This window comes from Micropterus salmoides, unplaced genomic scaffold (genome assembly GCF_014851395.1).
Source record: "Micropterus salmoides isolate LMB-PRFRI ecotype aquatic unplaced genomic scaffold, ASM1485139v1 Ms_hic_scaffold_20, whole genome shotgun sequence".
NCBI lineage: Eukaryota > Metazoa > Chordata > Actinopteri > Centrarchiformes > Centrarchidae > Micropterus > Micropterus salmoides.
Window position 1 is genome coordinate 1,286,233 of NW_024041151.1, and position 72,089 is coordinate 1,358,321.

The 72,089-nt window shown below is 41.2% G+C and overlaps 2 protein-coding genes and 1 pseudogene across 2 annotated transcripts; 1 reads left to right on the top strand and 2 right to left on the bottom strand.

Moving 5' to 3' along the window:
- Positions 1 to 14,967: 14,967 nt before the first annotated feature.
- Positions 14,968 to 20,953, bottom strand: LOC119914940 (annotated as a pseudogene).
- A 9,173-nt stretch (positions 20,954 to 30,126) lies between these two features.
- LOC119914856 lies at positions 30,127 to 45,862 on the top strand. The gene is made up of 2 exons (XM_038734399.1): positions 30,127 to 30,189; positions 43,074 to 45,862. Exons 1-2 carry the CDS (start codon positions 30,179 to 30,181, stop codon positions 44,677 to 44,679), a joined length of 1,617 nt encoding a protein of 538 aa, XP_038590327.1. The 5' UTR covers positions 30,127 to 30,178; the 3' UTR covers positions 44,680 to 45,862.
- Positions 45,863 to 66,011: 20,149 nt separating this feature from the next.
- On the bottom strand, positions 66,012 to 68,104 carry LOC119914941. Its single transcript, XM_038734488.1, has 4 exons — positions 67,634 to 68,104; positions 66,934 to 67,057; positions 66,690 to 66,860; positions 66,012 to 66,439 (listed from the first exon to the last, which is right to left on the bottom strand). Exons 2-4 carry the CDS (start codon positions 67,049 to 67,051, stop codon positions 66,012 to 66,014), a joined length of 717 nt encoding a protein of 238 aa, XP_038590416.1. The 5' UTR covers positions 67,052 to 67,057; positions 67,634 to 68,104.
- Positions 68,105 to 72,089: the final 3,985 nt, after the last annotated feature.

Consider the following 72,089-nt stretch of genomic DNA (forward strand, 5'->3'; position numbering starts at 1 on the left):
AAAGTTAATGGAGTATTTTTGACAAAGTTTAAAAAGCCGGTGAAAGTGGGGACTGGTCGCACATCTGACCCAACAAACTTCAAGACTTGATCCATTGTTGTAAAATCTTTGTCTTAAAGGTAACTAAAGCTGTCATAGTATTATTTTTCCTTCTGCCATGTAGCAGAGTGGAAGTACAAGCTGCATCAAATGGAAATACTAATAAGTATAAATCCCATAAAACTATATTTACATACGTACTTTAATTGGTTGATGTTCTTGTTACATCAACATTTTTGCATGATGTTTAATAAAATGCAAAAAACATTGCTGTTGTAAGGAATTTCTATTGAAATGTCAACACTTTGTTTTAAAACGCACAGAAGTTCATGCTCATTTGCAGAGACCACACCACCACTGTTTCTAATTTATAGTAATATAAATATTAATGTTTCATGGAAAAAATGCTTTGTCTTTCAATAGCTTCCGTGTCATGTGATTCAGGGACTCCAGACTAATGTCAAACTGTATAATAATAATAATAATAATAATAATCTTTATTTGTAGAGCACTTTTCAAAAACAAGTTACAAAGTGCTTTAACAAGTGTAAAGAATAATACAAAAAAAAAGATAAGAGCATGAAAATTTAATATAAAATTAGTAAAATAGAATAAAATAAAAGGTATAAAATAAAGTCAAATAAGATCGGGAAAAGCTCTCCTATAAAAGTATGTTTTAAGAAGGGACTAAAAGAGTTCACTGACTCAGCCGACCTGATTTCCTCGGGCAGGCTGTTCCAGAGCCTCGGGGCCCTGACAGCAAACGCTCTGTCCCCTTTAGTTTTCAGTCGAGACTCTGGAACAGACAACAGACCTCTGCCCGAGGATCTCAAGGTACGTGCTGGTGCGTACGGGACTAAAAGGTCAGAAATATAACAAGGCGAGAGGCCATGAAGAGCTTTAAAAGTAATCAATAGAATTTTAAAGTCAATTCTGTCAAAACTGTAGTACTACAATAGGGAAATGAGACGGAGACAGGCTCTTTATACACAGGGTGAGACCGTGTTTGATGGCCACACCACTCGTGGGGGGTGTGAACAATAAACGTATGGCGAAGCCTATACGGATAATGCGTCCATTTAATAGCAGTGAAAGTAACTCAAAAGTAATACAAAAGTAGTGTAAAGCATTACAACTCAGAGACAGCAATATTATAATATAACTAATTACTGCTCCAAAATTTGAACCCATCAAGTAAAGTTGTAGAACAAAGTTGGATGTTTCTGTAGTTACATAACTTAGCCAAACAACAAGACTTCAACAACCTGTTGAACAGGACCATGAAAGACCATGACAGACATCTTATTGTTGGTTAGTTATTTTTACCTGACAGATGTTTTCACACTGAGGTGGGGCAGTAAGTCACAGAGAAACACTGCTTCAATCTGTCAATGTTGCATTCCCATCTTTGATACATTAACTCACTCCATGTTTTTTAATTTTACTTAGCCTAGGAATCAAATTTTATATCAACTGCTAGTTAACATATCCTTCCTGAAATTAGTGTTACAACCACCAAGTGGCAAAACTCTACAACTGCTAACAAGTCAACGCATTCTCACTCCCAACATCCAGGTTAAAACCTGGATGAGCTGTAATTTTCTAATATTAAACTCAGATAAAACTGAAGTTATTGCTCTGGGGCCTAAGCACCTCTGTGACGCATTATCTAAAGATATAGTTTCCCTTGATGGCATCGCCCTGGCCTCCAGCACCACTGTGAGGAATCTTGGAGTTATCTTTGATCAGGACATGTCGTTTAAGTCTCACATTAAGCAAATTTCAAGGACCACCTTTTTTCACCTACGTAATATTGCGAAAATCAGGAACATCCTGTCTAAAAATGATGCAGAAAAACTAGTCCATGCATTTGTTACTTCTAGGCTGGATTACTGCAATTCCCGATCATAGTACCTTACTACCCCACCAGAGCACTGCGCTCCCAGAATGCAGGGTTACTTGTGGTTCCTAGAGTCTCCAAAAGTAGACTAGGAGCCAGAGTGTTCAGCTATCAAGCTCCTCTCCTGTGGAACCAGGTTCCAGTTTGGGTTCAGGAGGCAGACACCATCTCCACATTTAAGAGTAGGCTTATCTCCTCCAGGTTGGACTACTGTAATGCCCTCCTCGTCGGGATCCCTGGCAGGAGACTGCAAAAGCTCCAGCATATTCAGAACTGCGCTGCCCAGGTCAAACGAGGAGGCGCAAATATGACCATATCACTCCAGTCCTGAAATCCCTCCACTGGCTGCCCATTCAATACAGAATTCAATATAAAATCTGTCTCCTTACCCACCAGTGCATACATGGAACTGCCCCTGCCTACCTCAGTGAACTCCACTTCACCCCACTCACCACCTTAAGAAACCTCCGCTCCTCCACCTCTACCCACTGCCTGCACCAACCAAGGACTAAACTCTCCACCATGGGAGACAGGGCCTTCCAGGCAGTCGCCCCACGGCTCTGGAATGCCCTCCCAGAGCCCCTAAGGGCCCCACAAACTCTGGAGGTTTTTAAGAAGGGCCTAAAGACTTTTTTATTTCAAAAGGCCTTTTAACAGTCATGGTTTTAAATTTTTTGTTACGGTGTTTTATTGCGATTGTTATTTTCTGGAACTGTTTTTAACCCCTTGTTGTTGTAGCACTTTGAGATTTCCCTGAAATGTAAAGTGCATTATAAATAAAATTATATTATTATTATTATTAAGACTTTCCTCTTTGATAAAGCTTATAGTTAGGGCTGGCTCAGGTGAGTCCTGAACCATCCCTTAGTTATGCTGCTATAGGCCTAGACTGCCGGGGGATTTCCCATGATGCACTGAGCTCCTCTCTCCTCTACTTTCTCTCCCTCTGTATGCAACCTCATCCCATTATTGCATGTTACTAACACAACTTCTCCCCTTTCTGGTAGTCTTGTGCTTTCTCGTCCCTCTCCTCTCTCCTCCTATCACTTCCTGCAGGTGTTTCTGGCTCTGGAGCTGTGGAGTCTGGATCTGTGGTTGCGGGTCACCTGCTGCCCCCGTGTTCCTGCTCGACACCCTCTGCTGCAACGACTATTGTTACTGGTCCTATTTTTTATTATATTGTTATTATTCAGTCTACCATTACTGTCTGTATTTTTTGTGTATATTGTGCTGGCTGCTCCCCTGAAACAACCATGAAAGACCATGACAGACATCTTATTGTTGGTTAGTTATTTTACCTGACCTTTTTTTTTTTTACCTGTAAAATTGAACCTACTGAGTGACTAAAATTAAGTAACCAAGTCTCCAAAATGGAACCCATCAAGTAAAGTTGTAGAACAAAGTTGGATGTTTCTGTAGTTACATAACTTAGACAAACAACAAGACTTCAACAACCTGTTGAACAGGACCATGAAAGACCATGACAGACATCTTATTGTTGGTTAGTTATTTTTACCTGACCTTTTTTTTTTTTACCTGTAAAATTGAACCTACTGAGTGACTAAAATTAAGTAACCAAGTCTCCAAAATGGAACCCATCAAGTAAAGTTGTAGAACAAAGTTGGATGTTTCTGTAGTTACATAACTTAGACAAACAACAAGACTTCAACAACCTGTTGAACAGGACCATGAAAGACCATGACAGACATCTTATTGTTGGTTAGTTATTTTTACCTGACAGATGTTTTCACACTGAGGTGGGGCAGTAAGTCACAGAGAAACACTGCTTCAATCTGTCAATGTTGCATTCCCATCTTTGATACATTAACTCACCATGTTTTTTAATCTTACTTAGCCTAGGAATCAAATTTTATATCAACTGCTAGTTAACATATCCTTCCTGAAATTAGTGTTACAACCACCAAGTGGCAAAACTCTACAACTGCTAACCAGAGATGCTGTCGTGGTTATAATGAATGTTGCATCACCTGCTGCCTTCAGTCCAGGTTGCTTATAAAACTGCAGAGCTATAAGGAAAGTCTGTAAGTCAACACACTCACCAGACTCTTAAACCCAGTGTAACGTTAACTAAACTGTGACATTGCATAATCAACAATAAAGCTGTAACCTGTTTTAACTTAAAGAGCACAACCATGCAGCTTAATGTACAATGTGTCTACAATTAATGACAGCTTATTAAATACTGTAAGTCAACAAACCCTGTTGACTCTCAAACCCAGTGTAAAGTTAACTAAATAAAACTGTAAGGTTACCTGATCAACAATAAACCTGTAACCTCTTTCTAGCCAACGGTAATAAATAATGTGACGGCAGCCAGTGAGACGTAAATAATTATTATACATTGCTGCTCCAGTGATTAGAGTTTATTTCTGTAACCATTTTTCACAATTGAATCTTTATTAATGTTTACTGTATGTTATGTAGCAGAAGGGAGTTACAAAACTCATTTTCACTCTACAAATCAGAGGTGTAGTCTACGTGATACGCAGGTATACGCCGTATACCTACTAAGAACGGTCAAAGATTTCCGTATACCCACTTAAAATAGCGAGATGATACGTAACAACATCTTTTGTGACAGAACCTTCACACGTTCATTCATAAATTCACCCCGTCTGTGTTGCTAATCTCTGAACTGACTGGGGCTTCAGTGGCCTCTGACCGGGATCAGACGTCACCTACCAAACAACAACACAGCTGCCTGACTGTCACTTGGCGCACGTTTGAAATTAACTAATGTGAATAACAAAAGGAGATGTGAAACGCGAGCAAACTCAAACTACACTCTTTGTTTTTTCATAAGCCTGCAGCTGATGTTTTTTGTAAGATAAGTGAGCTTGAGAGGATGTGGACCTCTTTTGGTGTCTTCAGTGCTAATATTGAATGAATGGGTTTTGGTGATAGAACTGCACATTGGCCTATGTTCATTGTTATTACTGCTACTGAAAAGCCTCAGCTTTCCATTATTGTTAATAGTTGCAACTTGCACTCTGAAATGTGCATTGAAAATTGACAGCTGATAAAACCTGTGCTCAGGGACCAGATTCATAAAACATCTAAGGCTAAATGTAGCTCTTAACTGGCTGAGTTAGATGGTGATTAACAGTTTTGATTAAAACATTAGACATTTCCACCAAGTTGGTGCAGAAAATGTCTCCAGAATGCAGGAAATTAAATGTTTAATGCTAAAAATCTTCTGTGAGAGGACCCCCAGACCCTCCAATTGGGAATTCATCAATAAATATTTCTTTAAATACAATTAAAATATCTTCTAGTTTTGATCTCGTGAGCCCAATATTTTGGATTGTCATGTCTGATATGCTGTCACAACTCTAATCTGAGCCCTAAAATGTCCCCACCACTTTTCAACACAAAGTGACGCCCTTTCCCACCTGTAACTGTCATTGGCTGTTGGCAGTCTCTGCAGTGTTGATAACACACAGCCTAAGCAGTCCTTCAGAATGCTCTCTATTACATGTACATGCATACTGTATGTATTAGTCGCGATCTTGTGAGGGGTAAGTCACAAGATCACTGACGTAATTGCTGATGTAATCTGCACTTTGGTGTCTGTAGCCACCTGTCAGAAGCTCCGTCTTAAACCGGACTCTTATCCAGTTTTAATCCACACTTTTTCGTTACATTTTTTACATTATTTTTATTTAACTTAAGTTTTTAACTTAAGTTTTACGTGGGTTAAGGATTTTAGTCATCCGACATGGATTTTAAGATAGATGACCGTAAAAACGGCATCAACACTACTGATCGCAACAAAGCTCCGGTGACTATGCTAGCCGAGATAACTCTGCCCCATGAGGACTGCTCACTCCTTAAGAAAGCGAACAAGAAGATTGCTGACCTTATGGAAGACATCCGACGACTTTCAGAGGAACTCAAAGAGAAAGATTCCCTGCTGACTGGCTTTATGGATGTGGCTTCAGTACAAGCCAAACAGATTGTTTCTCTTAGCACAACCGCTAACATCCAGGACACCGTGTTTTGGGACCCCTCTGGCCTTCCGAGGCTTTCCTCCTGCTCGACTCCGAAGCATCAGTCAACCTGGGCTGAAGTGGTGGTCCGTGGCTGCAAGAGAGGCTCGGATGGGGCTGCCTCTCCTCCGCACATCCGCCTCTCCAACCGCTATGCAGCCCTGTCTGACGACACTCCGGTCCATCCAGCGGATGCACCTGCGGCTTCGAGTCTCCCTGATACGAATCCCTTTCGGCGCACAGTGCCTACCAACATTGTTGCATCTCCTCAACCCGCTACATCTCCTGCACTGGGCCATCGGTCTGCCGCTGGGCCTGATCGGCGGCCGTCATCCCGGTCAAAAACCTCCGCTTCCTGACATAGGATCCTGAAGGAGGCTGTGCTCAGACGCTCCGGAGGCCGTCTCTACCCTGCACCATCGGGTGCAACCTATCATATTTGTTATAATTTATCGCCCCCCAAAACCGCCTGGAGGATTTTTATCAGAACTTCCTGAATTTTTATCTACTCTGGTTTTAAATTTTGACAGAATTGTTCTTTGTGGCGATTTTAATATTCATGTTGATGACCCCAACAATGTTAATGCAACTAACTTTTTAAATATGGCCACTTCTTTTAACTTCAACAACATGTCAAAGGGCAAACCCATAACCGTGGTCATACACTGGACTTGGTTTTTACCCTGGGTGTCAGCATTTCCTCTGTGGAATTAATGGACATGACCATATCTGACCACAGATGTATTGTTTTTAGCTGCGATTCGCCTGTTACTCATGCCGCCTCACCAAGCTCCGTGTGTTCTCGCATCTTTAATGAACAAAGTGTTTCAAAGTTTTGCGCATTCTTTCAGAGCCAAAGCCAACACCTGTCTGATTCCAACACCAACAATCTGGTCGATCACTTCAATCATATCTGCTTGTCGTCACTAAATATTACTGCTCCTCTAAAGGTTAGGCCTACGTCTAAAGCTAGTAAGCAACCCTGGATAAATGACAGCATTCGCAGCCTAAAAAGGGAATGCAGGAAAGCAGAGCGCAGATGGAAAAAATCCAGTCTCCAAGTCCATTACCTCAGTCTGAAGGATTTATTAATTAACTACAATAACATGGTTAAGGATGCGAGAACACACTATTTTTCTGAACTCATTACTACACATAAACACAATCCCAGGTTTCTGTTTAAGACTGTGGATCAGCTGGTAAACCCAACCCCTCCTTGTGCCTCAGCTGGAAGTAATGATGACTGTGAATTGTTTTTATCTTATTTTACCAATAAGGTGGTGTCAATCAGAGCCTGTATTACCCCCGTGGCCTCTTACTCAGAGGTTCCTCACCAGCAACAAGAGAGTTTTAACCAGTTTTATCCCATCGACTTGTCTGAGCTTTAAAAACAGTATCACTGATCAATGAGTGTCCTCCAGCCCACTTGATGTAATACCTACAAAATTTTTACTGAAAGTAATAGATTCTGTTGGGCCCCATTTGATCTCTGTTTTCAACAGCTCCCTATCTACTGGTTGTGTCCCTGATTATTTTAAAACGGCTTGCATGAACCCACTTTTAAAGAAACCTGGTTTAGATCCCTCCCTCCCACAAAATTTTAGACCAATTTCAAAACTGCCTTTTATTGCAAAGATTCTAGAAAGAATTGTGTCCAAACAGCTGCTCACTGTACTGCTCACTGGAATGCTGAGTTCACTTAACAACTGCCTTTGTGAAGTTAAAAAATGGATGTCAAATAATTTCCTCCAGCTGAACTCAGACAAAACAGAAATCCTGGTCATCGGGTCCCAGCAGATGGCAAATCAAATACTGCCATCTGCTGGTTCCCTAGTAAATCACATTAAGCCTGTTAAGAACCTTGGTGTTTGGTTTGATAGTAATTTAAATTTCAAGCAGCACACCACAAAGCTTGTTCAATCATGTTTTTATCAACTTAGAAATATAGCAAAAATCCGATCTATGTTAACTTTTAAGGACACCGAGACCATTTTACACGCCATCATCTCATCACATCTGGATTATTGCAACAGCCTTTTCACCTGTTTAACCCAAAAATCTATTGATCGACTCCAGACTGTCCAGAACTCAGCTGCCAGGCTTTTAACCAGAACAAAGAAATATGACCACATTACTCCTATTTTAGCTTCATTACACTGGCTCCCAGTAGTTTTAGAATTGACCTTAAAATTCTATTGATCACTTTTAAAGCTCTTCATGGCCTCTCGCCTTGTTATATTTCTGACCTTTTAGTCCCATACGCACCAGCACGTATCTTGAGATCCTCGGGCAGAGGTCTGTTGTCTGTTCCAGAGTCTCGACTGAAAACTAAAGGGGACAGAGCGTTTGCTGTCAGGGCCCCGAGGCTCTGGAACAGCCTGCCAGAGGAAATCAGGTCGGCTGAGTCAGTGAACTCTTTTAAGTCCCTTCTTAAAACATACTTTTATAGGAGAGCTTTTCCCGATCTTATTTGACTTTATTTTATCCCTTTTATTTTATTCTATTTTCCTTTTTTTATATTTATCTTAAACGTGTATTTTAGTCTTTTCAATGTTTTCTTGCTTTTATCTTGTATTGTTTTGTATTATTGTCTTTACACTTGTTAAAGCACTTTGTAACTTGTTTTTGAAAAGTGCTCTACAAATAAAGATTATTATCATTATTATTATTATAAAGTTCTTCCACCACAGATTAGCTTACTGATAAATCAGTATAGGTTCAGTATAGTTATCATTCCAGTTGGTTGTTCCTGTTGAATACATGAGGTCAATCATAATCTCTCATACTCTGATAATTTGAATAGGTAAATGGGCTGCTAAAGTATGATGGCATTTATTTTAAAATCAAGCCTGCCTCCGCACAAACCTGGAGTAGACAGTGAACTCCAACATTTAATGAATAATAATAATGCCAATAGAACCCCTTTTCTTAAAAATCACAGATCTATAAATTCATTGCGTTTGTTCATTAATCATTACGGTAATAAATACTGGGTCTTTACCTTTCTTAGGAGCCAAAGTTATCAGTGCTGCCTGACAGTTGGTGGAAATGTGCCCTTCCTCAATACCTCTTTACTTACATCTAAAAGAAGTGAAGCCTGTTCCACTGCTGTGAAGCCAAGGGCCCTGGGGCCTTCCTTGCAGGCAGAGCCCCCAGTAACTCTTTAATCTTCCATCAATGTGGGAGACCCTAGCAGCTCTATAAAAGTATGAATTCCCTCATCAGTAGAGAAAGATATTGACCTATAAAGATCAGTATAGACTCTCTCTGTGTTACAGTGGGTACGGAAAGTATTCAGACCCCTTTAAATTTTTCACTCTTTGTTTCATTGCAGCCATTTTCCAAAAATCAAAAAAGTTCATTTTATTTCTCAGTAATGTACACTCAGCACCCCATCTTGACAGAAAAAAACAGAAATGTAGAAATTTTTGCAAATTTATTAAAAAAGAAAAACTGAAATATCACATGGTCATAAGTATTCAGACCCTTTGCTCAGTATTTAGTAGAAGCACCCTTTTGATCTAATACAGCCATGAGTCGTTTTGGGAAAGATGCAACAAGTTTTTCACATCTGGATTTGGGTATCCTCTGCCATTCCTCCTTGCAGATCCTCTCCAGTTCTGTCAGGTTGGATGGTAAACGTTGGTGGACAGCCATTTTCAGGTCTCTCCAGAGATGCTCAATTGGGTTTAAGTCAGGGCTCTGGCTGGGCCATTCAAGAACAGCCACGGAGTTGTTGTGAAGCCACTCCTTCGTTATTTTAGCGTGTGCTTAGGGTCATTGTCTTGTTGGAAGGTAAACCTTCGGCCCAGTCTGAGGTCCAGAGCACTCTGGAAAAGGTTTTCGTCCAGGATATCCCTGTACTTGGCCGCATTCATCTTTCCCTCGATTGCAACCGGTCGTCCTGTCCCTGCAGCTGAAAAACACCCCCACAGCATGATGCTGCCACCACCATGCTTCACTGTTGAGACTGTATTGGACAGGTGATGAGCAGTGCCTGGTTTTCTCCACACATACCGCTTAGAATTAAGGCCAAAAAGTTCTATCTTGGTCTCATCAGACCAGAGGATCTTATTTATCACCATCTTGGAGTCCTTCAGGTGTTTTTTAGCAAACTCCATGCGGGCTTTCATGTGTCTTGCACTGAGGAGAGGCTTCCGTCGGGCCACTCTGCCATAAAGCCCCGACTGGTGGATTGCTGCAGTGATGGTTGACTTACTACAACTTTCTCCCATCTCCCGACTGCATCTCTGGAGCTCAGCCACAGTGACCTTTGGGTTCTTCTTTACCTCTCTCACCAAGGCTCTTCTCCCCCGATAGCTCAGTTTGGCCGGACGGCCAGCTCTAGGAAGGGTTCTGGTCGTCCCAAACGTCTTCCATTTGAGGATTATGGAGGCCACTGTGCTCTTAGGAACCTTAAGTGCAGCAGAAATTTTTTTGTAACCTTGGCCAGATCTGTGCCTTGCCACAATTCTGTCTCTGAGCTCTTCAGGCAGTTCCTTTGACCTCATGATTCTCATTTGCTCTGACATGCACTGTGAGCTGTAAGGTCTTATATAGACAGGTGTGTGGCTTTCCTAATCAAGTCCAATCAGTATAATCAAACACAGCTGGACTCAAATGAAGGTGTAGAACCATCTCAAGGATGATCAGAAGAAATAGACAGCACCTGAGTTAAATATGAGTGTCACGGCAAAGGGTCTGAATACTTATGACCATGTGATATTTCAGTTTTTCTTTTTTAATAAATTTGCAAAAATTTCTACATTTCTGTTTTTTTCTGTCAAGATGGGGTGCTGAGTGTACATTACTGAGAAATAAAATGAACTTTTTTGATTTTTGGAAAATGGCTGCAATGAAACAAAGAGTGAAAAATTTAAAGGGGTCTGAATACTTTCCGTACCCACTGTATGTATTTAGTAATTTTCTTGCTTTGTCTCCTGATTCAAAGTGTTTGTCTTTCCCCGAAAAAATTCCTTTCAACCTTCTGAATTGTAGTGGTATTTTAATTGAATCAGTTCTCTCAGGCCATCCTGTGACATTCTTAGTGTAATCTCAAGGTTCAGTTCTTGGTCCACTATTGTTCATCATCTACATAGCATCAAGCATTGGATGTCCCGTAACTTCCTCAAATTAAATGACAATAAAACTGAGATATTAGTGATCGGCTCTGCTGCCTCAGTCAAAAGGATGGACCAGTCCTTCCATAATGATGGTTTCCATATTAAGCCTTCATCACTGACTTGTAACCTCTGTGTTTTATTCGACTCAACTCTATCTTTTGGCTCTCATATTTCTTCTCTTTTTAAAAACTCTCTTTCATCTTCAGAATATTGCTCGTCTAAGATCTTCTCTCACTTTAGATGACGCTGAAATCTTAATCTGTGCATTAATCACATCACGTCTGGATTATTGCAATGCTTTATTTCTTGGTCTTCCCAAAAAAGGATATTATTGCAAGATTACAGTACGTTCAAAACTCAGCAGCAAGAGTTCTCACCTCCACCAGGCGTTCTGCTCACATTACTCCGGTGCTTCATGACCTTCACTGGCTACCCGTGGCATTACGTATCCACTTTAAGGTATTGCTTCTAACATTTGAACATTGATCTCTCAGATCAACTGAACTTGGTTTATTGTCCATCCCTCGTTTCCGGTTGTCTACAGTAGGTGGAAGGTCATTTAGTGTTAATGCTCCAAAATTATGGAATTCACTGCCCCTTTCACTTCGAAATATTTCATCTGTGGCTACATTCAAGACACAGTTAAAAACATATCTATTTAACATGTATTTCGTTTAAATGTGACTATATGTATCCTATGTGATTGTAAGTTGTGTGTTAGTGTGTAAATGTACCATGTAAAGCGACCTTGAGCTCTGGAAAGGCGCTATATAAAAAAACTTCTTCTTCTTCTTCTCTGTTTCAGCATATTTGATTTTAATTCCTAATTCTTCCCAGTTACCTGTAAGTCTGAGTAACGTCATGGTTACTTCTCTTGTTTCATTTGTAAAACTGCAGTGTGAACATGAACTGGACCAGAACTAAAATGCAACGGTGTCATTTTTTCCCCCACTTCGTCTGGACCAAATAAACCAAACTACAGATGTGAAAGCACCCTGAATCTCTGTCAGACCTGCTGCTCGTCACAAACTCCCAAAGAGAAACAGAAGAAAGTTCAGCAGAAGCTTCAGCAGAGTCCAAAAGCTGCTGCTGATCCAGTGAAGACACTCTGAGCAAACTGATTTCATGAAGCTCACAGGAAGCTGCAGCACTCAGGATGCTTTCATGTAACTAAAGCTCAACATAAAGGATCAACAGCTGTGTACTCAGCAGTTGTTTCCTCACTTCTTTAAACCAGAACTGTTAACAGTGTCCAGGTCCACTCTACAGATTAACACAGTGGGCCCTATTTTAACTATCTAAGTGCATAGGTGGAGTGCATGGCGCTGTTGCATTTGAGGTGTGTCAAACTCCAATTTTGCTAGTTTAACAATGGCAAGAATGGTCAGTACGCCAGGAGCATGGCTCAAATGGTTGTACTTCTGTCTGTGAATTCATGGGTGTGTTTTGGGAGTTCCATGCAATAATAAAACTATTTCCCAATTCCTTTAAAAGCCAGGTGTGCTTGTTCTTTGGCACATTGCTATTATAATGGTGGATAAATGGCGCATTATCAAAACTACAAGTTGACTGATTGAAATGCAGACTCACAGAAGTATGGACGTGAAATAATAACTTTGATCATGAAACCCAATGTTCTCCTGCAGCTCTTTGGTTTACTGCAGGCTGGAGTCTGTTAACAGACAAAAGCAAAAGCAGCACAACAAAAAAGCTGTAGTTATAAACTTGACTTGGCAGGACAGAGGAAACTATCCAGCGGAACACTTTTAGCTTCTGATTTAACTTAGACGCTCTATTGTCTTGTTTTTCTGGCTGACCCTGCTCTTAACTTTCAAGGCCAGTTTTAGGTATTTATTATTTCGTAGCCAATTCCAATTGACTCACACACATTTCATATGAGAAATTACATCTGTCTGCTCAGTGAGTCTTCTAAATTAAAGAATTCAATCCAGACGTCTTTTAAGGGTTTTATTCTTTGCAAGGGTCAGACAAACATACAGAGTTCAACCAGTCTACAGAGTGGAAGACAAAGAGCCAGTGAAGAAACAGGTTACTTTATACTCATAGGGTCAGATTTACTGAAGGTTTGTTTGAGTAATAATGTGTGCAAACGTGATATCACCAGCAAGTTAACACGTAAGCTGATCTACGCAGAATGACGTCTTTTAAAAGTGCAAGATAGCACCTGTTCATTTACTACTTTGCCTTAACTTTTGCCCTCAAAGCACTACATTTATATGATGCTAGAGATCAAACATCCATGTCACCAAATGTAGTACCCTGGGTGCAGGCTTTAACGTATTCTTATTTTGATTAATGAATAGTTAGAGGTGTTGTAAACATCATGATCTTCTTTGTATGATAATGCAATGTGTTTTAGCAACTACACAGATACATAAGTTTATAAGATGACCTTAGCAATGTATTCAGCAATTTTACTTAAAGATATATATTCTTATAAGATAATTCCTTAAAAGGTAAAAATAAAGAAACATTTCAACTGTCAACTATGAAAATATGTTTCACATTTTATCAACGAATGAAAACAAAATGACACATGACTGAAAGAAGCACAAATTGCTGATTAACCTTTCAAAGTTCGCAATCAAATGATCCTTCTAGATCGTGAAAGGAATTTTTTCTTGATCTCAGTGGTGTTTCCTGTCTGCCATCTTTACCTGGAGTAAAACCAACTTTTATATCCAGTGTTTCTACAGTCACAGAGAGAGAGAGCGTCATCAACAGGCATTTTACCTTCCACTTTAACAACCGATTGAAACACCTCGACTGCAAATCTGTAGGAGACCGAGATCATTGATCTTGTTGAGGTTGTGAACACAATGCATTGAAACTGCAACAAAAACAATTGGCCGGAAATTTGTCCTTGGTCAACCCACTCTCCAGAGAAAGCATTTGTTTTGCAGGCACTGGGTGTTAAGAAACCTTAATTCCTACATTCTTGAGTATGTTATGCAAGTACAGTACAAAATGCAAAGTAGTGGAAAGAATGAAACATTTCTTTTGTTGTGAAAACTCACGTGTGTTCTAATAATACAAGGTGCAATTTGAACAAATGGACTTGGTGTTTAAGTTGCACTGTATTTCTTCTGTCCCAATCAGTTGGGACACATAAAACAGAGGGGTGGATCAGAAGAAACACAACGCTATACATTTAAAGGATACAATATAATATGTAATATCAATTTACCCTTCGCTAAGCCACACCACATATACATAGCTGACCAATCACAGTGCAGTATAGATGGCACTCTAACTGAGGTCTGACACTTTCGTGGCTGCGCTCCATTGAATCTAATGCAAAAGGAGTTCTTTTCTAGCTTTTTTTTTTGCTGCATTTTTCCAAGATATGGTCAAACACTGTTCTGGGGCACTTGTAATAATTACAGTCGCTACCCAGAGAGGCTGAAAGGAGAAGTACGATTTATTCCCCTTCCAAAACCTAAAACAAATCCCCAGAAATGTAGGCTGTGAATTGTTCCTAATGTAATGTGAGTTAGCTAATGCTAGCTAACTTTCTACCCAGCTGTACGGGAACAGTGTTAATCCTTAATATGGTCCTCTTTCTCAATATTCAATAATAATTTGGTGGTTCCCTTTTACTCTGTGATCGGCAGGGTTGGAAGCATTACTTTCAAAATGTAATCCGGTACAATTACTAATTACTTGTTAAAAAATGTAATCAGTAATGTAATCCACGTACCACAAAATAAAAGTAATGTAACCTAATTACTTTTAGTTACTTTTGAATTACTTCAATACCAAATACGCAAATGAAGACGAGAGCATCAAAGATGCTCCGCTCAGTGTATTTTTAGAGAAACAATTATAAAATATCCCATTCCCATGAAATAAAATGTAAATGTTTTTAAATGTGATGCCTTGCACTGGGCCTATATGTCACATGGCAGAATCTGGCCCATCAATGACAGAAAATGTTGTTAAGTAGGTATTCTTAATTACAATTTAATGTGTGTCATTTCCTGGAAAACAATTTTAAAATGTTGATGAATCATCCTGCTCTGGGGGGCCTGGATTAATTTAGTGTCCAATCAAAAGCTTTCTTAATTTTCATGACACTGCTGAGAAATAGTGTTTCTGGGACGGGCACCGCTGATTACTGTACAAAAGCACAACTTTATTCACTGATTTTACTGAAACTGGATCATATTTAATGGAAGATATTTTCTGGTTTTCTCTCTGATGTTTCCTGGCCGCTCTGCCTCAACTCTGGGATTTCCCTGATGGACACACAGCTTTACTTGTTGCTGTAGCAAGTCAGCTAACTGCTGCTAACTAGCTGCCATTATCTAATTAGCTCAGTTAGCCTGCAGCTCCTGTTCAAATTGGCTTACTCTGCCCGTACTGGGAACTCAGAACACAGGAGTGTATGTTCAGGTTACTAAACATTTATTTACTGGTACTCAAGGTACTGGAGGTTTTCAGGCCGGGGGTGGGGAATGATTGCGGAGAGCAGCACCAGGAGAGTGAGCAACGAAACAGCGATCAGCAGCCTCCAAGTGAACACGGTGTGAACAGGACCGAACACAGCCTCGTTAGTTGACAAGAAACAAACCGGCAAGAAAAACACCATCGTACTGCATTCCCAGTGGTCAGACTGGCCTCTGTCGGTCTCGGAGGCTGTGCTCGGTCCCGGGTCCGGCTGCCTTTTTCACTCACTGGGAGCTGGAATCAGTCTGCACAGAGTCTGCATGATGGGGTGGGGTGGTAACCACATTCAACTACTGGCTACACGCCAATCAGTATTTGCAACAAATCCCTCCCTAGCTTTTAGAAACATACACAGCAAATAGCACTTCGTTTTCTGTTACATGAGAACTTTCTGCTTAAAGTAATCTCTGTGAGTAATTCCCGTTTTTACAAAATTTAACAAAAGGAGACTTGTTGCTGCCACTTTCATGCTGGACTATTATGTTATATACATGCGTGCATCCATTCAAAGCCTGTGCTTGGAATCAGCCGCAAACTGTCCTGAATCTTCAGGAGCCGGTTTCACTGGTTGCTTTCAAAGTACTTTTAAATGACATGGAGGCTGGCAATTCTGGCTGTAGATGTTATGACTGATTACTCTGATGATCCTTGTTGTTTATTACTTGTGGTAAATATTTATGAAAGTTTGATATTTTATGACCTTGTAACTTATTACTTATTCCCATTGTAAATTGTTGTATGTTTTACGTTATGTTACATGTTTTAATGTCTGCAACCCTGTTCATTGTGCTGCTGCCTGTCTTGGCCAGGACACTCTTGGAAAAGAGATTTTTAATCTCATTGAGTTTCTTTCTGGTTAAAGGTAAAATAAAATTAAAAAGATTTATAGAGAAAGCCGACAACCTGGTTACTGACGTGCAGATGTGCACCTGTCAGTCATCACATACCCGAGAGGACGTTGCTTCCCACAACCACACGAGACATTTAGAAGGTGTTCAAATGTCTGTTTTCTAATAATGTTATTAGATAAACTGTATATTTAATAGTATAATTATGATGTAAAGTAACTTAGATGTTCAAAGAATCAGACGGGTGTTTACGTACTTCTTTTTTTCTTTAGCTGCTTCTTTAGCTGCTGTTAGTCTGTACCACAGTCCTGCTCTGGTTCCTTCATCCTCTCGACTCTTCATCTCCTCCAGTTTCTGGACCTTCTCTGCGTCTCCTTTCTCCTTCATCTTCTCAATCAGGAAGTCCAAGTGGACATGAGTGGACAGTGAATCAACATTCAGGGCGATCTGATCCAGTCTGACAACATGTTTGAAGGACTTTTCCAACATCTGATCTTTTTCTGTCTGAAGTTTTTCCATTTGCTTTTCTAAAGTTTCCAAAAGGCTTGTTGTCTCCTCACATCCTGCTTTACCTCTTTCATACTTCTCTTTCACATCTTGCAGGGTCTTCTGAACTTTCCTTGTCTTGGTCACATAGATCCACTTTTCTTTCACATGATCTGATACAGGACACTTCCTGGTACATGAAGTGCAGCGGCCATCTTTCATGACCTCACAGAGTCCTGGACTCCGGGCCATTGGGCACGGATAGTGACAGTTCTCCTCACAGACTGTACAGCAGACAGCTCCTTTAAAGAACATCCATCTCCCACCTTTGATACTTTCTTTAACTTTGTAGATCTCATCAACTTCTACAGTGAACTCTTCATTTCTCTTCATCTCTTCTTCATGTTTCTTCAGAGCTTCCTGAATCTGTTGGTTTTCTCTCTGTTTTTGTTCAGTGAACTCAACTCTCTCTTTCAGGTTTTGGATGCAGGCTGTCAGTCTGATTCGTGAATTCAACACTTCAACAGTTGTCTTTAGCTCCTGAGGTGCAGATCTTTCCATAAAGGGTGGAAATTCCTTCATTCCTCTCATTGATGTTTCCCATGCAGTCTCTAAAACTGACTTGTTTTCCGTTGTTCTCTCTGTGTCCTGGCGGTTATTAAACATAAAGTAAACAGGCTGATTCTTTTTATTTCTGGCACATTTAATTCTTGCCTCTTCTAAAGCTTTCAGAGCATTTTCAGGTATCAGACCATCTGAGTGTGTGATGAGAGCAACAATGTTCTTCTCCATGTCTTTTCCAAACAGAGACACCACTGAATCAAAGATGTACCTCAGTCGCTCATCCAGTCGATTCACACTCGCTTTCACCACCAGACCCACTGCATTCATCTCATGAACTCCGTCCTCTGAGCGGAACCAGTCTAATAATCTTTGACTGATGATGTCATCCTGTTTGATTCCTCTGGTGTCTCCGTATCCAGGAGTATCGATGATGGTCAGAGAGTAGGGCAGAGTTTCACCTTCAAAACCAAAGATCTGGTACACCATCACATCTAATGTCTGACTTTCACCCTGATGTCTCTCCTCGTCCTCTACGATCTGAAACCAGACATCATCCTCCCACTTCACTCCCATGGCGTAGTTGACCAGAGCGTTGACCAGAGTAGATTTTCCTGTTCCTGTTTCACCCACAAGCAAGATGGTTTTGTTATCTTGTTCACATTTCTTTCACCGAGAGTCATTCTTCTTAGAGATCCAATGTTCTCTATCTTTGGTCTCAGCTGGTAGACAGCAGGAGGTCCTGATCGGACCAGAACACTTTTGGAAATGATGTTTTCATATTTGGATGACGTGTTCCTGTAGAAAAAGTAGATAATTTACCATTTAATCTGATGAATAGATTTTACTCTTCCCTCCTTGTACATCTCAAAGATGTTTTCAGTTTATTACAAAAAACAAAATATACTAAAACTTAAAAATGTGTTTCTAACAGAGAGGAAATATGGGGATGAGGGTGGGTACATGACTTTGGTGGTGGAGACTCGGGTTCAATTCCCCACTTTGACCAATTCACCAATGTGTCCCTAAGCAAGACACTTAACCCCTAGTTGCTCCAAAGGTGTGCAACCTCTGACACATATAGAAATTGTAAGTCATTTTGGCTAAAAATGTCAGATAAATGTAAACGCTTAATAAAAACAAACTATTTGAAAATTATTTCAAAAGGCAGAACATATTCAACACTATATAAACATTTTATAAATGGTTTATAATGATTGTAGTGGTGTTGTACAGAACTACATCATATTGAGATAATAATCAGTCTGAACTTCACTTTTGTGTTTATTCTTATGCACAGACATGAAACAGCTTGTCAATAATGTGGTGGTCAATGACTAAAATCATTTTCACTTGTGTGCGCTGTCACTAATAGGATCATGTTTTCATAATTGTGAAAGTGCGCTGTCACTTCTTATGGTTTTTCGTGTATGAAGGTGCGCTATTACCAGTTAGTCTATGCTTTTTCAGTGCAGTTCATGGCTGCTACTGGTTGTTTTAAAAGTGCATGTTTACGCTTCTGTATGATGATGTTAGTCTGATTGTCGACAGAAGGCCTGATTTGACCGTCTTGCATTGAGGCAGTATTGCGAATGTAATGCATGAAACTGAAATGTTCGTAATTAAAGTAGATATGTGCTGTGGAGACAGTAATGTCTATCTTCAATTTCAATTTGTGCATGTGTGTGCGTGAATGGATGCTACTTCATGCTACCCCTGCACAAGTCAGTGCCCCACCTGTGTCCACCTTAGTTAAAAATGTCTGGAAACACCACTATTCACCTCTAATTCCTCCTCAGCCAGGCGACTCTCTAAGACTATTTTGCTCCTCTGCTCTTTTCAAATCAGACACTGAGCTTTTTATGTGTTCCTGGATTAGTGATGTTGCTTTATCAGCAACATGTCAATCCAAAATAGAGACCAGGAGGCAGAGTCGCAGTCTTATGGTCTTTTCAGACAGGAAGTGATTTACACGCCTAGAAATTCATTTTCAATGAGGGTTGCGAGCAATCTGACAAGAGAGCAAGGGTTTAACCGGAGCCCTTTTGAAAGTGATCTGGAATGTTCCCAAAGCCAGAGAAGTATTTATCACATGAGTGGTGCCAGGACCACGGTAGGCGATATGGCTTGGAGGAGATTCATGGGAATCGGGTCCAGTGGGAATGTAGTATACGGCTACGGGTCAGGAGTTCTGATACTTTACTCTCTGTGAAAGGAGTAAAGAATGAGAGAGTGAAATGCCATTGACCTGGGAGGACAGAGGAACAGATGTAATAGGACTGCTTCATGTTAGACTTGGTGTTGAACCTTTTGCGCCATTTCCCGAGGGAGACCTGTATAAGGACTGCTAAACGGTAGGTTTTCTTGTGCCGTGATTTTGAGTGATTTAGAGAATTGGCTAGTCATAGCCGCCACTTTGCCTGTGAAGAAAGCAGTAAGGATATCAGCAGACAAGTTTGCGGTGTGAGACAAACGGTGCTGGAACAATGGGCCGTTCCTGTAGGAATACTGTGAACTGGATGAAATAATGGTCAGACGTGTAGAAGTGTAACTGTAAGGCATTTGGTGGCACTGTTTGGGACAAGAACGAGGTCAAGCACCTTGCCAGCTGTGTGGGTCGGGGGATGAGAACCCGTGTTAGACAAAGGAAGTCTGCTGAGTTTGATTTGTCTAAGTGAATTTTCATGTCAACAAGGACAAATAATGGACAGTCATGATCTGGGATTGAAGACAGCAGTGTGTCTAGTCTAGTCTACAAAGTTACCCACTTGTCCCGGTGGACGGTAGATGACAATCACAGAGACTTTTACCGCGCACACCAAGACAGCATGATGTTCGTAGGAGGCATATTGATTCGGGGAGAACAGTGAGAATTTCCATTTGTTGGAAATGAATATCCCAGTCACACCACCCCACTCCCAGATGGGTGGGTGAAAGAGTAATTGCTGGACAACGCAGCAGGGGTAGCAGAGTTTTCTGGTTTGATTCAGGTCTCAGTGAGCGCCAACAGCCAAAGAGATGATGTTTTAGCATAAGCAGTGATAGAGTCAGCTGTGGTGACTGCATGGTAGCATATGGCCTCTGTACTGTAGTTGTAGCCGGCAGCTTTAAGGGAGTAGGTGTGCTTAGGAAAAGCTACTCTTGTAGGTGGCCTTGCTCGATGGACTTGCACAGGTAGACTCGCTGGTCTTTACCCAAGTAGGTCTTCACACAAGGAGCCGACAACTACGCTGACGCTTCAGTTATAGGTGTAATTTAAGTAGGAGTCTAATTGTACACAGGTGTTGTGCATTCAGACTGATTACACCCAACTGAGATCACCCTCCAGATTACCAAGACAAAAGGTTGATTTCAGCGCGTGGGACACACCAAGTTGTTTGAGCTCGCTCAGCCGGCCATCAGATTCTAGTAGAATGCGTAGTAAAGTGCAAAGTGATAGCATATCAAGAGTAAGAAAATAGTTAAGTATTACCTCACTACAGCAAACTCTTGCTCCGGTCTTGAAGCTACCTCCATTATCAAGGATACCACCCACCCCCAACATGAACTGTTCACACTTCTACCCTCGGGACAAAAGTATAGAAGTGTGAAAGACTGAAGAACTCTCTTCCCCACTGCCATCAGACTCCTAAAAACAGTTAATAGGCGTGTGGACTCCATGATCATGCCCATCTTTACACTGTACCATGACATGTTAATTGTACTATTACTGCACATCTGCACATCGCTCCATGCACATGTATATAATCAATCAGTTGCAAAACTGTTTAATTTGTTTGCTTGCACAACGACAAAGTGTGTGTATATATTTTCTAACTTTTCTGATGTTTACATCTTATCTTATTTTAAAACCTATTTATCATATTTTATTGTATTTTTATTATACATATTTCATTTTTTGTAGGCATTTGATGTGGACAGCAAAGTAAGAATTTCAGTGTACAGGGAACTTCTGACAATAAAAACACTTTGAATCTTGAATCTTTGAATGTACCCACAAGGACCTTCGCTGCTTTTGCTTGCAATTTAAAAATAATCTAATGACTTGATAGCTGGAGCACCACTCTTCAACGCAGTCCCATAGCTAAATAAAACTAACAGGAAAAGCCTGTTCCTCAGCCGTGACTGTCTATGGGGAGTCAGTGGCAACTGTTCACACGTCTCCCACGCTACACTGTATGAGCCAATTGTGGTGAAAACAGCACATGCTCTCTGCCTCTCTCCCACGCCCTTTTCCCTGGTGCGGTAGGGTGGCACGGCAATGAGGAAAATTGGGGCTTACTCCCATTACTTCCTGGTCAGGCGCCCATTATGGGGCTGCTCTAGCGGTCTGTCGGCCATGTTGGGAATCATGTCAGCCACTCACATGCTGGGCTCCAGGGCTGCCTACGTAAATCGCCAGGGTGGCGTGGCCCAGCCCAGCTGCAGGGTACATTCCTGCCGTGCTGAAGAGAGGGGCGGACATCATGTCGAGAAGGGGCCTTCACGAAGACGAGTGGAGCCTCCACCCTGGACTGATCGCTCAGATCTGGAGCAGGTTCGGCTAGGCAGAGGCGGCTCTGTTCGCCTTAAGAGAGAACGCTCAGTAGTTCATTCACCCACTGCTGAAGCCTGATGCCTCTCAGTGGGACTTGGTGCTGGTTTTACACGCACTGTCCAAGGCTGCTTCAAACCTCTGGAAACGGCAATGATTTTAACCTTTCTTGGATAACTATGACCTGGAAGAACCTTGACAGACAAAGGATCTGTCCACATGTAGCGAAATAAAAGTAATGCTTTTTCTCTTATGATCTACTCAAGTAACAATGTCTGATGCATTAAAACTACTCTGACAAGTACGATTTACTCAAAGTTACTTGTGTACATAACGAAGTACATTTAACTCATTACTACCCGACCTCTGTGGAAACATCATGAGGAAAGGAACCCTCAGAAGAATTTTGATAAGGGTATTTAACATGGCCCTCAAAGTTTAATGCAAGAGCCAGAGGTGCTGCAATTGTAATTCACAGTAACATTTCATTCGAACCAGAAAATATTTTAACTGATTCCACTGGTTGGTTTGTTATCGTAGGAGAAAATGCAAAATGCAATATGTTTTGGCAAGCATTTTAGCACCTAACTGGGATGTTGAGCAATTTATTTCCAGGCTTTTTACCTCTATTCCCAAGATTATACCCAGCACATAATTTTAGGGGGAATTTTTATTTTGTAGAAGACATTATACTTAAACTGATCCTCTACCAAACCACACTTCCTTACCAAATCTGCTAAGCTACTTCATTCCACTGTGGGAGCATTCGGCCTGTCTGATTCCCAAAGCCTTTACTTAGTCACCTTAGTAAATTAACTAAGTCCAGACATTTAGTAATATATAGTAATATGAAATGATAATGAATATAGTAACATTATATACTAAATATATATACTATCAATGTTATGTTTAATGTTATAATATTATACTAACACACTCACTGATACTAGTTCATTCTCTAAGTTGTGGATAGGGCATCTGCAGAGAAGAGATGTAGATTTAGCCAGAGCCAGGATTCAATGGAACGTAATGATTATGTAAACTTTTTCCTACATCACCGCCCTGTGTGCTGTGTGTTCTGTTAAACACCTATGACATCAAAAAATCTCTGTATATAAGGAAGGCTCCAGTGAGACTTCCGCCACATACCCTACGCTCTAACGTGCATTGATTGTACATCATTTGCCTGTGGTAGCTAGAAAATACACATTGCCTGGGAAATGTAAATTTAATAATGCTGGTGAGGATTCCAGCTGCAATCAGTGCATCTCTCTTCTCTGTTACCAAGCAAACGTCTATGACAGACGCTCTATCCAGGAATGAAGTAGCCTACTAATTGCGGCGATACTATGGGAGCTAAAGGTGGCTAATTTACATTATTCTTACAAATAATCAATCTTTTTTATTTTGTTTGGTCATGACAATGTGGTTTAAAGTCAGGGAAATGTCATGGAAGTTCATCAGTCACAATGTGTATGAACCCTGTTCTCTGTAGTCCTTGTTTCTGTCACGGTAAGTGGTGTGGTGAAGCAGGTTGGAGGACCCAAACGCAGGACACAGAGCGGAGCAGGTATAGTTCAATGGTTTTAATAAACAAACAAAAGGTGAGCACACTTACAAACTGAGTGGCTGAAAGTCCAAAACAAAGGTTGTCCAACAGAAAACCAAAATCCAAAACGAGCAGGGAAACACAGAGACACGACGAGTGAAGCTGACGACACAAGAAACACACACACTGCAACTCAGGGTGACATCATACAATGATCCGACAAGGACAAGACAGAAACAGCAGGTATATATACAGACAGGGACTAACGAGCAGGGCGGGAGCAACACAGGTGACAGACATGAGGCTAACGAGACAGAGAGAGAGAGAGAGCAGGGGAAAACAGAGACAGACATGCAGAGGGATCACTGGGGTAACAGACATGACAAGGGTTACCGAACACTAGACGACAGACAAGACAGAGACGGACAACAGTGAACCCCAAAACACAACAGACTATATAACTGATACTGGACACAGGACAGAACCCAAAACATTAAGACATGAACCGAGACACAGAACGAGGAGCTACGACACAGAATACAGAGCAGACTAAACTAAAATAATGCAGACGAAGAACAAGAAGTAAATACTAAAACATAACCGAGGCACAGGACTGGGAACAAAGACAAAGAACTGAAACACAGGACCAAGAGCCAAGAGAAAAGACGAGACATAAACTACTAAGGACAAGGAACGAGAGAAACAGGCAAACAGACATATGAAACAAATGGCAAAAACTCAAACCCACAGGGAAAAAACTACAACTCAGTTTTATTATCAGTGTTTCAGTTTCAGCAGAAAAAGAACTGCATTTAACCTTTTACATTGCAGTCGTGGTGTTTTTCTATTTCAGTATGTAAAAACTGTATAAAACAGTGAAACAATAAAACAGAATCATTATGTGTGAAAGCATTTTAGGCTGAAAACCTCCCTCAACATGTGCTACAGTTAAACTGATGATCACACACGTATGTATATATACATGTACTGCTGCATTTAGTTTTAAACCAATTGTTACTCACTCTGTTGTCATGGTGATGCCTGGTACGGAGGGCTCCACACAGTGAGGCTGAAACATTTGTTGGTGTCTGGATGAAAAAACAAAACCATAACTTTAACATAAATTTATCAGGAGCAGCCCTAAGTGTGTTATAGTTGGTCGGTTAGAAGTTAGATTCTTGTCTGGTATTTTGTAACATGTGTTGTGTCTGTTCCCCTAGTGATCTGCCTGCCTCTCTGTTCTCCCCTGCTGTCTCTCTGTCTCATTAGCCCAGTGTTTTTGGTTCATTTTGGTTTACATTGGACTCAGCCAATCTACGTGTAAGTGTGCTCGCTTTTAGTTTACCTTAATAAATCCTTGAACTGAACCGGTCAGCCTTGTGTCCTGCATTTGGGTCCTCCAACCTGCTCAACCCTACAAACCTGCGACAGTGACGGACTTCTCAATTGACTGTAGGTTGTAGTGTGGGTGATTTTTTAAGCTTGGAATGAAAAATGTCTACATATTTACATTTTTTGTGATAAGCCAAGCCCACTTTAAACAATCATTACCAAATTTTATTTGTCAGCTGAGTAGTGACCCTACTTGGTATAAACTTGTTGCATGTATGGCGCCCCCTAGAGAAACAATCTCCCAGAACTGCTCACTGAAACTCAGACTGAACTTCCGAACACGCGTTCCAAGGCAATTTTGATTTACAAACATTTGTAAAAAATTGTACCTAAAAAGACACAAAAGTAAAAATGTATTTTAAAAAGGATTGACGTATCAAAATTCTTTTGATTACTTTAGAGCGTTTTTTTTGAAGTTTCAGGTTGATTGGCAAAGTGGTGTTTGACAAGTTTGCAAAAAAAGGTTTTTAAGTGACAAAAAATCACATTATTTGACATTTTTAGAGCAGAAGAAAACGTAGCTGTTTTTGAAATTATTGCAAAAACTTAAACTTGTTTGCTGCTTGGGTCCCTAATAATGCACTCCCTGAGACATCTTCACTTACTTATGTGGCCACACACTGCTGAATAGTGGGGTTGAGTTGTTGTGAGTCCATCTAAAGATGACTGAATAAGCCTACAGGAAAAACAAATGTTTGCTTCAAGTTGTTTAATTCAACAGAACTGCAACCACAGGCCTGTAACTCTCACATACTATGCTGTCACACACTGATACATGCCCCACCCATTTCTATTTTTTCCTGTATGTTTTTAAACTCCTACTAGGCAGTGAGATCGATTTGCATGAAACATTTTACAAAGGCCCCTAATGAGCAAAAGCTAAAAAAAAGAATTCTGATAATCCAAAAATTATGTAAGTTATAAGGAAACCTTTTTCTGTAGGTTAAAAACAGGACGTTTCTTCACATAGGTCAGGCTAATTAAACTGTCATTTAATTTCTGCATTATTGTAGAAAATAGAACTTACACAGATAAATGAAGACTTCTGTAAGTATCAGTTTTATCAATGAATCTTTGTGGCATTTTAAGCTTTGTTAGAGTCTAAAAAAGCTTAAAATGACATTAGAACGTATTTCATCATTCCTCTTCCTAAGTGTTCTTACCTGTGTTGTTGTGGCTTCAAGAAGCTCTTTGATGCGGAGGATGCAAGAAATGGTTTTATCCTCTATCAGCAGAAGGGAGGGACGCTCTGTGTTCACATGATTTCACAGAAACTTTCTAAGTGGATTAGATGGAGGAGAGTTTTCATTGAGCGTCCCTCCCTTCTGCTGTTGGAGAATAAAAACACCTCCTGGCTCCTCAACCTCACAGATCTTCCTGAAGCTAACAACACAGGTAAGACCACTTAGAAAAAGAAATGATGAAATACTTTCTAATGCCAACATCAGCGTTTTAGACTCTATCAAAGTATAAATGGGACAAAGATGATCTTCATTTACCCGTATGTTAAGCTGTCTTTGTTTTATTATCCTGAAAGGAAATGATGAAAGCTGTCGTGCTTGACAAAGGCAAATATTTTTTTTGGCAAAGCTTTATGTTTGGGAGGAAACTGTATTTGTGGGGTAGTTGACACTAATAATGAGTTTCCCATTGAACAGTACCATCTGTCACTCCGGTTTTGTTCACTTATCCAATTCCAGTCATAGTGGCAACAGGTTAAGTCGCTTAGATGCACCTCTCACCGTCCAGATCCTGCAGCTTCTTCCTAGGGGATCCAAAAGTGTCACGTCCTACTGTATTTTACAGTATGTATAAATATATCTTTCTGAAATGAAATGTAACTGACTTTACTGTGAGTGTCCTCTCAAGGACCCCTTAAGGCAACATATTCTAGTGGTACGGTAGTGCTCCCACAGGATAAAAGCTGCTTGTGCAGAGACATGGACAGCTCACTGGGATGCCACTCTGACGTCTGTGTATCCCACTGAGTTCCTTCTGCAGAAGATCTGGATAAATTTACTGAAAAAAAAGTGCTTGCCTCAGGTGTTTAATGGAAAAAAAGAATTGCAATCACAGCCTCTCCAAAGATACAACCTGTTCAGATACCTGAACCACCTCAATGCGATCCCTTCAACATCTCTGAGCCTCACCCTGTCTGTAAGACTGTATTCACACCAAATCAAATGTTGGGTGGAATTATTGAATGTGTGGCGGTGGAGTGTGTATTGAAGTAGAAATCCGAACTTAAAAAGCAATGCAACGCTAAGTGATATCTTTGTACCCCCTAATGGCAACTCTAGAAAAGTCAGAACAGCAACCATTCGTCTATTTTCCATCTTCACAGTTACTGTTAACAGCAGATTCTACAATGCGACAGGTTAAGGAGCCCCTCGAAAACAAAATGGTTTTTCCTACTTAATAAACCTGTTTCATCAAACAAAGTTCTTCTCGTGGACATCTTCCAGCATGCGATGACTGGCCACCACATCCTGATGTCAGTTGCATATCTCCAAAGTTGATTCTCTTAACTTTTTGCCGCAGGGCTGCTGTCTTTATTTTTGGCATCCTCTGCAGCCTAAATGTACTACCAACATCCAAACGAATGGGAGGAATGTTTTTGTCTCTGCAACACCTGATTTGAAGTCAATACAGTCTGAGGCTGGGCCCAGACACCCTGCCAAGGGACCTTATTTCATCTGCTAGTATGCACAGTCTCATTCTTTCAATACCTATTCAAAGCTCCTGGCCACAGCTGAGGGCTGAAATGTTGATTGACCGGTAAATCAGGAGCTGCACCTTAAGGCTCAGCCCCCTCTGAACCACAACCCACATTACAAAACGCATACAACACATTACAGCTGGCATTGCACCAATCAATCTGTTGATCTTAAATCTTTAGAGCCCCAAATACTTTACTGTCTTATCTTGGGGCAGCAACTAATTAAACTTGTTTTCCAGCAGAGTACCATCAACTCAGACTTAAATATCAGTCCACTTAAAGCAGAAGTCTTCTATTTAAATTTTCAATTACTTTATAACCACAAAATAATACCTGTTTCGCACGTTTGAAGTAGTAAAAATACTAAAGAAATCAATTCAGTTTTACTTCTCTTCTCTCTCTTTTCTATTAATTTCTACTTACCTTCAAAGCCTTAAGTGACTGAGCACCATTGTACCTCAAGGAACTCCTGATACCTTACTGCCCCAGTAGAGCACTGCGCTCTCACAATGCAGGGCTGCTTGTGGCGCCTAATGTCACTAAGGTTAGAGTGGGACAAAGAGCATTTAGTTATCAAGCGCCTCCATAATGGAACCAGGTCCACATTTTGGTTTGGGAGTTGGACAACATCTCCACTTTTAAAGCTAGACTTGATAAGGCTTCTAGTTAGGGCAGGATTGTGCAGACTTCAAATTATTAAATTGTTTTTATCATTTTATTTTGTCGATTTTATTGTTGATTGTATTTTATCCTGTGTTTTATTACATGCATTCTGTATTTTATGGTTTATTTTATTTAATTTCAATGCATTTTGTGTGTTGGGACCATGTCTTTTGGTGATTTTGCACTTTAAATAAAACTTGATTGATTGGTTGAACAGAACCCTATTTATTAAACAAAGGAACAGTTATTAAACAGTAGCCCTTTTAATAATAATTCAATTTACTTAATTATGTTTGTATGTATGTGTGTGTGTGTGTATGTGTGTATGTGTGTGTCAGCGGTGACCGAAATTTTCAGATCCCCTAATTTAATAAAAGTACTAATATCACACTATAAAAATACTCTGTTACTGTTACAAGTAAAAGCACTGCATTGAAAATGTTACTAAACTAAAAGTATTTTATACATAATCAGGAAAATGTCTTTCAAATATTACTAGTAAAATTACTAATTGCTGAAACAAAAATGTCCAGTTACTGTTAAACTTTAATATTTTAGATTATTAATTATCTTTATCCAGCTAATGATCATTTTCATTCTGGATTAATCTCCGGATTATTTTCTACATTAATTTTAAAATTTATTTCAAATGTTTTTACATGAACATGTCAGCGTTAATAATGTAATAAAATAATAAAATAAAATAAAATAAAATTGTTGGGTAGGCTTAGTTTAATTTATAACAAACATATTTTATTAGGTCTACATATGTTTTGTGTGTGAAAATCTAAATTTTGAAAATTAACTAGTGTCTGTCAGATAAAAAGTACAATATCTCTCTCTGAGAAGTGGTTGAGTAGAAATAGAGTGGCAAAAAAAGAAAATGGAAAGCTGGTGAGTAAGGCCAGCTCTGAATGGAACTGGACAGTGTTCAGGAAGTTACAGAGTGGAGGATGAGAGGGAAGCTGAAAACCATCATGGCCAATCCCACTCAAACTTTCTATTTTGAACTGAGGCAGCTCAGGAGCTCCTTCAGCCACAGAGCCTCAAAGGGCTTTAGAGGCTCATCTGTGCCATCAGCCATTAGGCTCCACAACACCATGATTGTGTGTATATATACAGTATATATATGTATGTGTATATATATAATATAATATAACAAAATACCTCAAATGTGGACTTACTTAATGTGGACAGTACTTGAGTAAGTCTACTTAATTACTTTCCACCACTGCATGTTGGTGATTAACGTAGGTGCAGGTTTGGTTATTAGCTAAATATTAAAAGATATTTTAGAAATATTAAAGTTGCTAATGTTATAAAAATATTGAAATTATTGACACATCCACATAAAAAATATCTTATTTCTTAAGTTACTCGCAATTTAAGTAATTATACTTGCTACTTGCTCAAGTACTTATTTTGATGACCACTTTTACAGTACAGTATTTGGGTTTTAGTCCAATAAGGATTAGATTTACCTCTCTCCAGTCTATCATAATGCACATTGATGGAGTTGAAGGTCGAAGAGATCTGTTCTTTTAGTACACTGGGTTCAACCAAAGAGACAATGAGACATCACATTCATTACTGTTCCTGCAGAAACAGTCAGAGTTCAGTTGCGGAAGCAGCAGCTTCACCAACACTATGAAACACTGTTAGCTTCACATGTGAACTGTGATCTTTAGTAACTGATGGAAGTTTTCCTTTAACATCTGAGCTCCTGTTAGCAGTCTGATGGAGACGGAGAATCATTTCATTGTGTAAATTTTCTTCATTGCAGATGAATGAAAACATAGTTACAGTTATCTTTTTGTTTTTTCATCCAGACACCAACACCTGTTTCAGCCTCACTGTCTGCAGCCCTCTCTACCAGCCGTCACCATGGCAACGGAGTGAGTAACACTGACACTAAATTAATCTCTTGGAAACTACCTGCTATTTGCCCCTATTATCAGGAAAAACGCCTAAAATAACATACCCAAAATGATTAGGCCTAGATACATAATTCGGCCTTTGATAGGCCAGAAAGTAATTAGTATATGAGATTATGAAAGTGTTTACTGAGGTAATAAATCAGCTGAGAAATAGGGTCATTTTACCATTATTTCTAATGGAGCCGGACTTTTTTTGCAACCAGAGGAGTCGCCCCCTGCTGGCTGTTCAACAGAATGCAGGTTTAAGGGACTTACACGTTCGATACTCAGACTGGAAGCTTCACGGTTGTAGTAGCTTCTATCAGTCAGCCACCAGATGGCGATAAAGCAGAGGCGGAGCAAGATGTTGTAAATATTCGGGGCTTAGCCCAAACCTAGGGGGATCCGGGGCCACACAACCCCGGGGCGATTTTTTCCCATTAAGCCGGCTTTTTTTTATGCTGTTTGAGATGATAGACTGCCTAAAAATCTACACACTATCTGGAAAAAAGATGAATGTTTCTTTGGAAAATAATCCTCCTGTAGCGCCTCCAGTCTCTTTTTTATTTAATAGTTCTCCAGCTGTAGTTAATCCAAAACACAACAAATGTTGAAGATCACTTATTTTCACTCCTGGCAACTAAAAAGAGACAAACTGTTTCTCTGTGCATTTGTTTGTTTCCGGTTTATACAGCAAACGCCGAACTTCCTGTAAATGGTCTGAAAGTCCGAACCATCCAAAAAAATGCTTTCACACCAGAAATGAACCGAACCGTGGTTCAGTTTGATCCGGACCATGGTCCGGGGGAGGTTTCACACCTGTATTTTTGGTTCAGACCAAACTGAAAAGTCCGAAAGTCCGGACCAAACAAGGTAGGTGTGAAAGCCCCCTTAATTTCTTCTGGAGTCCCTCGATCACCAATGTGCAGTTAATCCACCTGCTGTGACGCCTGTCCTTCCTCTTCCCCAGCTGACTCACCTGTTTCGCACGTTTGAAGTAGTATGCTGAAGCATTATGAAGCTTTGGGGCTTTAAGCTAAGCAAACACAGTTGCATCTGATGGCCTGTTTAACTTATAGCAGCACTTTTAGACTGAAGCCCAAACGCCACCATAACTTGCTGACACTAATAATTTTAGTCTCATGTGTGCAAGAAAAGTCAAAACAGGGTTAGCCCTAACCTGACGGTTGATATTTATGAGATTCAGACATGTGATGTGATTGGACAGTGATATTCATTAAACTAGCCTATTATTACTTTTGTTACATTAGTAAAGTTAATTTTGAGCACCAGAACAGACTGAGAGATTAAAGACTTAAAAAGCTTTTGAGTTAATTAGCTGATCAGAGCTCTTCTCAGGTCGACATTTCTGTATAATAAATAATTTATTCTGAAATTCTAATAAATTTTGGGATTCTAGAGTTTTGATTCTATGAGCTGTAAACCCTAAACATCAAGATTAAAATGAAAAAAGGCTTGAAATATTTACAATATGATATTTTTTAATTAAATTATGGAAGAAAATTAACTTTTCCATGATATTAAATTATTTTACAGTAGATGCCCTACCTAGTAGCCTATACCTATAGGCTACTTAGTATATTTGTTATCAGGAGGGAATGTCCTCATACACTCTCATGTCTTTCTAATCTTTATCTCCATATTTCTCAATCATTCTCTCTTCTTCTCCCACTAATGTTCCGAGATCAGCTGTAAAACGCCCCGAGATGATCATTTGATACAAGCTCAGGCACAATGTATTGAAACTGTGCGCTTCACAGGAGGGAAACGAGCCTCAGAATCAGCCGAGCATCTCTGATAGTGAGATAATATCTCCTAATAACATCTAACTAGCCAGAAATACAGTCACTTAACTCAAGTGATACAGCTGCGGACTCACAAACCTGAAGCACTTTAGGTCCGCGGTTCACTGTCTGACGCTGCTTCTCTCTGTGTGGCCGGTCAGGTTTACCTCTCCGCGTAAAACTTTGTCCATAACATCAGCTCGCTCGCTTGCTCACTGAGGGGGCACCAGTGAAACAACACAGACAAATGCCCACTATCACGACAACAGAGAAGAAGAGCTATATTTTTCTTCTTCTTTAGTGTTTATTAGCGGTTAGCAAACCCTCTCAAAGATGCATTACAGCCGCCACGGTAACAGAGCCTTTGCTCCACTGTTTTGCCGCTCCAGGCGGAAAGACAGAGAGGAAATGAAACTAAGTTGAACTTATTTTAAAAACCTAAAAGATCCGGGGCTTTTGACAAAACATTCATTTACATTACATTTACTCATTTGGCAGAGGCTTTTATCCAAAGAGACTTACATTTGAGGAACAACATACAAGCATCAACAGAGCATCAAACACAGATCTACAACTGACAATACATACTAGTAAGAGCGGCAATAAATACTAGTAAGAGCTCATAGCACATATCACATCAGTGGGGTAAATACCTAGGGAAGGAAGTAAGAGTTAACAAAAAAGTGCAATTAATACAAGGTAATATGTAGGGGATAGAAGAAGAAGAGCACAGGCAGTGCTTGTTAGAGGTTAGAGGTGTTATCAGAGGAAGTGTTCTCTGCAGAGTTTTCAAGAGCTTCTTGAAGTTAGAGAGGGACGCCCCTGCTCTGATGGCGTGTGGTAGCTCGTTCCACCATCGTGGTGTCACAGATGAGAACAGGGACTGGGATTGCTTTGTGTGGAGGTCACTGAGTAATGGAGTGACATGAATCCTTTTGGGCTGATCAAAAACCAGACTGCACTGCTGCATTCTGAACCATTTGTAGGGGTTTAACCGCACAAGCTGGAAGGCCTGCTAGGAGGGCATTGCAATAGTTGATGCGAGAGATAACCATGGCCTGTACCAGAAGCTGGGTGGCGTACTGAGTGAGGTAGGGCCTGATTTTTCTGACGTTGTATAGAGCAAAGCGGCATGACCGAGAGACAGCAGCAACATGGTCTGAAAAGGACAGCTGGTCATCAATCATGACACCCAAGTTTCTCACCACCTTGGTTGAAAGTGATGGTTGTGGAGTCAATTTGTAGTTTGATGTTATGGTGGATAGATTGCTCGGCTGGAATGACCAAGAGTTCAGTCTTAGAGAGGTTTAGTTGAAGGTGGCAAACCTTCATCCATGCAGATATGTCCGAGAGAAGTCCATGATCCGTGCCGAGACGGTGGGATGGCCTGGTGGAAAAGCAGAGTTACGTATCGTCTGCATAGCAGTGGTAAGAGAAGCTGTGCGAGTGAATGATCGGCCCCAGTGAGGTGGTTTAAATTGACAAGAGAAGGGGCCCTAGCACTGAGCCTTGGGGCACCCCTGCGGAGAGGCAGTGGGAGGAGGATAATTGTCCTTGCCTCAAAACATTGTAGGAACGCCCCGAGAGGTAGAATTTGAACCACAGGAGTGCTTTACTCGAGATGCCCATTGCTGAGAGAGCGGATAGCAGGATCCTGTGATTGACTGTGTCAAAGACCACTGATAGGTCAAGCAGGATAAGAACCGAGGATTGGGCTTAAGCCCAATTAACCACCCCCCACTCCACCTATGCGATAAAGTGCATGTATTCAAGTACACCGCTCTGACGTGAGGGATTGTGTAATACAAAATGGCAGCGCAGACCGTGATAATGCAAAGAAAAGAGATGTATTGGCAGGAAAAACAGCCTAAACAGCGAAAGTAAATTAGGGGTTTGATTTTTAAATGTATGTTGCTGCGTTTCTGGTTATCGTTATCTGACAGTTTGGTCCGCGAGTGTGGGATTTATAGTGATATGATACAAAGCTAATCTCAGCAGGTCTCAGCTTTCAAATGAGTGGTTGCACGTGTGTCTAGGATGAGATGAGAGATACATGGAGGGCTACAACATAGTCTCACGGTTGTCCGGACACTTTGCACTTTGCAGTAAAAGTTCCATAAAATCTCAATCCGCAGAAAGATAATCCTGATTCTGTCTCTGACGTGCCTTTCACTCATACCAAAGTTTGACTGACACATGTTGGGCTAATGATTTGGGAGAAATTTTGATAAAACTGCAGAGAGACGGGATTATGGTGAAGACTCAGTGTTACGGACGGCTGGAAATTACAACTCACCATGTTTCAACAGGTAAGAATGAGTCATTTCTATGTAAAAAACACACAAATTTGAACAACTATATGGCAGAGAAAAAATAATATTGATCATCATACTGTATATTGTAACGACGATTTATTTATTATTTATGAGCTATAAGTATTGTTAACATTATTATGCCTTTTAACAGGAAGTGAAAGAGAGACCAGAACAAACCAGGGAGAGGCAAATGACACAAAGTCCAAGTTGTTATTTATAGTTTTTTGTTCATTTTTGTCAGTAAGTTAATTTTATGTTTTTATAGTAATGTTAATGTTCATTTATTTGTTAATAAACATTATTTTTATAACATTAAGTCTAGACTCATTTTTATTGCGTACTCAAATATGGAATTAACATTTTACCAGTGTCCATCCAGGGATTAATTTTATGGCAAATAAGTAAATGTAACTTAATGGCCTGATATCTTATTATATCTTATTACAATGTGTCAAGTTCCTAACCAGATAACGTTAACGTTACACAGATGAATTGAAATAAGTTTTAAAGCAGCAGTAGAGTGGTGATGGTGATGTCTTTTGTTGGCATGGGAAATAGGACAGTGGAAAGAATGATAGAGAGAGAGAGAGAGAGGGCAACACGCAGCAAAGGTCTGCGGGCCGGATTGCATGTCTCTCTTTTTTCCTATCTCTCTCTAGCTGTTGTATCATTAAAGGCAAAAAGCCCCCAAAAATATCTTTATAAACTAAAGAACATTTTTGTCATTTTTCTTATGGGTTTTAAAACCCATATTTTGCAATAGAATACCTCTCCCTTTTTCCTTTTGTCCTGCTGGAAAACCCTCCCCCCGCCATTTGGGTTGGGTGGGTTAAGGATTTTAGTCATCCGACATGGATTTTAAGCTAGATGACCGTAAAAACGCGATCAACGCTACTGATCGCAACAAAGCTCCAGTGACTATGCTAGCCGAGATAACTCTGCCCCATGAGGACTGCACACTCCTTAAGAAAGCGAACAAGAAGATTGCTGAGCTTATGGAAGGCATCCGACGACTTTCAGAGGAACTCAAAGAGAAAGATTCCCTGCTGACTGGTTTTATGGATGTCGCTTCAGTACAATCCAAACAGATTGTTTCTCTTAGCGCAACCGCTAACATCCAGGACACCGTGTTTTGGGACTTCTCTAGCCTTCCGAGGCTTTCATCCTGCTCGACTCCGAAGCATCAGTCAACCTGGGCTGAAGTGGTGGTCCGTGGCTGCAAGAGAGGCTCGGATGGGGCTGCCTCTGCTCCGTCCATCGGCCTCTCCAACCGCTATGCAGCCTTGTCTAACGACACTCCGGTCCATCCAGCGGATGCACCTGCGGCTTCGAGTCTCCCTGATACGGATCTCTTTCGGCGCACAGTGCCTGCCGACAGTGTTGCATCTCCTCCACCGACTACATCTCCTGCACTGGGCCGCCGGTCTGCCGCCAGGCCTGATCCGCGGCCGTCATCCCGGTCAAAAACCTCCGCTTCCCGACGTAGGATCCTGAAGGAGGCTGTGCTCAGACGCTCCGGAGGCCGTCTCTACCCTGCACCGTCGGGTAGCCCTTCTCTCAGGTGTGGTACTGCTACTCCAACACAACACTCGGCAGCTCACACACTCCATCCTCAGTCCGCACGCAGTGTTGAAGCAGATTCTGCTCAGTCCTGCTCTGGAACCCCACAACCGGCATCTCCTCGTCCTCTTTTCTCCCCAACCACACTAATAATTGGTGACTCCATAACCAGAAACATCCGTTTCTTTAACGCTACCACTCACTGCTTCCCCGGTGCCAACACAGCTGACATTTAAAAAAAAACTCCAGGACCTGATGCCGTCGCTCCCGTCCTCCATCATAAGAGTGATAGTCCATGTCAGAACAAATGACACAGTTCTTCAGCAGTCTGAGCCTACAAAATCAGATTTTAACCGTCTTTTTAACTTTTTAAAGCAGTGTGGAAAGTCCGTTTTTATCTCTGGTCCCATTCCCACAGTTGGTCGCGGTGCTGGCCGCTTCAGTAGGACTCCTTGGCCTCCACGACTGGCTCCAGTCCGCCTGCAGGGCTCACCGTGTGTGTTATGTGGATAATTTTAATATTTTCTGGCAAAGAATGTCTCTTTTTAAGACAGACGGACTTCACCCGAACAAAAGGGGCTCAGAAATGTTAGCTGCTCACATACGGCATGTGGTGCGGTCCACACATGACTTACGTGAATGACTAATCATTCATGCAGCACACCTGGACACACCACCGCTCACTGAACAGATCTCTGGCTCACTGCCACAAACGACTGTCTCCACCTGCTGGCATGTAAAGCCGTCTGCTCCCAGCGCTGTTCCAAAGACTTCTATTCCTGTCATCGTCACGCATAGACCAGTAAACCGAAATGTGCACATCCCACACAGAAATAATAGTAATCTCTTAAGGATTAGGACAACTGCACCAACTCCAGCACCCAGAACAAACTCATTTAAAATGGCTCTCTTCAATGTGAGATCACTTTCAAGTAAGACTTTTATCTTAAATGATTTTATCTTGTCTGCAAATCTAGATTTTATGTTTTAACTGAATCCTGGTTGCAAATGAATGACTATAGCCAGCTAGCTGAACTGTGTCCGCCTCAATATGATTGTTTTAGTCAACCGAGGGTCAGTGGTCGTGGTGGTGGGTTAGTGAGCGTGTATAGGAAAAGTCATCAAGTACGCTGTGATGAATTTAACTCCTTTGAAGTTCTCACTCTTAAAGTTGGAGGGCTGCAACCTATCATATTTGTTATAATTTATCGCCCCCCAAAACCGCCTGGAGGATTTTTATCAGAACTTCCAGAATTTTTATCTACTCTGGTTTTAAATTATTACAGTCTGTACCACAGCACTGAGACTGCCCTGCTTAAAGTCACCAATGACCTTTTAATGTCTGCTGATGAAGGCATGTACTCAGTCCTGGTACTCCTGGACCTTAGCGCTGCTTTTGACACCATTGATCACAACATCATGTTAGACAGACTGAGGCACTGGGTGGGGATCTCTGGTACTGCCGTAGAATGGTTTTCATCCTACCTGTCAAATAGGAAGTTTTGCGTGTCTGTAAACAACTATGTCTCCTCATTCTGTCCAGTTAAATATGGTGTGCCTCAGGGGTCGGTCTTAGGACCCATTTTGTTTTCCTTGTATCTGCTTCCCCTTCACATATTATCCATAAACATGGCATTTCTTTTCATATTTATGCTGATGACAAACAATTATACTTGCCCGTCAGATCCACAGACCCTGGAATGCTGAGTTCACTTAACAACTGCCTTTGTGAAGTTAAAAAATGGATGTCAAATAATTTCCTCTAGCTGAACTCAGACAAAACAGAAATCCTGGTCATTGAGTCCCAGCAGATGCTGGTTCCCTAGTAAATCACATTAAGCCTGTGGCAAAGAACCTTGGTGTTTGGTTTGATAGTAATTTAAATTTCGAGCAGCACACCACAAAGCTTGTTCAATCATGTTTTTATCAACTTAGAAATATAGCTAAAATTCAATCTATGTTAACTTTTAAGGACACCGAGACCATTTTACACGCCTTGATCTCATCACGCCTGGATTATTGCAACAGCCTTTTCACCTGTTTAACCCAAAAATCTACCGATCGACTCCAGACTGTCCAGAACTCAGCTGCCAGGCTTTTAACCAGAACAAATAGAGCTACAGAAAGGTGCAAGGATGGGGCTACCTAAGAAATACAACAAGCTGTCGATACCTGAGGCTCTGGAAACTGCCAAACAAAGACTCACCAATCTGGCTACCCGCCTAAAGAGATACAAGGGAGAAGCAGAAGCCAGAAGAATAGAACTGGAGAACCGGACCATCCAAAGTGGCGGGGTAATAACACAAGATCAGATCCACCCAGGGCTGAGACTGAACAGTACTGGAAGAACACATGGGAGAAAGAGGCATCCCACAACACCAATGCTCAGTTGCTAGTGGATCTAAGCCAGACCAGATCACAGCAATCTCCCACAACAAGAACCAGTAACCATTACAACGGCAGACATCCAAGAAAGAGTGGCAGGTATGAAGAGCTGGACAGCACCAGGCCCTGACATGATCCACACCTACTGGCTGAAGAAACTAACTGCACTCCATGAATGCCTGGCAACACAAATGAACCAACTGCTGATGGATGGGACCCACCCAGAATGGTTAACCCAAGGACGGACAGTCCTGATCATGAAGGACCCCCAGAAGGGAACAATCCCATCCAACTACCGGCCAATAACCTGCCTCTGCACAACATGGAAGCTTCTGTCAGGCATCATAGCGGCTAAGATGAGTAGGCACATGGCTCAATACATGGACAGAGCCCAGAAGGGAATGGGTAGTAATACTAGGGGAGCCAAGCACCAGCTACTGGTTGATAGAGCAGTCACTCGAGACTGCAAGACCAGACAGACCAATCTGTGCACCGCCTGGATTGACTACAAGAAAGCCTACGACTCAATGCCACATACATGGATACTGGAATGCTTGGAAATGTACAAGATCAACAGGACACTAATAACCTTCATCATGAACTCAATGGGGCTGTGGAAAACAAGTCTGGAAGCCAAAACAAAGCCACAAGTCACCATCAAGTACGGCATATACCAAGGCGATGCACCGCTGCTGTTCTGCATAGGCCTGAACCCCCTCAGCCAGATCATCACAAAGACTGACTACGGATACCGGTTCCGAAGTGGAACAACCATCAGTCACCTCTAAGAACCGAAGAGTGAGTTATCATTTCCAGATCCTTCTTTGACATCATTTAGCGAATTTTAGAGATGTTCCTAAGGTGACAAAAGCAATTTCGAACGAGCTGTTTTGAGTGTGTCTCCAGGGACATGGCCTGGTCAAACACAACCCCCAGGTTTCTGAAGCTGGATTTGACAGAAGGGCACAGAGAGCCAAGGTGCTGTTTGATCAGCGGGATCTTATGGTTTGGGGCAAAAATCAGCGTATCAGTCTTGTTTGAATTTATCTGCAAATAGTTTGTGGCTAGCCAGTCTTTGATGGAGGACACACACTCTAGAAACATTCATTATTAAAAGCCATCATTAAAAGAACAATACAACTGAACATCGTCAGCGTAGAAATGGTATGATTCAATTCAATTTTATTTATATAGCGCCAAATCACAACAACAGTTATCTCACAGCGCTTTTCATAAAAGAGCAGGTCTAGACCGTACTCTGTGATGATATTTACAGAAGCCCAACATTTCCCACCAAGAGCAAGCACTAGGCGACAAAGGCAAGGAAAAACTTGCTTTTAAGAGGCAGAAACCTCGAGCAGAACCATGGCTCAGGGTGGGCGGCCATCTGCCTCGACCGGTTGGGGTGAGAGAGAGAGACAGAGAGAGAGACAGAGAGGTAAGGAGAGAGAGAGGGGAGGGAGGCAGCCTACACAATATACACACAGAGGTACAGACAGTGAAGGTAATGTTGCTATAAACTAAATGAAAAATGGTACAGATATTTATAATAGTGTTAATGGTAACCATCGTAACCATCGTAGATACATCCTTGAAACAGCCGATAATTTGACCAAGTGGCAAAATGTACAGTAAAAACTAAATAGGCCCCAAAACTTAACCTTGTGCAACTCTGCAGGAGTCTGCTGCCATCATCACATCGCTAGAGACTTTGAGAAGAGCTGTTTCAGTAGAGTGTGATTTTCGAAAGCCAGATTGAAAAGTATCAAACAAGTTGTGCTGCTCCATAACGGAGGTCAGCTGGCATGCCACTACTTTTTCCAAAATTTTGGAGATAAATGGAAGTTTAGATATGGGCCTGTAGTTTATAGGTTCTGAAGGTTCAAGACTGGGCTTTTTAAGGATCGGATTCACCACAGCATGTTTGAAGTAGTTGGGAAGTGAGCCAGATTTATTATTTTTCCACACAGGGGCCGACAATATCAAATATTTTCAAAAATAGATTCATTGGGACAATGTCAGCAGGGCTCGAAGACGGTTTCATATTTCTTGTTATGGTCTTCACATCCTATAAGCTGACAGGAGCGAAGGACAACCAAGACGACATCGGTGAGAACTCAATAAAACAACCACAAATGAGTGGAGGATTAACACTGGCCCTAATGTCATGCACTTTGTTCAAGAAAAACATCAAAAAGTTGTACAGTCCTCATGTGTGTACACAGGCACAAGAGTGGCTGGTGGTGCAGTAAGCTTTTCAATGGTGTCAAACAAGATTTTTAGATTTTTCCTGACACAAGATTAGAAAAATAAGCTGAGCGAGCTTGCTTTATCAATTCATTTAGATCTAGCATCATGTCTTTTAAATGGAGTCTGTGTACCTCTAATTTAGTGGCTTTCCACTGACGCTCAGTCTTCCGACATTTTCTCCTAAAACTACAAATATTATCATCATATATCCATGGAAAGGCCTTCTTCTGTGACCCTGAAATCTTTTTAACAGGTGATACCAAATCCAAAACCGACAGTGGTCGTTAAAACTTTGCACAAATAAATCAACATCACATTCAATAAAGGAGCGAGGTTCAAAAGAGGCAGAGAAATCCCAAACCCCTTACACATCTGCAGCTCAAAGGAGTCGGACGAAGCGGTGTCCATCAAACTGCAGCAGAAAGAATCCCAAAACACCAAAGCAAGGCTGCCTCCATGACGCGAAAGCTAGGGAGTTCCAAACACGGAGCAGTCCAGGGAGCATAGTTCTTTAAGATGAAGGTGTTCGTTCTCACGCTGCCACGTCTCCGTAATGAATAGAAAATCCAAGTTCTCCTTAGCGAAATGGTTGTTCAGGGTAAAAGCCTTGCTTGCAATGGAGCGAGCAGTGAGAAGTGCAATCCTGGTAGAGGGCTGGTCTGGGACAGGCTGGATGGCATGATCCATCCGACAGATAACCGGGCACAGAACACGCTGGTGGGGTCCGGTCGGAGGTGCTCCACACAGGTGATGACACACAGACCATGTCCCGATCAGACTCGCAGACCTGAACCTGCCTCAGGCACCGCTCACTCCCGGGAGCTCTAGATCCATTTGGCCCAGATGGAAAACCACGGGATCGCCACTTTCTCCTCCAGACCTGGACCCCAGCCCTAGATCCTCGCTTCCTGCTCCTACCGCGGTGCCGGGTAAGCAACAAGTATTCCGGCGATGGCGCGTGGCACTCCAGTTTAGGAGGGAAAGACTCAGAAAATCTGTCCTGGGTAATACAAAAGTCCTGCTTATGTATCTTAATGCAGAGCAAGGCGGTAGTTGCAAAATGGCTTGCTAGCGCCCCCTAGTACAATGTTTGTGGCAGATGTATCATGTCCAGACCTGCAAAAGTACGCCTGCACATGATACATCTCTGGAAGTGATGCTCTAAACCCAACAGGATTTAAGGGTCATTTTTGGCTATTTTCAGTCTGGTTCTCAAGGAAGCACTTAGAGATGCTGCATGGAACTCACACTTTATGCCTCACATTTACCCACAAGCTGTCGTCATCACTTTCTTCCTGACTGTTCTCCTCACTAACTTAATTTATCTTGAAAATGGTAGATGATGATGCCTCTTAAGCCTGCGATTTGCTGTCTGCTGTCAACACACAAGTATATTTCATATTTCTGAATTATGTAATTTTGTCAAAACTGTGCAAGTCTTGCATTTTTTTGAGGCCAAGTTGAAGGATTAAAACTTAAAAAGTGATTACATGACTTGAGAGAATCTGCTTTCATACTCTTGAAAAAGAGAACTCTCAATCCATCAATCGTATCCTTGTCTGCATGAGCATTTGAAACTGTTTCTGTTCTGTACTTGCCTTCATTATCCAGCAGAATGTTGCACAGTATGGAACCATGTGATCAGCTGATTCGGCGCAGTTTTCCATGGTGTCGATGGTATACAATATCTGCACAAGGAAATCCCTGATGGCCACAATCTGATGTAATTTGGTGATGTCACCTCCCACATTCACAGCAGCTCTGTCAGTTTGCACAAACGTCTTCCTCGATTATCACCCAAATGAATGAATCCAAGGAAATCTGAGGAAAACTCTCTGCTGCTGGACAATGACACTATGTACACAATTTCCTGCTCCACTTTTGATATGTCTTTTGATCCATCAAATAGCACACCACATAATGCCTCTGCCTTTAATTTTTTTACTCAACTCTGAGCTGATCTGTCCGATGCACTGCAAAAGGCATGTGCCCCCTTCTCCTGACTGACATGCGGCCCTGACATTGATTCCAAGCCTTTTGAAAAGTAGGATATCCTCCTCATATGAGCGCATAGGACGTGCATGTTTCACTTTGTGAAAGGCCAACAGAAAAAGAATTGCTTGACTTTGTTCTTCATTTATTTTGTTCCGCCAACTGTTAGGAAGATGTGAGGATGTGGATGGAGAAACAAGTTTAAGTTAACAAGCTTACATTAAGGTAACATTATTAGCTGGATTTAATGTTTTGGGGAAAATCCAACTGGAAAGACATTTAACAACTAATAATTCTGGAACAGACTTATCATCATGATTGCTGCAAATATGGAGAAAAACCTTACTTTATTAAGTAAATGTGTCCCCGTCCCCAAAGAATGTTGGTACCCAAAAGCGCTTCTCTTTAGCACGCATGCACACCATTGCACTAGTTTTGTGCACCCCTGATTATAAACCATGTAATAACATGTTGAGCTGTAGTGCATGAGATGTACAGGACAGAAGGGTAAAATCTATTTAAATTAAAATGTGTAAATGATCTGCTTTTTCTACAGGAATACAAACACATCACTGAAATATGAGGACATCATTTCCAAAAGTGTTCTGATCCAATCAGGACCTCCTGCTGTCTACCAGCTGAGACCAAAGATAGAGAACATTGGATCTCTAAGAAGAATGACTCTTGGTGAAAGAAATGTGAAAAGGATGAACAAGACCATTTTGCTTGTGGGTGAAACAGGAACAGGAAAATCTACTCTGGTCAACGCTCTGGTCAACTACGCCATGGGAGTGAAGTGGGAGGACGATGTCTGGTTTCACATCGTAGAGGAGGAGGAGAGAATCCAAACACACAGTAAGACATCAGATGTGATGGTGTACCAGATCTTTGGTTTTGAAGGTGAAACTCTGCCCTACTCTCTGACCATCATAGATACTCCTGGATACGGAGACACCAGAGGAATCAAACAAGATGCCATCGTCAGTTTTAAATTATTAGACTGGTTCCGCTCAGAGGACGGAGTTCATGACATTAATGCAGTGGGTCTGGTGCTGAAAGCGAGTGTAAATCATCTGGATGAGCGACAGAGGTACGTCTTTGATTCAGTGGTGTCTCTGTTTGGAAAAGACATGGAGAAGAACATTGTTGCTCTCATCACATTCTCGGATGGTCTGATACCTGAAAATGCTCTGAAAGCCCTGGAAGAGGCAAACATGAAGTATGCCAGAAATGAAAAGAATCAGCCTGTTTACTTCCTGTTTAATAACTGCCAGAATACAGAGAGAACACAGGAAAACAAGTCTGTTTTAGAGACTGCATGGGAAACATCAATGGGAGGAATGAACAAATTTGCAGACTTTCTAGAAAAATCTGATGCTCAAAGTGTGATAAAAACTATTAAAGTGTTGAAGGCTCGAATCAGACTGACAGCCTGCATCCAAAACCTGAAAGAGAGAGTTGAGTCAACTGAACAAAAACAGAGAGAAAACCAACAGACTCAGGAAGCTCTGAAGAAACATGAAGAAGAGATGAAGAGAAATGAAGAGTTCACTGTAGAAGTTGATGAGATCTACAAAGAAAAAGAAAATATCAAAGGTGGGGGGATGCGGGGTTTTTTTTTTAATGGAGCTGTCTGCTGTAAAGTCTGTGAGGAGACCTGTCACTATCCATGCACACTGACTTGGAGTCCAGGACGCTGTGAGGTCATGAAAGATGGCCGCTGCACTGTATGTACCAGGAAGTGTCCTGTATCAGATCATGTGAAAGAAAAGTGGAGGTTTGTGAACAAGACAAGGAAAGTTCAGAAGACCCTGAGAGATGTGAAAGAGAAGTATGAAAGAGGTAAAGCAGGCTGTGAGGAGACAACAAGCCTTTTGGAAAATCTAGAAAAGCAAATAGAAGAACTTCAGACAGAAAAAGAGCAGTGGCTTAATCAGTCCTTTGAGTTTGTTGTCAAACTGGATCAGATCGCCCTGACAAATGACTCACCATCCAATCATGACCACTTGGACTTCCTGATTGAGAAGATGAAGGAGAAAGGAGACGCAGAGAAGGTCCAGAAACTGGAGGAGATGAAACTTAAAGATGATAAAGGGCCCAGAGCAGCACCTCAATACAAACTAACAGTAGCTGTTAAAGCAGCTACAGAATCAAAGAAATAGGGGACCGACATCATACTGATCTGTCAATTGTCTAAACTCTTTAAAGATCAAAACAGTTTTTTCATCAGGGGTTACTTCCTCTTTTTCTGCAGCTTTTGACTGTATCACATGGCAGCAGGGGGGCAGGTGAAAAAAAAGACACTTTCCGATTATTATTTTAAAAAAATATAACAATTTAACAAAAAAATTTGTATATATGTAGTAACTGATGGTGACAAGGATTTAGTTTCCCATCTGTCTGCATCATGTAAAGATCTGTCAGCATATAACAAACTAGTTGTATGAAGTTGCTGTTTAATGCAGGACACTTCATGTAGTGGTTAATTTTGAGACTTTGGTCTGTTTTGCTTCCATGTCTTCTTTTACTCGAATGGAAAGAAAACTTACATAATACACATTTAGATGGGGTTTGTTTTAATCCTGCTACCCTCCGCCTGTCTTCATCTTTAGAGTGCTTCTAAATGAACCAAAACAAGCTAATCTGCATATTTAAACAGAATATTTTAGGGGAATGACTGTTGATGTAAATCATTAACTGGGGATGTTCTGCGGTGATCTGCTTTAGTTATTTTGTTTATTCTTTTCACGTCGAATACAGTGATGGCAGAAGTACTCAATTTTCACACCCTTATGCCTGAACTAGGACATTTTAGTTTTTTCTGTGTTGTTTTTTTGGATCATTTTGACTTTGTTAGTGCTGTATTTGTATTTGTTATGGCTTGTATTTGGGCAAAAAATGATTTTTATTTTTTTTTGTTTTGACCCATTGTTCCATACTTATGATATTATGCAATGCAGACTGCTAATTCGTACCTCAAGTGATGGGTTTGGATGGAAACCATCCCATTTAAACCCATAAAACATAATTCTTTGAGGGCAGGGCCATTAAAACATGAAAACTGACTTCTATTTCATCTACCCATCATCCTGACCGAAACCCCCCAAAATTGTCGTTTTTAATATCATCCACCAGATAGCGCCACATATCCATGGTTACCCTATAGAGAAGCCCCTGACTGCAGTGTGTTGTCCAGGCAGTGCTCAACATGGTCGGTGTCCTATACATGGTCCTATATATGGTTCCCTAGTAAATCACATTAAGCCTGTGGCAAAGAACCTTGGTGTTTGGTTTGATAGTAATTTAAATTTCGAGCAGCACACCACAAAGCTTGTTCAATCATGTTTTTATCAACTTAGAAATATAGCTAAAATTCAATCTATGTTAACTTTTAAGGACACCGAGACCATTTTACACGCCTTCATCTCATCACGCCTGGATTATTGCAACAGCCTTTTCACCTGTTTAACCCAAAAATCTATTGATCGACTCCAGACTGTCCAGAACTCAGCTGCCAGGCTTTTAACCAGAACAAAGAAATATGACCACATTACTCCTATTTTAGCTTCATTACACTGGCTCCCAGTATGTTTTAGAATTGACTTTAAAATTCTATTGATCACTTTTAAAGCTCTTCATGGCCTCTCGCCTTGTTATATTTCTGACCTTTTAGTCCCATACGCACCAGCACGTACCTTGAGATCCTCAGGCAGAGGTCTGCTGTCTGTTCCAGAGTCTCGACTGAAAACTAAAGGGGACAGAGCGTTTGCTGTCAGGGCCCCGAGGCTCTGGAACAGCCTGCCCGAGGAAATCAGGTCGGCTGAGTCAGTGAACTCTTTTAAGTCCCTTCTTAAAACAGACTTTTATGGAGAGCCTTTCCCGATCTTATTTGACTTTATTTTTCCCTTTTATTTTATTCTATTCTATTTGACTTATTTTATATTTATCTTAAACGTGTATTTTAGTCTTTTCAATGTTTTCATGCTTTTATCTTGTATTGTTTTTGTATTATTGTCTTTACACTTGTTAAAGCACTTTGTAACTTGTTTTTGAAAAGTGCTCTACAAATAAAGATTATTATTATTATTAATATTATTATACAAAGCTGACACACTATTGTGTGTCAGCTGACAGGCTGCCTGGCTCTGCTGCTTATCTTGTTTATGTGCCAGTGCACACAGGCACAAACACACACACTACAGAATAAGCAACTGTGATTTCCCTGTGAAGTGTGGATACAATATAGAATATAGAAATAAATAAAGTCTTGGAAAGAGTTTAACATGTTTATTTTATTCTTCACTATCACTCTCCTCCTGCACTTATATGGATACTATGGGATTCTACAGAGTTTATTGATATTTGAGTTTAACTATGGGCGGATGTTTGTGTGAGCAGAATCTGAATTTGAATAATTTAAATCTGAATTTGAATTGCTGAACTTGAATTATCACATTAAAAAACTGAATTTAAATAGAATAGTTTGAATTTGTCGTGCTTAACTTGAATAATTGTATTTAAAAAACTAAATCTGAATTGAAATAATTGGAAATTGAATTTATTAGTTTGAAACTGAATTCCAATAAACTTGAAACTGAATTCAATATTATGAAACTGAATTCAGTTGTATTACATTATATTACATTTACTCATTTGTCAGACGCTTTTATCCAAAGCGACTTACATTTGAGGAACAACATACAAGCATCAACAGAGCATCAAATACAGCACGAGATCTACAACTGACATATTACAGTGACAGTAAATATGAATAAAAGCAGCAATAAATAATAGTAAGTGCTAATGGCACATATCAATGGGGGTAAATACCTAGGGAAAGAAGTTAGAGTTAACAAAAAGTGCAATCAATACAAGATAACTGTCGTGGAAATGATATTCCTGGTGAGGGGTTGAGCAAAGAATTGAGTAACAACCAACCATTGTCTTTGAAGAATTTATTTAACAAAAGAGAATAAACAGAGAAGTACTAAAACACATATACAGCTGGTCCAGAGACCTGCCGCCTAGGGCGGCATCGGGCATCTGGCCCCGAGCAAAGGGATGCATCATCATTTACACAGTCTAGGTTTCTATGTTTTGGGGAACAGAGATCCTCTCTCAGCCTTGAATGAACATTCCAGGTGAGGAGAGGAAGAGAGGAAAACACCAAAGCAATCTCACAGCTCTGACCTAAACCCTAGTAAATGTGGACAGACCAACATAAGGAGTATAGGAGAGGAAAGGTTAAGGCTAAAAACACAATACATATCTATAACATTAATAGTAATAATAATAATAAATAATAATATTAAAAGATCATACATAAAAGATTAAATGTAAGAGGACACACTTTTCTGCCATAACAATAATTGTAAGGGGATAGAAGAAGAAGAGCACAGGAAGTGCATGTTAGAAGTTAGGAGTTAGAGGTGTTATAAGAGGAAGTGTTCTCAAGAGCTTCTTAAAGTTAGAGAGGGACGCCCCTGCTTTGACGGCGTGTGGCAGCTCGTTCCACCATCGTGGTGTCACAGATGCGAACAGCCGGGACTGGGATTGCTTTGTGTGAAGGGATGGCAGAGCCAGGTGGCGTTTGTTGGAGGAGCATTATGAAGTTTAGGTAGATGGATGCAGACCCAGTAGTCACTCTGTATGCAAGCATTAGTGACTTGAATTTTATTCTGGAGGCCCCGGGGAGCCAGTGGAGGTCATGCAGTAATGGAGTAACATGAGTCCTTTAGGGCTGATCTGAAACCAGACGCGCTGCTGCATTCTGAACCATTTGTAGGGGTTTCACCGCACAAGCTGGAAGGCCTGCTAGGAGGGCATTGCAATAGTCGAGACAAGAGATAACCATGGCCTGTACCAGAAGCTGGGTAGCGTACTGAGTGAGGTAGGGCCTGATTTTCCTTATGTTGTATAGAGAAAAGCGGCATGACTGAGAGACAGTAGCAACATGGTCTGAAAAGGACAGCTGGTCATCAATCATGACACCCAAGTTTCTCACCACCCTGGTTGGAGTGATGGTTGAAGAGCCAATTTGTAGTTTGATGTTATGGTGGATAGATTGCTCAGCTGGAATGACCAAGAGTTCAATCTTAGAGAGGTATAGTTGAAGGTATCATCACAGAGTACGGTCTAGACCTGCTCTTTTATGAAAAGCGCTGTGAGATAACTGTTGTTGTGATTTGGCGCTATATAAATAAAATTGAATTGAATTGAAGGTAGCAAGCCTTCATCCATGCAGAAATGTCCGAGAGACAGTCCGTGATCCGTGTCGAGACTGGGGTCGTCTAGCGGGAAGGATAGGTAGAGTTGCGTGTCGTCTGCGTAGCAGTGGTAAGAGAAGCTGTGCGAGTGAATGATCGGGCCCAGTGAGGTGATTTAAATTGAGAAGAGAAGGGGCCCTAGCACTGAGCCTTGGGGCACCCCTGTGGAGAGGCAGTGGGAGGAGGATAATTGTCCTTGCCACAAAACATTGTAGGAACGCCCCAAGAGGTAGGATTTGAACCACAGGAGTGCTTTACCTGAAATGCCCTTTGCTGAGAGTACGGATAGGAGGTTCATATGATTGACTTTGTCAAAGGTAGCTGATAGGTCAAGCAGGATAAGAACCGAAGATTGGGCTGCAGCTTTAGCTGACCTTAGGGCTTTTGTTACAGACAAAATCGCCGTTTCAGTAGAGTGGGCACTCTTAAAACCAGACTGATATGGATCTAGGAGGTTATTCTGTGAGAGGAATTCTGAGACCTGTTTGAAGACTGCCCGTTCGATATTTTTGGATAAAAATGGTAGAAGAGACACTAGTCGATAGTTCTCAACTTGAGTTGGGTTCAGTGAGGGCTTTTTAGGGAAGGGTGTAAGCCGAACCCTTCTGAAAGTGGTCGGGGAGGTTCCTGAAGCCAGAGAAGTATTTATCACATGAGTGATTGTCTGGACCACAGTAGGAGATATTGCTTGGAGGAGATTTGTAGGAATCGGGTCCAGTGGGCATGTAGTGGGACGGCTACGGGTCAGGAGTTCTGATGCTTTGTTCTCCATGAGAGGAGTTTACGAGGAGAGTGAAGTGCCATTGACCTGATTCAGTTTCAAGGTCAAAGACAGTTCAAGGTTTTTCAGAAAGAGAAATCAAGTGCAGATCAAGCCTGCATTATTCCAACAGCCAGCAGGGGGTGACTCCACTGTAAAAACAAGTCCAAGTTCTCCGTCGGTGGTCCCGCCAGTTCCTGCCCCACGTCTTCAGTCGGTGGTCCCACCGGTTTCCGGTCAAAGGTCTCCGTCTGTGGTTCCATCAGTTCCTGCCCCATGTCTTCAGTCGGTGGTCCCGCTGGTTTCTGCTCCAAGGTCTCCATCGGTGGTTCCGTCCGTTCCTGCCCCACGTCTTCAGTCGGTGGTCACGCCGGTTTCCTCCGGGACGCCCTCCTGGTCTCTATTCCTCCCCAGATCTGCCCGACCTGCTGGGTCGACCTCTGGGTTGGCCTCCTGAACTCTGTTGCCTCCCAGATCTGCCCGGCCTTGTTGGATCATCCTCTGGAACGACCCCCTGAACCGTTTTGCCCCGCCTGTAGTTGGCTTGAGGTCTTGTTTTGTTTTTTCTGGCACTCGGCATTGACCTCCCTCCGCCCACTCTGTTGGTTGTTTCGTTCGACGTCAGGGGACGTCCTTTCGAGGGGGGGGCTACTGTCACATTCTGCCTGTCGGCCATGTTTTAGTTTAAGCCCTCTGTGTGTTTTTTGTTACATTTGATCAGTTCAGTATCTGTTATTTGGTCTGTTGGGTATTGGGGTTCTGTCTTGTCTATCGTCCCAGTTTCTCTGTTTCTTCTTCGTCTCTGTTCCCTACTTCATTCTGTTAGTCAGTTGTTCCATGTTTCCTGTTTTGAGGTTCGGCTCCTGGTCTTGTGTTCTCTGTTTAGCCTTGTTTATTCCCTTGTACATTTACTAGTTCTGTTTAACTCACTTTGTACCTGTCTGTCAGGTATTATAGATCTTAGCCCTGTGTCTTAGCTCCTGCATCTTAGCTCCTAGTTCTGTGTCTCAGTTCATGTCTTAGTGTTTACTTCTGGTCTGTGTTCTTCTGTGTTATTTTGCCCTTGTCTGCTCTGTGTTCTGTTTAATCCCAGCTTTAGTCTGATTTCCCTATTGGTTGTACTTATTTGGTTATCTGTCTGTATTTGTTTGTTGTCCTCTGATCTGTAACCTGTGTTCTGACTGTTCCTCCAGTATCCCTCTGCCTGGCTGTCTTTCTCTGTTTTCTCCTGCTCTCTCCATGCCTGCCTGTGTCTCATTAGACCTGATACCTGTCACCTGTGTTGCTCCCGCCCTGCTTGTTAGCCCCCTGAGTATAAATGTTTGGTGTTCCTGTTCATTCCCTGTACGGTCATTGTAGTGTGTTCATTCTGTCATGTACGTCTGGTAGAGTGTTCTGTCTGCCTGTGTGGATCTTCCAGTCAGCTGCCTGTAAGCTTGTTTTGCCTGTTGCCGTTGTGGATTAAAATCCCTGAACCTTATCTTTGCCTTGGTGTCTTGCGTTTGGGCTCACCTCCTCTGTGCTCCTCCACGAATTCTGATAATTTTGGTGCCATTTAGAGGAAAATAGACGATAGGGTATACTTTAAGGTGGGGCTACCTTATGGGTACTCAAGCTGAACAGTATTTGTTTTCAGGATGGTAAAGCATGACAAAAGTCACCTTTCTCAGTATTGTATAAACGTACATAAGAAAAGATTTGTGTACAAGTGATAGGATGCCTGTTAGAACTGTTGAATGTGGCATTTTGCAGTCAGTGCTTTTAGTAAAGCTATAGCTTTGCTCGAATACCCATACCATGTGCAGTGAACTGAAGAGAATGCATTTATGGTAGGATTAACGGAAGTGTTACTATGGAGCTATCTAGCTTGGTTCGCAAGGTGCATCCATAATTCACATTAACTGTTATTTTAGCCAGGATGCTTATTTTGGCTAGGGAAAAACAGGAACAGAAAAAATGAGCAGCCGAATCCTGCTAAGTTTTTTCAGTGGTGGTAGTTAAATTTATAGTGCAGTAGATAGGAGTCACTCTACCTTGATTGACAGGTCTCCATGGTATCTACTACACAAGGTAGCCTGACAGGCATTCTATCACTTGTAGATAAATATATTTCTTAGGTAATATAAGTTTATACAAACCTAAGAATGATACCTTTTTTCAATGCTGAAAACTGATGGTGTTGAATATCCACAAGATAGTCCCACCCTAATGCATAACCTGCTTTATCGGCTATTTTCCTCTAAAGAGGACCACAAATTTACTAAATGAATATCACGCTGTATTAAAAAGGACATGAAACTGACTATTGAGATCACCTCGTGAGGAAAGTGTTCACTGAGTTAAAAAATCCGGTGGGAAGCTTATTTCGCCATTATTTATGATAGAACCAGGCTTCTTTTTACAATGGTGTTGCCCCCTGCTGGCTGTTGGAAAGAATGCAGTCTTGATCTGCACTCGATTGCTCTTCCTGATGAACCTTGAACTGTCTTTGACCTTGAAACAGGGGCAATTTTAGACAATTTTAAGGGGTGCTGAAACACCCCAAAATTTTCATCTAAGCACCCCTACATTAATAACAATAATTTATTGTTTTTTTCTGAAAATTAAGTAATATTATACTAACAGCTGACTTACATCAGGTCCAGTGCAGCTGACCTGCCCCCCAGTTGCGTATTCATGCCAAGGATGTTGCATTCAGTAAATCAGTACTGCAGTGTTACTTGGATTAGTAACTGTAATAATATTACTGTTTTGGAGATCCATTGGATGGATAATCCATTACACTACTAGTTACTGGGAAAATTAATAAATGTAAAATGAGAAAAGTAATATTATTACAGTTACTGCCCAACACTGCTAACAGTAGGCCGCGCTATGAAATTAGTTTTCATTTAAAGAGGTGGTATTCTGCTCATTTTCAGGTTCGAAATCTTATTTAGAGGTTGTACCAGAACAGGTTTACATGGTTTAATTTTCAAAAAACACCATATTTTTTGTCATACTGCACATTGCTGCAGCTCCTCTTTTCACCCTGTGTTGAAGGCTTTGTTTTAGCTGTGGAGTGATATGGAGTGATCTGTTGCACATGCGCAGTTCCTAGTTAAGGACTAATAGCCAATCAGAAGCAGAGAAGGGCGGGTCAGCGAGAAGCCGGTAAACAGCCCGGCTCGGCAACACGGACTGGAGCGAGAGTTTCAGAGCGGTGAGTTATTAATCTGTATCCATAAAGTTTTAACTGAGCTCTGTCTCTACATCACAGGAACAACTTTATGTCCACTGACTGCCTGGAGGGTAGCTAGTGTTTGGAAGGGAGAGGAGAGCTGTGTGCTGCAGCTCGCTGTTTCTGAGGGCGTGTCGGAGTCGCCGCTTGGTGAACGTTATATGAGGCGTATTTAGCTTTCATCCCTGTGACGTCACAATGAAAGGCCAATGATGAAAGGCAAGTGGATTACAAACAAGCTGTTTTCAAGCAGTTCAGAGCAGAGTTTTCTGTGGGAGATGGGAACTCCCTTTGGCTTTTTCACTTTGTAAACCTATTAGGGGAGAGCAGGGACGAAAGTACCATTTTTTCAGAAAAACCTGATTTTAAAAGATAATGTTTCAGACAGAGATATATTTTTGCTGTGGTCACTAACTCACAGGTGTGGTCTATCACTATCAGGTGGTATTTTGTACAAATGTAGAACGACTTCTGTATAATTTCACTTTAAACAAGTGGCACATTGTTACTTTCGACTCCATCAGCTGGGACAAAAGTAACACAACAATACAAGCTAGATTTTTTGTGTTACCACCCTTGTATTTAATAAATAAACATGACTGTGACCTTGTTAATGTGTAACTGCAAACATCTTTTGTCCTTTATCTTTAAATAAAAATTCAGTTTCAAAAGTAACCTCACAGCCCGAACTTGAATTGTTTAGAATATTTCACACTATAAAATAAAATAAGACTTTACTGATCTTGCACAGGGAATATTTGCATGTTGCAGCAGTTTCAGAAACAGAGAAAAAAATGAAACATAAATTAGAAAGACAGGACAAAACAACAATAAAATTAAGATAAAAATATAAAAAAGCAATTTACAGAATAGGCCTATACTAGGCCTATTTCACATTTTGAAATTAATTTAAATTTGTTTTAGTAAGAACAGTATGAGTGATCTGCGTTTTGAGTGTTGACACCTACTACACTGACCTAATTAGGAGACAGGCCAAAATAAACATCAGGCGCTCTCTTAATATAACCATGCAGCTTCCTCTCCTAGTCCAAGGAGAATAATGTGATCTGTACCTGTGTTCTAGTCTTCTCCCCAATTATCTCTGCCCTCCTCCTGCATTATCTGAACAAAGCAACTTTATCAGCTGACCTGAGACTAATGTTTCTAATAGAGATGTCCAGAAACGCCTTCTCATAAACATCTGGCTGAATCAGACCTCTGTCTTTCTAACCCACACTATTGGCATATTCTGTTGGTATAATATGACATAAACATGTTTTAATAAATGCTGCAACACACAGAAAGTCACCACATTAGCAGCAGGACAAAAGAAACACTTGTGGTCAGGTGTAGTGGGACGAAACTAATGTGTAAGTGTTAAATAATGTATATTCCACAGATTCTGTGCAACCAAATTAAAGATTTTTAGTAACAAATCAAACTCAACAGAAAACTACTTCCTTAAAAGAGAAAACAAGCATGTAATAAGATTTACCTGAAAACACAAAACTGAACTCTTAAATTAGGGAAACACTTTTAACCAACTCCCTCCTCTGAGGGATTAACAGGAGCCTACAGCTCCACACTGCCGACTGACTAACTGGTCCTCTGACCCTACAAGGGTTTTTTACACTGGGGACGCTGGGGACATGTCCCCACCACATTTTAAAATTTTGTCCACATCACTTTTTGAAAGCATTTGTTAAAATGTTCTGAAAAATAGCTTGCACCAAGAAATGTTAACTAACAAATGAAAATGCTTTGAGAAAAGGTTGATTTGATATTTTTGCAATATAGAGACGTTTCCACTTGATATTGGAGCAGAAAATCTCTCCAGAATGCAGGAAATTACCAGTTTAATGCTAAAAATCTTCTGGGGGAAGACCCCCTGAATTGGTGAAGAGTATAAGTAGGCCTACTAGAGAGGAGCTGGTGCAGAGCGGGTCAGTCAAGTCAAGTCAAAAAAATGGTGGGGACATAAGGGCTCAGAAGAGGCGTGATGTTTTATTTGGGTCATGAGATGTGACGATGCATGAGAAAGCGACAAGATTTTTTCCAAGTAACTGTACAGTTACTTGGAAAAAATGTGTAATTAAATTTTGATGTTTTGAATTTGATGTTTTGAATTTGAGAATTTTAGCTAGCAAGTACTTCCGGTCTGAACCGGATGCCCCGGAAGCATCTCATGGAGAAAAGGGTACCTTTTGCATCAGATACCTATGCTTTGTCACTCTTTCTCAAATCATGCCATCTATGCTGCTGTTTAATTAATCTAATACTAAATGATTGTCTACAAGGAGGACCTGCAACTTTGAGATTTCACATATTTCACATTAGAGAACTTTGTTGGGCAGGAAGCCGAGTTAGATTCTTGTACAGGTCACGTGAACAGCTCACAAGTCCGCTCTGGTTTAATAATTTCCGACACACAGACCGTAACTAGAGACAAGCAGCTCGCAGATATATTTAGAATACGTCAAACACCAAAGTATAATCGCTAATTCACGTTAGCACTCCTCCACTGACAACATGGCATTGCCTTTGAGGCCAATTTAGCTACACGCAGCGTTAGCTGCTGTAAGTTATGTTTAATAATATTTAGAAGTAATGCACTAGGGAGAAATGAGAGGACCGTTCACTAGAAGTGCCGCACTGTTTCAGAATAAATCTAAAATCACAGCTGTCAGCGTAACCTGGGAGACTGCAGTGGAAAACGGGAGGGTTAGCAAGTCTGGTATGAATGTTTTCAGGAGAGGAGAAGTGATAAGGACCGTTTTTATTATTATTTAGGTCATGACCAACTCACCGTGAACACTGAGTGTGAGAACTAACAGGAGCTCCTCACCGTTGCTCTGAGCTCGGTAGACTGAGGTCAGCTGATGTTTTGTTCTGTGGTGCTGCAGTGTTGTTAACAGAGGAGCTGCAGCGCCCTCTGGTGGGCAAACTATGCAGCACTCATGACCTGATCTGACTCTGTTTCTCTTTTTAATAGTCATATCAGCTGTTATAAACGCCGATGCAGATATATCTGCAAGTAGCTTATATCGGTCGATAATATCTGCAAAGCGATAAATCGGTGGGGCTCGAGTCTACACCACCACTTGCCCCACTTACAATGCTGTCCTTTCATCACTTCCCAGGAGCATAGATGATCTTGACAAGCGACCCCACAGAGGTTAAATAGCTGAGTTTTCCTACTAATCACTCAGAACTGATTTAGTCTCTTGGATGAGGGACAAAAGATTTTCTAGTGTCTTCAACCAAGTCCAGTTGTCCTTGACTTTAACCTTCTTTGTATAACTGTGACCTGGATAATGTAAGAGACAAGGAGGTGGGAAGCAAAACTAACTGAAAACACAGTGATCAGGCAGAAATCTCACAAATCCACACAGGTTAACTTCAGCACCTCCGATAAAGCAAAGCTCACAGTCCCAAACAGAGCAAGGCAGCTTGTATCTAATGCTGGCTGTACATCTCTGGCTGTGGTCTTGCTGAGGCTGCCTGCTAAAGACGTCTGGACTAGGTCTGTACTGGTACTAGTTGACGATCCAGCATCTACTCTACCAAAAACCCTAAGAGTAGATCCTTTAAATTACAGATACTTTCTATATATTGACATTATCAGCTCCATTGGGTCCATTCAAACTGGCTCCCCCAGGTTTCTCTAATACATATTTAAAAAATATTGACTTTTCTTAATATGTGATACTTATTTTTCACTGGCCCACTAATTAACATTTAAATATTTAATGTCAGTACACTGCTTTCCATCTTGCATTAGTCCAGAGAAGTAGCTAAACATTGACAGACAGATGATCCCTGTCCTGTTTTAAAATAATGTGCGCCTATATGGAGTGCCATCACATCTGTGTGCAGTCAAGACTGGTCCCATAGATGTTTCTCACTGGAATGCGTGAGTTTCATTTTCACGCATTTCAATATGTGACACAATTATCTTTTCCAAGCTGCAGTTTATCAAACGTAATAAATACTTGTGTTTCACTCCAACATTGTGCAGACACAACGTCTGGCAAGAAACCAAGACACAGAAGACCAAGAGATGCGCTGCCCAGCTGGGTTAGCAAGACAGAGAAGAAAGAGATTCACAGCAGCTGCATATTAACATAACATTACTTTTACGTAGTACAAAGTTCCAGCGACCCCAAAAAAATACCTGAGACCTTGTAACACTTACGAGTTACAAGACACCAGGGAGGGAAAATGGCTAATTGGGCCCAATTTGGACACTTATGGACTTTTGTTGCCAGCGGTTTAGACACTAATGGTTGTGTGATGTGTTATTTTGAGGGGACAGCAAATTTACACTGTTATACAAGCTGCACGCTCACTACTTTACACTGGAGCAAAGGGTCATTTCTTCAGAGTCACATGAAAAGATAGAATCAAATATCTACATAAATGTGAGGGATGCACTCATTAAAACATGCATGCGTTTTATATTAGCCTTCATATTAAGGAAAATGTTTTTTTTATCTATTGTAGTATTTATATATCTAGCTGAAAATATATTGATTTTAGGAGGATAACTTCTCAGATATGGATAGACAAGACTGTATGTAATCTTGTAATATCAGAATCATGATGGTGGGACAACTCACCTAGCACTTTGACAAACTATGTATGTACAAACACTGCTTAAAAAAAATAAATAAGGGAACAATTAATCATCACAGTATAAAATCAAGTCAATTCAACTTCAGGGATATATCCCTCTATGGTACGATGTTGCCTCTGGGCATCATACCTATTTTTGGCATAGTACACCTCCACCACACATCCCAAAATATGAGGCATTACTAGAGTTGCAGGGCCTAGAGGAAACCAATAGCAGTGTTAAAATTTGTCACATGATTCTCTGGTGCCCATTACGAATCCTTTTACTGCTGCCTTTGACACATGGTTCAGCTCCTTCAGGGCACTAAACGGCCCTCAAGAAATATTTTTATGCCATTTATTGACCCAGAAAAAATTGATTAACATTTATTGGTGAGTCAACTTGCATTGCTAATTGTTTAATGTAATTTATTTGATAATTATATAAAGGAAAATAATTAAAATGCAGATGTTGCCTTGAAGCAACATCATAACATTATGGAATCCCGCCATGGCATTTTTGGTGTTGTGCATTAGGTTTAAGTACTGCTCAAAAGCATAACAGTTAACCAACATTTCTCTCCTTTTACATTAATTAATTCATTAGTTATACATTTGATAATGTTAGTTGTAACACTGTAATCATTTTTTTACACTGGATATTTATCCCCCCTGCAGAGCACATGCTTATATTTTAAGCACATTGTTCTTTCATTAAGAGGATGAACACAAACGTTTCTATGGTTCATCAAAGGAAAGGGCACTTCCAGTTGATGGTAGTGAGGATGAATAAGGATTTAGTAGTGAGGAAATAGTGAGTTGAAATCCTGCAAGGAAAGTAAGAGTCATTGTGAGAATGAGTCTATCAGTGCAGATGAGGAAAAGAGTGAAGAAGATGAAAGTGCAGTGACAGGTATGAGTAAAAGATAGAGAGGAAACCTATTTAATAACTTGTTTTCACTTACTGATAGTGTGATGCATTTTGTTGACTTTTGTTGAGTATTGAGCCAAAGACGGCTGCAAGGTAACATCTGAAATGGCAACGGAAAACTGAAGACACACATTTAAATCTAAGACAAATGATGAATTGCTGGAACTGAATGGTAACTCTGTCTTGATTTTCAGCATGTTTGTTTTTGAAGCTTTTATTTAAAGATTTTTAAGGTAACCTTTTATACCTATAGGTGGTTCCGCAATGGTACAATGTAGCAAACAAACCTTTGTAAAGAGTTTATTTTTTATAGTTTAAATATACAATGGTTGTATTTTAAACTGGTAAAGCCATTTAACATTACCATTAAGTATTTTAATAAATTTTATTCAAACTTTAAATTATAACCCTCTTTTTCCATTCTTTACCATTATGGTACAGTGTTACTTTAAGGCAACACTTTTGTTGAAAGTTTTTTAAATTATGTTTACTTGGTACATTTAATGACAAAAACACACAACAGAAATTCTTATACCCACTGGCAAAATAATACTAACCATATCTGTCCGGTCAGTTGCTGTTCTCTAGTTTTGCGTTTTGCTAGTGTCCTTGTCACTATCGGTATCATGAGGTGGTTTAAAGTTAAAGTTTAACCTCAAGTATGCCTTATGTGCAGAAGTTACCTATTCTTTACAGAGTTCAGCAGAGAGATAGCAGAGGGAACGAAGGAGAATTTATATCTATTTGTTTTGGCTGGTGGCTGAAGCAGGAACCAGAAGCATCTTGTGAGCATCTTTTCAAGCACATGTCTATTGTGCAGTTAAGTTACTTTTATCTGCTGAATCCCTATGATTTTGCTGCTAACTTTATTTACCATTGCAATGTTTCCTCTATATGCATTCAGCGGCGGTGGTGAGCACGGCAGCACTCGACGCTCGGCTCGCTTCCTCTCCTCGTTCTATGCAGAACATACGTGACAGATGGTGTTATAAGAGCAGCGTAACTCTGAATCAGAATGTAAAGACGGACCCAATATTAGATTTACAAAACAACATCAGGGATCTGTCCACTTGAAACTTTGCTTGCTTTCTCAAACAGAAGAGACGTTGCTGACTTTTCTTACTCAGCATGTCTGTGTTTAGTTCAAAGGTCAACTTGTCATCAATGATGATTCCCAGATACTTATAAGACGCAACAATTTCAACCTCTTTTCGCTCTATAATCGTCTTTTCAGGAGTAAAAGGCTTCTTTGCACCAGTTGTACAGTGTACATAATGTATAAAAGAGGAGAGAGGACACAGCCTTGAGGGGAGCCGGTTGATGTCACTGATATTCCAGAAGGATGTCCATTTACTCTCACTCTCTGTGTCCTGTTAGTGATAAAGTCGAAAATCCAGCCCACCAGGTTGCAGTCCAACCCCAAATTTCCTATGAGCTTCTGCACCAATAAATGGGGCTGGATGGTGTTGAAGACAGATAAAAAATCCACAAACAGCAGTCTGACATTGTTTTTGTTACCCTCTAAGTGTTTGTATCTGAGGTTGAGCAGAGTTATGGTAGCGTCCTGCACCCCCCTGTTGGCTCTGAATGCAAACTGCACGGGGTCGAGGAGGCGTTCAATCCTACCCAGTTCTTTCTTTATCAGTTTTATCAGTATCTAAGGACTTCATAACTAATGAAGTTAGAGCCACAGGTCTGTGGTCATTCAGAAATTTTTGGTGGTTGCTTTTTGCGATGGGAATAATTGTAGATTGTTTCCATAAGTTTGGGACTCTATGTTGGCACAAAGGCAGGTTAAGAATGATACAAAATGAAGCCTAATTGATTCGCGCAGTGGGTCAGCATGTGGCTGCTAATGTTGTCGGGGCCAGGGCTTGTACAAGACTTGCTATGTTTAAAAGTGTTCACAACATTGCATTCAGAAAAAAAGGGAGTAAGAAGACCAGTGTTTTTTAGACTGTCCCTTAATGCACACATGGACATCGAACCTAGAGTAAAACTTGTTAAACTCCTGTGCCAGAGCAGAGTCTGCTGTAAATACTTCTAAAAATATCTTTTTCCTTGATTTGTCATTAAGTCCAACAATATTCTTGACACTGTCCCAGGCTGAGCCCAAATTATTACATTTAGCTGACGCTTTTATCCAAAGCGACTTACAGAGGTCGCACGCCTCTGGAGCAACGAGGGGTTAAGTGTCTTGCTCAGGGACACAGTGGTGGACAGGTCACAGTGGGAACCCGGGTCTCTCACACCAAAGGCAGGTTATCCATTGTGCCATCACCACATACTTAGCTCTCTTTCTACGTTATCTTTGTAACCCAGTTTGCACCTTCTTATTTCCCGTTTGATCTCTTTTTGTATAGAGTTTAGTTCAGTGACACTACCCTGTTAAAATTATTTAAATTACTATTAAAAAGCATGTTTTTTCTTATTAACAGGATTTTAAGATGTTTGCTCACCCAGGGTTTACTGTTGGGGTAAATCTTTACCTCTCTGTCTGGAATTACAGTATCTTCACAGTATGAGATCCAGGAACTCCTCCCTCAGTACAGTCCAGGCAGCCTTGCAGTTCTTGTACAGCATCCTCAGACCAGAGCTTCACCCCTTTGGTGAGAACTTTTCCCCTCAGTAAACATGTGCAATAAACAGGAATAAGATGGAAACAATTATGTCTGATTTATAGGCCCCTTTAATTTAACCATAACATTGACCTAGTGTCTTGCCATTTCTGGTTCAATATATATTTATAAAAGCCTTTTAAAGTTTTGAAGTTGAAAACAGATGCCCCCGGTACCGAGGGCAACCGTGCTGTGGGCGAAATTACTGATTGAAAAATATTTTTTTTCTCACAGTTTTAACTCCAAAACCCGCCGATGTTGTTGCTCCGAGTCTAGGCGGGCACCTTCTGGATTATTGCGCAATACCTGCGAGCTGCCTGCCTGTTCTCGACATTTCTGCAGAGAGGAAACATGCCGCTTGAGAACACACAGTGTTTTTCACCATTTTATGGCCGATCCATGGAGATGCATAGACAGGTACCAAATGAAATGTACCCCCCCATCACTGTGGGATGTTCCGTTCTCAATCTACAGGCCTGTAAAGCAGGGAGTGCTTTTGGTGACAGGACTGTTGATGAATACTCCTGTTTTTATCAATATTTCAATGTTTTGTCATTTGGAAATAGGTTGTATGGACTGAAAAAGTGTTTTAAAGATATCTACCAATAAAATTTTAACAGTAAATATTGCCAAATTATGGACATTCGCCTGGTATATTTAGAAAATATTGTATGATAACTGTTGTATTTTAGTCTGTTATTAGATTTACAGTTACAATTGCATTCTAGGTGTATTAGAAGATATTCAGATGCATTAAAAGCTTGCTCCTTGATAGTTTTGATGGTTTATTGCATTAAAATATAGCTTTTTTACCAGGAGAGGATACAAATATCAGATCTCCATGTAGTCTGTCATAGTAAAATAAATATATTAATATAAAATGGATTTATATTCCTTAGCTTCTGACTTTTCAAAGAAGACCAGAATTATACATCTAGGCCAAATGGTTGAGGAGTTATTCCTGATTCATTTTGGGTTTGTTATTTTAGGTGTTTTTTCTGGCAAAAGGTGCCTGTTTTCCACAGGTTAAAATCTCCCAGGATTACAATGAGGGCATCAGGAGACAGTGACTGTAACTTCTGTACAGTCTGCAGGATCAATTCTGCTCTCATTCGCATTTGGATGAATATACACCACAGTTACAAAAATCTATGGGACTTCCCGTGGTAAATAGGGTGGACGCATAGACACAGAGAGCAGTTCAATGTCCTTGGTGCATACTGACGCTCTCACTATAAAGTTTTTGCACCAGCGTTCATGGATGTCTCTGGTGTACTGGATCTTACTTGATGGAGGGTCACCGTCCCGGCCTTGGAACAGGTAGGATGCCGACAGTAACAACACGAGTGCCAGCCACTCCATGCCAGTAGTAAATAACATGGTTTCTGTGGCTTGTGAAGACCAGTCCATCGAATGTGACACAAGGGCTACAGATAAGCTGCGGGTCTGCTGAACATCACTAGAAACTGTAAAATATAAAGGCTACGAACCAAAACAGAAAAATGCCACACTACCGCTACTGCTGCTGGTTGCTGCGTGCGCATGCGCCCAATCCAATAATTCTAACTACTATTTCCAATGTCAATAGCGAGGCTTTAAAATTGATGCATTTGTATTTATGTATTTATAAATACGGTCAGGCAGCTTGGATACAGATGACACAGTAATCTTTGTACACGCTAACAGTGCAGCTCTTCTGCTGATCTGCTAACAAACTGTTACGGGTGCAGACAGAACGGACCCAAACGCAGCGCTTGTCAGATTACCAAAAGAGGCTTATTGAGGGGGAAAAGGGAAGAGGGGAGTTGGGAGGTGAGATGAGGTGAGCAGGACGCCAGCAGACGAGGGCACGGAGGACCGAGGAGCAGGCGGGGCTGGCAAGGCTCGAGCGAGGCGACTGAGAGGGGGCTGGAGGCCGAGGCGAGGGAGGTGAGGAGCGTGGAGGGAAGCCAGGGGGACGCCGCGGAGGCGAAGCGAGCCCGGCTGACTGACTGGATGGCGGAGGTGAGTGGACCTGGCGGGGAGAAAGAAAAGACAGGGTTAGTCTCGGGAGACAACAGGTTAAGGGACAAGGAACAGGAGAGCTTAGAACGTAGCAGTGGCACCAGACTGGAGCGACGACGATCAAGCGAAGATGGAGTGGAGGAATACTGTTGAAGATGAGGCTGACAGGTGCGGCGGGCGGAGAAGGAGGTTGATGAGACACAGGTGCGGGTCATCAGCCGGCTGCCACCGCAACACAACTCAATGCAAAAAATAACAGAATGGCAAAATCACTATTGACTTCAACTGAATGTATCCAAAGCGGTATGTATGTATGTTTTTCAGTAAATCTAAAAGTTGCTGTGCAGAACCAGATGCAGTCGTAGCAGTTTGTCTAAGATTTTAAATACCTTGGAGTATACATTAAAAACAATCAAAACTTTTAAAGCACACTTCAAGAAGGTTTGTTATAACATTAAGTTCAACCTGGCAAATGTTAGATATGTCCGTAATTACATGCCAACAAAGGCCACTATGATGTTGATGCACTCAGTGATTTTATCACCTCTTGTTATCCATATCCTCTCATCATTGTCATGTTTTTTTAAAATGTATAACCTTTTTAAGTTTTGAAAACTTGATTATATATAGAAATCATTGTCATATGTAGAAAATCTTACATGGACTGGATCCTCCTGTATTGCACCAAATGCTTACAGATCTCCAAGGAGTGCAGCAAGAGGCGGCTGCAGTGTCCCGCTCAGTTAGAGTGCAGAGTCAAACAGTTTTTTCAGTCAGGGCTGCGTGAATGGAACCTCAACCCAACTGACATCAAGAATTTTGAAATTTACGGTTCGTTTAAATTTAAGTTAAAAGAAGTGGCTAACAGGCAGTCAGGACTGTCAACATTACATTTAGATTGTGGGGGTCATCCCCTAGAAGACGTTGAGCATTTAACACTTCATTTCCAGCATTCTGGAGACTTTCCTGCACCAATTTATGGTGGAAATGTCTTTATTTATATAAAGGGAAACTAAATTCAGATGGCAGGTGACAATTTAAAATATTTAGATTATAATAAGCCGGTCGAGGCAGATGGTCGCCCACCCTGAGCCATGGTTCTGCTCGAGGTTTCTGCCTCTTAAAGAAGTTTTTCCTTGCCTCTGTCTCCTAGTGCTGCTCTTGGTGGGAACTGTTGGGCTTCTGTAAATAACATCACAGAGTACGGTCTAGACCTGCTCTTTATGAAAAGCGCTGTGAGATAACTGTTGTTGTGATTTGGTGCTATATAAATTGAATTAATAATAATCATCAGCTTGTTTAACTTTTTTGGACAATGTGCATTTGTTTCTTCTACATTTCAGTTGCACTGCATGTTTTCTTATTGTGCATTGTTTCATTTGTTATTTAACATTTGCTGTTTTTCAGAACATTTTTAACAAAAGCTTTCAAAAAATGCTGAAGACGTTCTGATTCTGACCTGTCCTCAGTGTAAATAACAACTATCTGTCAAGATTTTTAAATGTCCCGCCTACAGGGGGCCTACAGGCGCTCAGAGAACCTGATATGCAGAGGGCAGAGGAGAGGACCGGCAGCTCGGGAGAAGTCCCGGTACGCAAGAAAATGTCCCGGTATGCACAAGAGTAAAATGTGGAAGTGCCAGCGCACTTCAAGCACTGAAACTGAGTTGATGTTTGCGGCGCACGGTCTCCACCTGTTTGGTCAAAACTGGCCTATATCGCACACCATAACGGCTGATGGTGGAGAAGCGCAGCCATCCTGCCAGTCATGCGCAGCGTAGTTCATCTTTTTAATGTAAATAATAACATAATAATAAGTACTACTTACAAAGATAAATACATTATTTGTGATTCAAAATAATGGGTAATGGTAAATTGATTAGAGACCCCCAGAGTTGCAGGATTTTTCTGCTTCCATGGGAGCTCAGCTGTGGCTCCCATGTAAATCAAACTCTGATTGTCCCAGCTATATATTTTTTTTGTGCGTCCAAAAATTTATGCCATATGCCATTATACAATGTTTGTTATAGTGGCCTGTGTGTGTGTTGGTGTTGACCAACTATTCTTGTTTTTAGGTTGGTTAGGTACATTTTTAATACATTTTTAATACATTTTTACTTGTATTGGGCTTAACCTGTATGTACTATTTTAATCCTTTTATCTTTTTAGGTGTGACATACTACAGTCTGTCCAGGGACAGCAGATGTAAAAAAGCCTTTTGGTTAATTATGGCACATTATACATTTATTTATGTATCATTAGTGTGCATTATCCCTGTTAAATCAACCTGAAATGAAATAAATAAAAATTAACTTGGGATTCAGCTTGCATCAGGCAGGTCACATTAAATTTTAAACAACAAGGTGATTCAAATTTCTTTACATGATACAGAGAGAGAAAGAAAAGGAAATATAATAAAATAGTGATTTTTAAAGGTAAATTAGTTATTAATAAACTTTTCTAACTGAAGCAGAGTCAGAAAGAAACAGAAGTTTCCAGCTTGGACTGTAAAGAACCACACCAGAGAGCCTGTAGGCCGAATCATCACCGTCCCGGATGAGGCCGATGGCCGTTGTGTCGTCAGTGAACTTCAGGAGTTTGACAGATGGTCTCCTGAGGTGCAGTCGTTTGTGTAGAGGGAGATAGTCCAGGTGCTGGATGTGGTTCTCCAGCCTCACCTGCTGACTCCTGTCAGTCAGGAAGTTTGTGATCCACAGGTGGAGGCTGGCACAGTGAGCTGGGTGAGTTTGGTGCTGAGGATGTCCGGGATGATGGTGTTGAACGCCGAGCTGAAGTCCACGAACAGGATCCCTGCATGTGTCCCTGGAGAGTCGAGGTGTTGCAGGATGTGATGCAGACCCAAGTTGGCTGCATCATCCACTGACCTGTTAGCCCTGTAGGCAAACTGCAGGGGGTCCAGCAGGGGGTCCAGCAGGGGGCCTGTAATGTCCTTCAGGTGGGCCAACACCAGTCTTTCAAAGGACTTCATGACTACAGATGTCAGATAGTCATTTAGTCCAGAGCTCCAGTGATCTGTTGAAGATCTGAGTGAAGATGGGGGCCAGCTGGTCTGCACAGATTTTCAGGCATGATGGTGAGACACCATACAGTTTATAAATAATGTCTCTAGGTGAGGCCTGCATGATTTCTTCAACACTGTGACATCTGTGCACCAACCTTCGTTTATATAGAAACAGAGTCCACCTCCCCGTGTTTTTCCCGTGTGCTCCCTTTCGCGATCCCGGTAGGTGAAGTGCGCTGTCCAGGATGTGAAACAGAGGGCGGCAGATCTGCAGAAGTCCAAGTTAGTTCTGTTGAGGAGCAGCAGTTCGTCCATTTTGTTGTCCAGAGAGCGGACATTCGCCAGGTGGATTGAAGGGAGTGCAGTGTGAAATCCCCGCTGTCTCAGCTTAACCAGCGCGCCTGCTCGTTTTCCCCTGCGACGTTTCCGAAGTATCCCAAACAGAACTGCTGCTCCTCCAACTAGTAACTCCAGGAAAGTTCTCTTCTCTGGTAAAAGTTACCAGAGAGGGACGGCAGAAAACAGCGTTAATTAACAAAAACACATCTCTGTCACTCTGTCAGACTCAAAAATGTCAGAATTACAGTTGCAGAACCAGAGAGCTCTTTTTTATTCCACATACTCTTTGTCCAAACTTGCGCGTACATTACCCACAATGCAATGCTTCCTCTGACAGTTTGCCAGACTGGTGTGTGTTACGCTAAAGGCTTTATACTACTTTAAAACATGTGCCCAGACCTGGAAACACCTGGAAGACCCTCTTCAGGTTTCTCAGTGTGCTGGTCTCTGCAGAGTTTCCTGCAGCTGATTCCCCTGAACACAGCTGAAGCCTCTCTGTAACCACCTGTCTGCTGGAAGATCTGACCTGAGACCTGCTGTCCTGCCGTCTCCGCTGCTGCTTCCTGGACCCTGATGTTGAACACAAACATTAGAAAGTGATCAGCCAGCCAGTCAGCAGCATCAGCTGTTTGTTCCTTCAGACCTGAGACTGTCGGTGTCAACATGCAGCTCCAGGTCTGACGCCGGCTCACTGTCACAACATCACTGGGTCTGTTAGTCCCGTCAGACTTCCGGTCTGAGGCTCTCAGCTGCGAGCCCATTGGTTCCTGCTGAAGACGTAAATCTTTAAAGCGCCTCACAGATATTTAGTTTCATTTTTCTGTCATTTATTAAAGCATCTAATCTATCTGTTTAGATTTTATTAAGAGACACGACTACACGCTGAGAACACCTGAGAGGTCACAAGACAAACAGGAAATATTCAAGTCAAGTACAAATACCTCACAAATGTATTTAAGTACAGCATTTAATCAAGATCAGCTTCATGTTTAGAGTTCAGAGGGAAACATTTGACACACAGGCAAAGAGGACCTGAAACTACAAGTCAGCAAATGTCTGCTTTAGGTTTTTGTGGAAATCTTTCTACATGTCCTGAGTATACTATGAAAAAAGACCACACTTTTACCGTCTATACATCAGGACTAATATTAGCTTAATGTTGTCTTGAATGACATTCATGTAACAATAGAGAAGTTTCACATCCAAACTCTGCAACAAACTAACATTCTGTCCTGAGCTCCTTTAATACCTGGTTTACAGGTAAAGGTGTTGGATTACTCTGCATGTTGAGACGATCTCACAGTTTCTCCACTTAATGTCAAAGTAAAACCACTTTCACTCACCACATTGTCTTTTTATTTTAAGTGTTATTTCACAGCCGTGGTCGCAGGTTGTGAAAACGTAGGACTTTTCTTCCGTTTCCAGAGAGGAAGTAAAAACAGACGTTTCATTTTTCACAAAGAGGAATAAGAAACCTCAACCCTGCTGTTCATCGTTCTCCTGCAAGTAGAGATGAGAGGTTTAAAGAGACAGTAAAGAAGAAACTCAAGTAAAATCACGTGCTAATAAAACACGTTATTAAAACAGCTGGCCGCTGAGACAGAAGGCCGTCATCATTTCCTGTACGCTCTCTACGCTCGCTGTACGCAGCCATGGGCACACGCTCTGCTCATAGCTAAGGGAAACACATTCTGCTGTTACAGACAATAGTAATTCTGTTTCTGGCTTTCACGCTGCTTCTGAAAGATAATGTAATTTGTTTATAGACACTGTTTGCTCTACGAGGATGGTGCAGGGCTTTTAACGACTCACTAGCACACATCGTTTAAACACAGTATATAAGATTTCATTATAAACAAAGAACAATAAAAACAACCCAGATGTAATTAGATATAAATTAGCCTGACTTTGTGTCTGCTATTCTGATCCTTTACTTCCTTTCACTCCCTGAAATGAGACTTTAGCTTTTGCTCTTCTCTGTCAAAGTATGCTGCGTACAGAGTCACAATTCATCAAAAGTGTCTCACACTTGTGCTTAAGTAGGACAGTATCGATAAACCTACATTTTTTTCTTTTACTACTGTTTGTGTAGTGTTGTGGGAAGATAAATTAGGGTGAACTCAAAATGTATGTTACATATATCTGAACCTCTTCTTTATGCCTAGTTCACACTAACACTTTTAGGCTGATCGTTACGTAAACAACTCAAGGATGCATGAAAGAGGCTCGCTGATGCCAGCCAGATATCTAGCACGCCAAATATCTGTAGGAGTCGGCCGACTCACATCCACATCCAGCCAATGAGAGCAGGCAGCTACTTTTTCACTGCAAAACACTTTTTAGTCCCCTCCAGCTCTCTGTAGCTCAGACGATCCCTGCTACCTGCTGATCCAGTCTTTCACCCAGATTCTTTGTCTATAACAGCTGTTTCGTCTATAGTTTCATGTCATCCCACATCTCACTTTTAACTTGTGTTTTCATGACGAAACGTGATTTGGAGAGCAGACCGAGTCCTCAGGTGACAGAGACCTTGTCAGCTTGTGTAGAGTGTGACCTGTCCAGGATATCACGACACACACAAACCCAAGAGTACACACACAGTGTATGCACCTCACTTCAACATGTGTCTTTTAGTTACTACTCACATGAACCTGATGTCTTTATATTCAATTCTCTCCAACAAAGCACACTACTCTGCTGTAAGACCAGAGACTGTTTGTCAGGATTTGGCTGAGCGAAGAGGAAGGAAAGCTCAGGGTCGGGCCCAGATGCAGATACAGTTTCACAGAAACAGGACAGAACACTCAACATGACGAGGAAAGACATGAGGAGCTAATCCGAACAAACAGGAAAGAAGCTAGACAGAGAGACATGAAACAGAACACTCCAAAATAACACAGGAAGTAAAGCAACAAACCAGGACAAGTGTAACAGAACATAACAGAGAACACAGAACGCATGCTTTAGATGCAGCCGGGAACACAGGGGCACGGAGTGAATCAACAACTAGTAAACATGGGAAATGGCAAAATGAGAACGAAACACATCATGACAGACCAAAGACTCAAACAGGAAGAACAGAGAGCACAAAACCAAAACCATGACAAGCTGTGCAGCAACATCAACAGGAAGTGAATGAAGGTGGCTGAGGCTGCGGCTGCAGATAGATTCAGCTTCCACAATCCAGCAGAGGACATTTCAACTGTAAAATGTTTTTTTTTTAATCTGCTGGTGTCTGATGTGTCTGTCAGGAGGGAGAAAAGAAACAAATAATGATGAGATTGTGATCAGAGGGAGGGGAGAGAGTTTCTGTGAAATCACGTGACTTCACAGAGAGGATAAAAACACTTCCTGCCTCCTCAGAGTCACAGAGCTTCCTGAAGCCAACAACGCAGGTAAGAACACTGAGAGAAAAGACGGAACATCTTCTAATGTCAAGATCAGGACGTTATACTCACCAATAAAGCTTAAAATGGAAAAAAGATTCACTTTACATGCAAACTGATATTTATAGATGCCTGTGTGTTTCATTCATTCTTGTGCAAGAACACTGAAATTAAATGACCTGTTTTTAAAAATGGCTACTGAGTGAGTGAAGGCAGAATGACTGTCTTTGCTATGAGATCCAGGTTAGCAGCAGCCTTACTGGATTCATAAATCCTGAAGTATTACATTTGTATCTATCAAAACCTGAGGTAAGCCTTTATTGTTGTTGTGAACATTAATATAGTGAATACATGAGAACGGTTGTCCTTGACATTCAAATAAAGTGGCAGTAACGTAACATAAATAATGTTGTGGGCTGTTTAAAGCCCTTTTCCTGATGTGTAATGTTACCTAAACTAATTAGCATTAGCTACGTTCGTGACATTTCTCAATCACAACTCAGTTACCAGAAGTGAAAAGTAACTAAATTAAACTAAACTACTGTGCTTAAGAACAATTTGAGGCATTTCTATTTTCTGCTACTTCATAGTTCTACTCCACGACACTAGAGGCAACTATTGCACACTTTACTCCACTACATGTGTCTGATGTCTTACTAGTTACTTGTAGATTCAGATTAATGATACAAAATATAATCCATAAACAAATTCTCATATTATTATATCAACAACGCTCCAGTCGTCCCCTGGGGGGAATTCACAAGCCACCCAGCAGTATGTAATATAAAAGTAATATCCATCCATCCATCGTCAACCGCTTATCCTGCGTTCAGGTCGTGGGGGGCTGGAGCCAATCCCAGCTGACATCGGGCGCAAGGAGGGGTACACCCTGGACAGGTCGCCAGTCCATCGCAGGGCATAAAAGTAATTATAAAAAATGTATTAATGCTGCAGAAATAGAGTTCAGTTGTGGAAGCAGCAGCTTCACCAACACTATGAAACACTGTTAGCTTCACATGTGAACTGTGATCTTCAGTAGGGCTGAACGATTTGGAAATAATCTAATAGCGTTTTTTTTTAACCAATATTGCAATTCATTTTTAGCTCTTTACCTTCTCTATTATTCAAAATGGACAAGCAGTAAATCAGTGATAGTCTGACCAACACAATATTAGATAGATAGAACTACCTGTTGTTTCTTGTGTTATGATGAATTAGGTAGAATTATTGTTATGAGCAATGGTGGAAGATATATCAAATTATAATAACATGAAAGATAATTTGAGTCAAGTCATGGCATTAAATAATATGATATAATATCATCAGTTCGGCCTACAGCCTTCGCCCGTCAGTAAATGCGTGTTGCAGACTGTGTCTGTCCTCCAACACCACACGCACAGATGCCATAATGAAAATGAACAGCACACTAAACCCAGAGGAGGAAACTAAAAAACAAAATGAAGACCCTCTGTTAGCTAACTTTGTGCAATAACTGTGCTAGAACCACACCTGGCTAACTACAACTTAGTTAACTTAGCTAACTAAACTAGAAGACAAACCAGCAATCGACACAGAGTCACACTAGTTAATTGTTCTAATTAAATGATGAAAATTGGTTTTTCAACGAGGCGTGACAGTGCGCCTGCGCAAGCTTGGAGAATGACGTATGACTTATGGAATAACTATAGTCATACGTCACCACCCGTTTTAACAACTAAGCAACTTTTGCAACTTTGAGCACAAAATTAAGCTATTTGTCAAAAATATTTGCCAAACTAGTGGGTAATCAACATTGTAGGAAATGACTCAGAAACATATGAAAATCATAGAAATGTCAAACACACTGGAGGGGGCTTTAATGAGTCCTCTCAGTTCTAATCTCCCAGGAGTCCATCTTTCTGTATCCTAGTAAGTAAGCAAAAACGCTCTTTCAGGTTTAATTCAAAAGTTGGCCAACGAAAATAAGTGACGCCTCTCGTGTTTACTAGACAAGCTTAGTAATTCTCCCTGCGAGTTCCCCGCAGCCTCCGATGCTGGTGAGCAGCACTGGCTGTAACCAGACCGGGCCTCTTTCAGACTTACGCGTTTAGTTTCATATATTAATATATATTCCCTGAGTGACTGCTGTCTGTGTGTGTGACGCTTACCTCACTGCACGCGTCTCTGTTGTGCATTTTACTGTCGATTTCAGCCACCACCAGTTACCCGGCTGGCGAGTGCTGCTTTTATTCCCTGTGTGACACTAAAGTTTATGTGGTTTCAGTTCTGTCAAGCTTAAGGCCGTTGTACAACAAGAGGCAAGGGACAGCTAATGTGCGGACTTTGTCTGCAGACTGCTTTCTCATGGGTGTCATGTGACCAGAGGTATGCAGCCTTTGCGATAATCGTTCAGCCCTAATCTTTAGTAACTGAT

Coding starts and splice junctions, on each gene's coding strand:
- LOC119914941 (XM_038734488.1), bottom strand. CDS start 67,051: ATGGGCTCGCAGCTGAGAGCCTCAGACCGGAAGTCTGACGGGACTAAC. Junction 66,861..66,933: donor GTTGACACCGACAGTCTCAG/GTCTGAAGGAAC, acceptor GTTCAACATCAG/GGTCCAGGAAGCAGCAGCGG. Junction 66,440..66,689: donor GGTCTTCCAGGTGTTTCCAG/GTCTGGGCACAT, acceptor AACTTTTACCAG/AGAAGAGAACTTTCCTGGAG.